Source organism: Denticeps clupeoides, chromosome 10, assembly GCF_900700375.1.
Source record: "Denticeps clupeoides chromosome 10, fDenClu1.1, whole genome shotgun sequence".
NCBI classification, from domain to species: Eukaryota; Metazoa; Chordata; class Actinopteri; order Clupeiformes; family Denticipitidae; genus Denticeps; species Denticeps clupeoides.
The window spans coordinates 4350437-4410970 of NC_041716.1; the positions used below are offsets into that span (position 1 = coordinate 4350437).

The 60534-nt window shown below is 44.2% G+C and overlaps 1 protein-coding gene across 2 annotated transcripts; it reads left to right on the forward strand.

Moving 5' to 3' along the window:
* Window positions 1–4978: 4978 nt before the first annotated feature.
* On the forward strand, window positions 4979–47521 carry gripap1 (GRIP1 associated protein 1). 2 transcript variants are annotated; one of them, XM_028992952.1, is made up of 28 exons: window positions 4980–5302; window positions 6041–6107; window positions 6336–6397; window positions 6762–6788; window positions 7343–7450; window positions 7704–7863; window positions 8604–8779; window positions 9978–10026; window positions 10178–10248; window positions 10387–10434; window positions 10996–11027; window positions 11672–11719; window positions 12068–12167; window positions 12447–12524; window positions 15220–15312; window positions 15687–15821; window positions 16484–16579; window positions 18549–18761; window positions 20302–20415; window positions 21400–21477; window positions 21882–21977; window positions 22324–22380; window positions 23036–23135; window positions 27497–27630; window positions 28721–28837; window positions 29332–29425; window positions 41468–41637; window positions 45432–47521. In XM_028992952.1, exons 1-28 carry the CDS (start codon window positions 5024–5026, stop codon window positions 45510–45512), a joined length of 2883 nt encoding a protein of 960 aa, XP_028848785.1. In that variant the 5' UTR covers window positions 4980–5023; the 3' UTR covers window positions 45513–47521. The 2 variants fall into 2 exon arrangements, with proteins under 2 accessions (XP_028848787.1, XP_028848785.1); XM_028992954.1 differs by lacking the exon at window positions 15220–15312 and having other exon boundaries at window positions 4979–5302.
* The last annotated feature ends 13013 nt before the right edge of the window (window positions 47522–60534 follow it).

Here is a 60534-nt window from a genome sequence, read left to right on the forward strand (position 1 = left end):
AATAGTTTGTCATATTATTATTATAATAAATGTAGTGGTGATATGAGTTAGACGGAGCTTCTCTGTCAGCTCACCTGAGAGTTCAGAATAGTCCTTGTTCCAAAAACGGAGCAGATTTTCCCCCCGACCAAATACATTTACATTTACATTTTTAAGGCATTTGGCAGACGCCCTTATCCAGAGCGACTTACAACGTGTTTCCATGTTACAATCAGTGAATCAATGAAATACATAAATATATTGTAGAGTTGGCAGGCAACAGGGCTGGCCTGATTTGCATAAGGGCCGCACTGTTAGGGTGAGTGTTGGGGGATTTAGTGGGCTGTTGCCTGGTAGTGGGCAGTAATTGGAGCAGGCAGAGGGAGTGTTATAATCTTTGGGTGAATGCCACTCCTGTTCGCTACAATATATAAATCTGTACTACTGTCATTAAACTGTGGTACAATTGATTAATTATAAGCACCAGCGATGCTTAGATGGAAGGCCTCAACTAAAAATAAGTTTTTAGCAGCCTGCATGGGGGCTGCCATCTTGTCAGATCTTCATTGTGCCTTGCTGGAGCCACAGAATAAAAACTGAAAAACTTTCTTTTTAGTTGAGGCCTTCCATCAATTCCGTAATTGAATTGGGCTTCAGCGAATAGCCACGCAATGGGTGTGACTCACAGTGAGAAGTCGAGCAAATTGACTAAATGAAAACCATTGGTTCTCCACAGAACTGCTCCAAATACAAAAAAGTTTATTGTAACACATGGACTAATCTATGCCATTTTGCCATCTTTAATGATGGAGTAATAAAAATGTTTGAAGTGAAGTGAATGCAAATGCAACTTTTCTTTCTCGATTTATTTAAAGTGAAGTGATTGTCACATGTGATACACAGTAGCACAGCACACGGTGCACACATTGAAATTTGTCCTCTGCATTTAACCCATCACCCTGAGTGAGCAGTGGGCAGCCATGACAGGCGTCCGGGGAGCAGTGTGCGGGGACGGTGCTTTGCTCAGTGGCACCTTGGTGGATCGGGATTCGAACTGGCAACCTTCTGTGCAGCACCGTGTGCTGTGCTGCTGTGTATCACGTGTGACAATCACTTCACTTTACTTTTTTACTTTTCTGATTACGGGGCTGCTTCCTTAACCGCTTGGCCGCCACTGCCCCTCAAGCTCAAGGACACGTAATACCCATGTTCACCTTTTTTAAAAAATAGTGTGACACCTTTTTCATAACTAAATGGAAATTTCTGGGCCTCACAGAATGAGTCTACCATCCACATGTCTCAAGTAAACAACACACCATTCAGCCCCCTTTTTCCCAGGTCAACCCAGGTCAACCACTTCCAGGTCACCGAGTGCAGGCAACGACACCCCTCCTGATTCCCTTCCTTTAAAGGAATGTTCCGGGTGAAAGCATTTCTTCTTGTACTGTGCATGTGGGTAAGGTGCTCGTAAGTTTTGGTCTGAGTTGGTAAAACTCAGGGTCTTGGTGTTGTCTAAATGGTCTCAGTGTTCATGTATTTCAGATGTGGTTGTGTGAACTTTCCATTCCTTGTGTCCCAAAGCTTATTTCTTTATGTTTGTTTTTTGCAGTATTTGCAGTCATTTTGGGTTCTCTCCTTTCCTTCGACTATGGTGCAGTACCGCTAACACAACTGGGTGTCCTCTGCTGAATGCAAATGAGGGTGAACCACCAGCCACACGCTTTCCTTCATCACAGATGAAAGCATTTGCGGTAGAGCTGTCGAAATATACAAATATGATGTTTCTGTCCTAGTGATGGTGCTACTGTGCATTTTGTGTTTTCTAGTGGATGTAATTATGCGCTGTGCTGAAGGCCATTTCTAAACCAGGTTAGCTCTAACAAGGGAAACCGCGCTCTGCAACTGTTCTATTTGGGGCGCCTTATCTCTACCATGTCTTTGTCATCACATCCACTTCCATCACAAGCTTCTTAAAGTGACAGTGAGAAAGTGAAGAACAGCACATGTTGACACAACAAAATGTGTCTTCTGCTTTTAACCATACCTCTTTTAAAAGGTGAGTTTGAATAACTTCTAAGAAGGAAACTGAATGTTTCATTTCAGAAATAAGTTGCTCTACATATGAGAGAGAGAGACGGGCTCCAATTGGTCAAACACGGTAATATTTGTTGGTGCAATCAATTGGTGGCCAAGAGGAGGCATGATCTGGGCCTTAATGCGTTCCACTATTTCCATAAAACAATTCAGCAGAGGCCTTTAATGCCTCAGGTTCCTGAGAGTTAAGAATGGAATTTAGTATGTTAAAAAGTAGGCAGGGGTTATGGGAATTACTAGATATTAGGTTAGAATAGAATTTATTTCTAGCCACCTTCACCACCCTCTGATAACGGTTTTAAAAACACGGCGGAGCCGAGCAGAAAACACGGCTTCATGTGTTGAACAACGGGAGTAAAATCTAATAAAACAGGCTTACGATCTGAGAAACCCGCGTCTCCAATTTCCAGGTTACCTACTGATATCACACGTGTTAAAACAACTGCAGTGTACGGCCCTGTTCCTGAGTGGGCACTTTTACAGATTGTTCTAGATTAAAGGAATTCAAGTAGATTTAGAAAGTCCTTGACCATGGGCTTGTCCGGGCAACACACATGAATATTAAAATCTCCCACAATGATCACTTGATCATATCTGGGCATGAAATCTGCAACTGAAATGTACAACTGTGAGTAGAATATACAAAATAATGCACAGAAATGAAAACATGAATCAGAGAGGGTTAATGGCATATTTATATATATATATTATATTATGTATATCATATTGATATTTTTTGGATTATTTGCAACATTTATTGAAAAAGAACAACAAGAGAGGGATTCAAGTGATCATACCCCCTAAAAGTGAACCTGTGTCCCATATGCTCTGACTGGACTTCACTTACCCATTCGATTATTAAGGTGGAAAAATCACAGTATGGCAAGTTTCACATGTAATTCATGAAACAAGTGTACCTGTGCCGCTCCATGTGTAGCACACGTTTGTCTTGAGAAATCTGGCGGCTCAAACAACCATAATTTACATGACCGCACCCCAAAGCTTTGCAACATGAAGAAACGTAAGATGTGGAAATCGATGTCCTTATGACCGAGGCAGAGAAGACCTTTTCTAGTATTACTATTGCTCTGAAAGCATTTAAAGAATGAAGATGTTCATTAATTTTGTGTATTGATAATTCCGTATATGGCACCGTGGCGGATTGGGAGTCGAACCGGCAACCTTCTGATTACGGGTCTGTTTCCTTACCAGCTAGGCAATCCACTGCATATGCTATGCTATGCTTATGCTATTCTGCATATACAGCGAACTCTGCCTGATTTATTGTTGGACAGTTTCTATCTAAAGCACTGAAGAGACATGGTGACGGTGATGTCATTTGACGTCTGCATGTGAAATATAACTGTCATTTTTGTTAGCTGGGTGGGAGTAGCCTAGTGGGTAACCCAGGTTCGAATCCCACTTACTTCCACTGTGTCCTAAGCAAGCCACTGATACCCAAAGTTGCTCCAAGTTGACAGTCGATGGCATCTGATAAATCTAATGTAAATGTAATGTTAGCTTTGCTGCTTTAATGCCCTTATTTTGCATTATTTTGCATCATTCTGCTCGCAGCTATCAGTTCTCCTGTAGGCAGTGAACTGGTATTTCTTGACAAAATAGCATTTACATTTACATTTACAGCATTTATCAGACGCCATTATCCAGAGCGACTTACAATCAGTTACAGGGACAGTCCTCCCCTTGCTCAGGGACACAATGGTATTAAGTGGGATTTGAACCTTCTGGTCCATAGTCGAGTGTTTTACCCACTAAGCTACTACCACGCTAATAGCATAAAGGTATCTTGCTTACAGAGAGCACATTATGCAAATACTTAAACAAACTATGGGGATTGAATAGACAGAACATTGTTCAATCATGAGCCGCCCATTGTATGAGTGTGTGAGGAGGGATTGAAAACTCATGATATGAGGAGGTATGTGAGGATCTCTTTGTTGTGGAGCTCCTGCTGAGGGATCTTTGGAAGGCCCTGCGGTCCACGTGTTCACATGTAGACAGCTCACATGACACCAGTGAGGCGTCCTTCTGTTGGTCAGTTCTTAAAGCGTGGAAATGTTCTTTTCAAGATGAGGTTCCACATACAGCAAAATCCCCAACAGTGGATTCAGAAAGAAACATATAGTTCTGAAAATAGATCTGTGCTCTCCTCCGGGACAACAGTGGAATAAAATGGGCCAATAAATGTGTTAATTATGATTCAGTTTCCAACACTGAAAAGAACAGCAGAGAACTGGCAGTTTTTCAAACCTCAAATAAACACTGTAATCAAATGCATAAATAAGTGTCTCTACTTATAATGAATTTCAATTCATTATTTACTTTCATTATTAGATACCTTAAAAACGGAATAGTAATAGCAAAAACAAACATGTAACAATATATGTAATTAATTAGGTAATAACAACAACCGTAATAATAGTTGAAAATAGTAACACTAGTAACAGGTAATATAATATATAGATGCACTTCTTTTAAATTTCTCACTTCAAAGAGGATAATAATATGCACGTCCTGAGCAAAAAAAAAGACAAATCAGTTACATCTTGTACCCCTTCTCGGATTCTGCCTGGACGAATCAATACAGTTTTATGGGTTAACGTGCCCCCAGAACTATGGGGTTACAAAACTCACACGGAGCAAGTGTCAAAACTCAACAAATATGTATGAAATGGAAAGTTTTGTGGACGTTTTTCCAAACATGTAAATGTATGGGTGGTAGCAGGCTAGTGGGTAACACACTCGCTGGTGGACCAGAAGACCCAGGTTCAAACCCCACTTACTACCATTGTGTCCCTGAGCAAGACACTTAACCGTGAGTGTCTCCAGGGGGGGGACTGTCCCTGTAACTACTGATTGTAAGTCGCTCTGGATAAGGGCGCCTGATAAATGCTGTAAACATTTTCAAACGTTCTCTTAAGGTTCTCGGATGGTTTTTGGAAGATTCTTGCTCCATCTAGAGGGCAGGTGCTGCTACTGCGCCACCTGTAGCGCAGACACTCGCCTCCAGTGTCAACATTGTCGGTGGAAGGTTCTGGCCGCTGATGGTCCGGCTGCTCGTCTTCACAGACGTCTTTTTCTCGGATCCTCCCCTCAGCCGGACTCGACGCCGACCGAGAGCACCAGTGGGCTCGGCAGCCCTCCTTGCCGAGCGCCCAGCGTGAAGATGGCGCAGGCTCTGTCAGAAGAGGAGTTCCACCGAATGCAGGTCGGCTTGTCCGAAGCCCACGGGCCGTGCTCCGCGAAGTGCGCGAGGCGGACGCGTGTTCTGCGGCGCGGGAGAACGGGAAGCCCGTGAAGAACGGGCCAGAATGCCCGGTGTTGGCTGAACGGAGAAGGGGGGTGACCGGCCAGGCGCCTAGCTAGCAGCTAGCGTCGAGCTAACTAGCTCCGGCTAGCGCTGGGCGTATACGCTAACTATGAAGGTGTAAATGTGTTAATTTCCTGGCTCAAATTGCGACGCCATTCGTTCGAGTTCAGGCGTGGCCGCGATGCGGGTCTCATCCGCTCTAGCAGACACCCGCGGGCGTCATTGAGCAGCCGCTAGCGGGCATTGCTACAGGCAGCGGAAATACGTTTCAGGTGCTCACGGCCGCCCTCGTTCAACGTTCGTCACGTCGTCCGCTGCGTCTTGCCCGCCGAGCTGAGCCCCGTCTCGCCTGTTTAGTCGGAGAACGTTGGTCGGCGTGTGTGGATATTTGCCCGTTGTTTACGCGTCTTGGCATGGCAGCTAACAGCCGGCCCATCCGGGCTAGCGGTGCCCCGTGTGTGTTGGCGCCGCCGATCTGAACTCGAGAGTGTAATCTGGTACCAGAACTGCACAGATCTGTTACCCGCGGTATTATTACATGGTAATTATTTAATAGTTACCCGATTTTAGGCGCGGCTGATCTAACACTGTGTTATGAAGGAATGCCAGAGTCACGTGTTAAATGTGTCTGTGCAGGCTCAGCTGTTGGAGTTGAGGACACAGAACTACCAGCTTTCGGATGACCTGCGCAAGAACACTGCAGGTGAGCAGCTAACCCTCCATTTAATGACTCAGCCTACCTTGGACCTGAAAAGTCTCTCACGGTACAACGTGGTCCACACCTCCAAAATCTGGTCAGAAGGATTACAGCTGCACTGTAGTCTCCACGTGTTACAATTTGAACTTCAGGATAGTAATGTTAAATATTCAGCGTTATTCATTTCGTTTCTATTAACACAGTGTGTATGTTGTTGTTTTTTTGGCTGTGCAGAGCTCAGCAATGTTCGTCAGAAGACGCTCACATTGGAGAAGGATTACATCAAAGCACAGAAGGTAACAATTTCCATGGCGGTACGAAATGGCAGCTGATCCGTTCTAATAAATAATGGATCCAATGAGTAATTGGTGTGTGTGTGTGGTTCTGCTTAAAGTGTGTGAATGCTCAGGCTGCTTTGGATCTGACACACTTCCTGTTTGAGGGCTGACTTGTTTTGAGGGCATGCAGACCTCAAAATATTGAATTATCTTTTTTTTTTTTGCATGTCTCCCAGACAAATGGGTCAGATTGGGCCAATTTGCTGATCAAATCAACTCTGATGCCATCTCCTCTGGGTTTTTCCCCGGAATGCAGTATGCCTGTTTAAATTCATCATGATCTATTTCCAAACTAATTTGATTTTCATTTTTTTACTAATAGGCACTGAATAAGAGTAAGAAGGCTCAGGTAAGATTGCTTTTAAGAGTTTTTGAAGATGTCTAAATTATGGCGTTAGTTAATATATATTTTTTGGCAATTATGTGATGAACGTTTTAAAGTTGCAGTTAAATCTGACATTTCTTGTGTGAACCTTCAGATTTGCTTAGTGGACCTTAAAGGTCAGCAGTCTGGTTCTGGGTTAAGTTTATGTGACCCTGGGATTATGACTGACCTTTTTGTTTTTATGTGTACACAATGTATGCATTTGTTGCATATTTGTATAAACTCATGGGCAGACGTCAGTATCTTTTTTGTGCGCTTGAATTATTGTGGTTTCTGTATATGTTTGGATGGGTGGAAATCGACACGGGTTCTTTTTCTTGAGTGTCTGGTGTGATGTCGGTAGCCTGTGTAACCGTGTAGACGGATGGCCCATCTTAGTTTGGTGTATTCGTTGTTGAATGTCTGTGTGGAGGCTGTATCATGGAGGTATGCTCAGGAGAGGCTGACCGGTCGTGGTTCTGAGACTCGTCCGTAACCTCGGCCTCTGTGCTTTGTCTGTTTGCGCTGTGTGCACGCAGGAGGTGGATGCGTTGCTCAGCGAAAATGAGATGCTCCAGGGGAAGCTGCACAGCCAGGAGGACGACTTCAGACTGCAGAACAGCACCTTGATGCAGGAGCTGTCCAAGGTGCTGGATCTACCCTCCTCCCCTGCTACCCTCCACATTAACACATCACCGTTCAACAACTTCCTACAGCCCCCATCACCCGAGTACAAGCATCAAAAACACATTTATTTAATAAATGCACCTTTAAAAAGAAATGCTAGTCATCCTTGCGTTATTTAGATTAGAAAGTTATCACCGTGTCTGTTCTAAAACATATTTATCTCATCGTATCATATTGATGTGATATTTTATGTTTCTTTGTTTTTGCTTCTAGCTTTGTTCCCAGATCGAGCAGCTAGAGGGGGAGAACAAGGTCCTGAAGGAGGGGAAAGTTCTGCAGCCTCCAGCCCCCTGTCCTTCTCCATCCAGCCCAGTAGATGGCGAGCTGCTGCGCCTTCAGGCGGAAAACTCGGTCCTGCAGAAGAAGCTGGCAGGTACTTGGCCACTGCAATGCGATGACTAACCTGTTCAGACGAAATGTGTAGACAGTGCACCGTGTAAACTTAGAAGAAGAAATTAGGTGGTCTGTGCATTTCATTTTTTGGTGTTTTCAGTTTTTTCGCTTGTTTTCTCTCTTTTCATGAATTGAAAGAAAAACTGTGTGACTTTTGTTCTGCTGTGTGATTACCTGTCATTTGAAACAAATAATTGATTTACATCATTTTAGCATGAAGTTGGAAAATTAAAATGAAAAAAGGAAATAATGCTGGTGCTAGAATATGTTGTTAAATTCACACAATAAAACACACACCAAAGGCTGGTGTGAGATGTGCAATGAGACAGTTCAACGTCACCCGGCTGTAATGTTTGTGTTGTTCCAGCCGGTGGCATAGTAATAATGCTTGTAAATGCAATTTAAAATATTCATGGGTGCTCCGTTGCAGATCCACGTACAAGCCCCATATTTTTAGTGCATTTGGGTTTTAGCGATCATTTGAAATTTGACGTGCAATATATAAGACCACGTTGCTATTATCACTAGCCTTTAAAAAAAAATGTTTGTCTCCTGGCTGAGATGCAATTAAATGTGAAAGTTTGATATCCAGTCGTTAGTTTGTTCAGGTTTAGTTGCAACAGCTCTGCTGTAGGACAGACATTTGTGCCTGCGGTGCAGCAGGTATTTTATCATGGACACCAGGCTGTGATTTGCTCATTTGTCCTGTTGTTTTCCCAGCACTTCAGGAGCGCAGTGAGAATGAAAGCACGAGCCCGCGGGCGGTGGAGGTCACAGACACTGACGGTGCCGTGATGGATGGGGGGGTTGACCGTAACGGGGTGCAGCCGCACTGTGACGTCAGCGCCGGCGCGGAGGACACTGCAGCAGGGCCTGGGGCTGGCAGGGTGGAACAGGTAATTACGCAATAAACCTTGATGGTGTCTGCAGCTATATACTCCATCAAAACAGTTTTTATGCAAGTCATGCGGTGACTGGCTACTTTAGTAGGAACTCCAGTATAGCAGTTTGCGCCTCTAAACCCGACAGTCAAGGTTCAGTGACACATGAATGGTTGGATATTTAGGCCATATTTGGGACACTAATAATTCCACTGTGTAATGCCAAGGGGAGTGAGCGAAGGACTCAAGTGCAGTTTTTATTGAGAAACTCCAAACAGAAAATGCACAGGACTGTGGGCGTCTCTTAAGTTCGCAGGAGAAAACAAGGCAGGTCAAAGTTCTCTACTCTGCAACGTCTACATGAAGACACATAACAGTGGTTTACACAGCGAAGTTTGGACACTCACTAGCAGGTGCACCGGAGTGTGGGGTGTGATCAGGTTGTGCTCAGGCGTGGTGAGTGAAGTGGGTGTGTCGGCTGATTATTGAATTGCCGTTCGGTGACGGTGATCGTGTGTGTGCTGCAGTGGGGCGGTGTAGAGCATCACACACTGTCCTAATATTACCTGGTGAACAGTTATTCAGAAATTAGAAAACTGTAATTACTAATGTATTATCTATTTTCTATGAAATGGACCCGTGGCCGGTTTGAATCACGAACCGCCAAGGTGCCACTGAGCCCCACTGTGCCCACACACTGCTCCGTGGGTGCCTGTCATGGCTGCCCACTGCTCACCAAGAGTGATGGTTAAAAGCACATGAGACATTTCGTTGTGTCGCCATGTGCTGTGCTGCAGTGTTTTCACTTCACTTTTACTCAGTCAAATTTAATTCTATTTCATTTATATTTCCTCAGACATGTTTCTTTGCTTTTAGTGGTCCCCTAATACTGTATTTGATGCAGAATTACATTCAGATTCACTCCCACAATAAGAGTTCTGCAGGATGCGTTTCGGTGTCTGTAGCTTTAAATGTTAATGAGGAGGAGAGAGGCGGGACGAGGAGGAGAGCGGCCTATAGTGTTCGGGAATTCAAAGAAATTCACAGGTCATAAGAGAGATCTGACCATTAAATAATCGCACAAAGTCACATTTTCATGATAGGGGACCTAATGAATAGCTTCAAACATAATGTTGACAGAATGTCCTTGACATTTTGTCATAGTGAATTTGGTTGTTCATCATTAACTGAGTTAATTTCTTTTCCTCTGCAGGCAGAAGCCAAATGTGCCAAACTGGAACAGCGGGTGAATGAGCTGAGCGGTGAGTGGCGTCTAAAAGCAGGTGAAGGTGGAGCCAGTAGAGGGAGACTGGGCTCCTTGTTCTGATGTTCTGTGTTTGGCTGGCTAGTAAATGGGGTGTGTGTGTGTGTGTGTGTGTGTGTGTGCTCTCTGTGGCTTTCTGCTCTGTACAGAGGTGGAACTGAACCTGCACACTGAGGTGGAGGAGAAGCTGCTGCTCAAAGCACAGCTCCAGGCGCTCGAGGTAAGAAAGTTGTAGTGAAACCGACCATGCGGGGTTACATCATAATGAAAAATTCTGATAACAAGGCACATGGGGAATGCAGAACTGGGACATGCGTTAGTCATGCGGTCAGTTTTTTTTTTTCCCTTCTCACACCAGTTATCAAAACAGACAGAAATGGTCAACCTACAGGAGGAGCTGGTCAAGGTAACTAGCAGTTTGGTTTTGTGATCATTGCAGTGTAAGGACATGCACGACTGGCCTTAAACGATCTAGACCTGTTAAGAGTGAATGATTGGAGAAGCTGATTTCAGGTAGAGATCAGTAAAACAGTATAAATCAGATTGTGAGATATCAGATGGTGTCTTCACCACCAAAATAGCACTTGTATAGATTATATAGGGTGCATTCACACCTTAGTACAGATGCGTTGGCCATCATTTTCTTTTTGCTTCGGAAGTAGATCTTCTATTGTGGACTACTTAATGTTTGTGTCATATCGCATTATATGTTGTCATCTTTTGGAATCGCATCTAGAATGGGGCAAATGCACTTTAGTTCTAACGGACTAAAGCCTGTATGTTAAAGCGCCCATAGATTGCGATATACATTATATTAAGCTGATACCGTATCCTCCTGAATCTTCTGTTAACCAGCACGAACATTGGTTCGCCTTAGAAAAATGTGATTACAATGTGTAACACACATGTAAGACAACTTTGGATGAATGGTGTCAGTACAGAAGTGTTTGTCTTATTTGCCTTCTAGCTCTCTGACAAATTGAAGAAGAAGCAAGAGAGGTGAGTAATGAGCCGCCTTGTCTCATAGGTGCCTTTCACTCACCCCGAATATGGCGCTCGGCCCTTTGACGCTCATATCATTAGATGAGACGAGGAATCGTTTCTGAGATAATTTACACCATCAATCTGAAAATCATTATTTTGTCTGGCGGCCAGATGAAGGTCCTTTTATGACGTAAAAATGACCCCTGCGGGCTGTAATTGGACGAACGGTTTGGTGAATGCGTCCTCTGAGTAAAGATATCATTTAGGTATCAACACACTCATGTTTTATGCTCACCTTTCTCCCTATTGCTTCACCTTTGCTTCTCTTCCTATTTTTCATCACTTCTGTGTGTGGTGACATCTCTGCGGGGAAGAGGGGGGGAATCATCTCCGCTTGACTCGTAACATATCTTCACTGACAGACCACACGAGACAGGCCGGCCTGTGGCCTGTAAGAGTGTGATTTCCCGTTCTGGCTGTGAAGAAGGAGTCCGTGGATGTTTATCAGGGGGGAGTAATGACATGTGCCGTCTGTCGCTGTCCCGCTTCCCCAGTGCAGGCCCCTCTCAACCCCGCAGGGCCACGGCTTCCTGCTCGGAGCGACTCTGCGCTTTATCTCCTTTACAGTGTCAGTGAGCTTCCCTGCTCTTCCTTTACAGCTTCCTGCGCCTGCAGAGCGAGAAAGAGGCTCTCTACAATGACAGCAGGTGAGCTTCTCTCACTCTGTTTTCTATTCTCTCAGCTCCCACAGCGTAAAAAGGTACGCCCCGTCTACCTTATGCTGCAGTTTTTCAGAATGTGTTTCATTTCCTGCAGTACATATGCTAAGAGCCACATTTTTTTTATTATAGATTGCTGTTGTTCACTGTAACGATGAAAGACAAATTAATATATCGCCTCCTCTTTATTTATAGGTGGAGAAAAAAAAGATATATTTAGGGTTTTATAGGGAAGTATAGGAAATATCATGGTTACATTTTACCTCTGGATTGCCGTGTGTTTGTGTGGCCTCGGTAGCGGGGTGTGAGGAATTGATGTCCTGTTTTGCGTCTAAGGACCAAGATCGATGAGATCCAGCAGAAAAAGGAAGAAGAGCTAAAATCCATGAACGTCCGCATCCAGAAACTGCAGGGAGACCTGATGTCTGCTAATCAGGTGAGACTGGCCTGTAACGGCTCATTAAGCCCCGGTGAGACGACTGGCCCATAGATCCCCTGCCGGGGAGAGGCTGATGTAGATATCGGCCATCGATCGTTGCGCAATAATACACACCCGGAGGGCTGCAGTGGGGGGCGGGGCGCTAAAGGCCGCAGTTGGGAGCGGTCTTCAATTTATGGTACCCCTGTCTCCAGCCGGATCTGTCAGTGTCGGCCATGGGGAGAATCTGGCTGTGCTTTTTTTGGTTTTATTTCTTTATTCCTGTGTTTGCTGTAGAGTGCCGCTGAGCTGAGGGAACAGCTTCAGAGTCAACAGAAGGGGCACGAACTGGCACTGCAGGCACTCAGAGAGCAGGTAACAGACAAAGAGACCCAACATCGCACCATCAGATCTTCATTTTGTCTGTTCTGTTCCACTTTGGTTTTGGTCCTGTCTGGCCTCCTCTGCAATGATGGTGCATTTTACTATATCACAAATATCAATCAATATTTTGATATTTAATAAATTGTTACATTTATTTAGTGTAACACATTTAAATTAAGATTAGTCCTAGACTAAAATTGTTTTTGAACAGAGATCGTCATTGAAAAATCCAGACGTTTAAACTGTACTTGCCATTGAGAGGTCTTTTGTTCCTACCCTGACAAATGAAGAAGGTTTTGTAAAGACGAAGTGCATGCATTGTAGTGGATGTGTAATTATTTCAGACAGGAATTAAGTTATTGTAATTTACTGATAATTTGATGAACAGTGAGAAGACAGAGATGATTGCATATTTGGTTATCGACAGTACCAAAAAGTAAACAGTGAGATCAAACTAAATAAAACACATGAAAGCTCTTCAAAGCATAAAAGAAAATTTGCACATTGGCTTAGTATAAACACGCACAGACAGATTTGAATCAATACTCTTCAAGGTAATAAATGTGAAATGTGAAAATAATTTTGCATTATTTTCACTGCACTTGCAGTAAACATAGAAAATGGAATTCACTAGATTATTTCCTTGACGGCACGGCATTCAAACAAACCCACATCCTGCTCAAGAGTCAAGAGATTGAGGAGGTTGGACTTTTTTTTTTTACAGTAACGTGTAAAAGAAAATATAAAAATTCATTTATGTATGCAAAGGAGACTGATCTGGATTCACGTGCTCCGTACAGCGTGATTTGAAAACTCGGTGAGGGATGAAGGATGGCCACTTAATAGTGGAGAATGGAGGTAAAGTGCCCTGGAGAACTGTGCGCACAGTCCCCGCTCTCTCTAAATCTCTTTCTCCCTGTTTTATGCATAACTTCGCTGCAGTCTGGGGGGAAGCCGGAAAGCTGACTCCGTACTGGAACAATTACCTGCCTCATCCGTTTGCTGCATCCTGACTCAGGGCTGCGGCCCGCAATTAGTGTTTGTGCCAAAGTGCAGGTGTTCATTATCATACCTGGGGAGAGTCGGGGTCCTCGGTGCTTGTTACCGCGAAGGTTACAAATGTGTGTCCAGCCGCAGCAGCTCCAGCTGTCCCTTCGCCGCCTGGTTTTATTAGTGAAATATTTTTTCAGATGCCAATGCATGCAAAACCGTGTGTTATCCTGTGCTTAGCATTACATGCGTACAAATCGCGGGGAAGAAAAAAAAAAAAAAAAGACAATTGAATGTCTAGAAAGACGGATGCGAAGAAATTTATTTGGAATAAGCAGGCGAGACCGGACACAAAATGAGGAGCTGCTCTGATTGATGGGATAAGATGAAGGGAGAGCTGTAGAAACAATGCAGAGTGAATTGAGCAATCAGTTCATACAAATTAAGTACATTCTGTAATAGAGAGAACTTATGAATGGAAATAAACCTGTCAGAATGGAAAGTCTTTTGAGTGTAAAAAAAAAAAAAAACTCCATATACCCAATAATAATTTAATATAGTAATTTTTGTGACATTGATTATGGCTGATAGTATTTTCAGCTAATCAAATAACACTACATAATACTATGTGCATATCATTTTATTTTCTGATTTGTAGATCACTTTAATGTCTCTTTATCTGAGATGAAAATTCAGAAACTTCTTTTCCTTCAGTTCTTCTTAATTACCTGAGAAAGTGATGCTCTTAACCGATTCGGGCCGAATTTTTCATGAACTGCCTCGCCGCAGGCGAAGCCCCCCTCGTGCTTCGCCGTCCAGCCACAGCAGCAGTCAGGTGGAACTTCAGAAACTTTTAAATTAGCTTATCTCCCAGGGTGAACCGTCTAATTGACCAGTAAAGAAGGGGCGAGTGAAAGATCGGCTGAATAATTAAGGATTAGTGAGTGCCAAGGCGTCAGCGTGGAGGTGTGAAAGGGGAACGAGGCAGCGAGAGTCCAGAGCACCTCCTGAGGGAAGGACTTGTTGTGAGTTAATGAGTGGCCCTGCACTCGTCTCCAAATTACCCCGAATGTCACTCCGCGCCATCACCAGTCTTAATTAAGCGCAGCCCCTGACAGACTGAATTTCAGGTAGGAAAGAGACGTTCACGCCAGGTTCCATTTTCTATTTATTTGTTTTTATCGAAGGACTGTGTAACTTGGTTGTCCAACCGTGGGATGCCAGTGGTTCTTGCTGGGGGACGCTGAGATTTCTGTTCATGTCCATATCTGCAGAGTGGTTGTCACTCTTAATATCCTCAGTGTAGTACAGATGACACCTTCACTTGCTGTGTGTCTGACTGCAGTGCTGACAGTGGATGATGGTCAGTAATAATAATATTCATATTATGATGGACTAGTTCAGTAGAACTATGCTACAGTTTTTAATGCCAGTTTTTTCAGTGCATAAATAGCAGTTCTTGGAAAGACACAATTTCAGAAAAGATCCACTATATCTATATTTTTCCATCAGAGGGAGCCACCAGAAGGCACTTGGGCTGCTGCACGGGCTTCTCTTTTTCTTCACCTTTCTGAGCAAAATAAGATCCTTCAAAGTAAATGTTGCTTTGCTTTCCAGTGTGTTTATTTCTTCCCCCACAGCTATCTTCCTTTTATTTTTCTGTCTTTCTCTTGGGGGCTGTAATACGGGGCTGCAGGTAGCATGTCAGAGCGCAGTGAGTAAGGAGCAGGTGGAGGGAATCCTGAGCGAGAACGATGCGCTCAGGACTAACCTGGCCGCTCTAGAACAGGTACAGATCGTCTTTTACTCCCCACAGCCCTGCCCCTCCATCTATCCATCCATCCATAGATCCATCCATCCGTTCCTCTACACGTGCCATTTACACATAATTTATTTCTTTGTCATTATGGTTTTGAGTTTATCCCTTCCTCAAGTAGATTTTGATTGACATAGATCATCAGTTCCAATGTGGGGGGGTTAAAACTGACAAGTGTTCCACATGTTCATGGTAAAGAGTTGTTTATGTAGCATATAAAATGTATTATTTTCCAGTTTTCTCCTCTCCTTTTGCTCCACTTTTGTCTATCATCCTTTAACATGACTACATAAGTGTGTGTGTTTGTGCCCGTCTGACCGACCTGCTGTTTTTAATGACGTCTTTAGATTCAGACGGTTAAGACCCAGGAGCTCAACCTCCTGAGGGAGCAGAACATGGCTGTCAGTGTGGAGCTGCAGCAGAGACGGACGGAGCAGGAGAGCCTCCTGGCACAGAGAGACGACCTCAGCTCACAGCTACAGGTCTCACTCTTACCTGTTCACCCACTTCACAACTGCAGGGAATTTCTTACATTGACAAGGTTTCCTCTAAAGTAAAACATGGGACATAACACAAAAAAAACATATTTAGGGGCAGACCCGAAATCGGAAGGTTGCCGGTTCAAATCCCGAGCTGCCAAGGTGCCACTGAGCAAAGCACCGTCCCCACACACTGCTCCTCGGACGCCTTTCATGGCTGCCCACTGCTCACCAAGGGTGATGGTTAAAAGCAGAGGACACATTTCGTTGTGTCACCATTTGCTGTGCTGCAGTGTATCACAATGACAATCACTTCACTTTCAATGCAACAATTACATCATTTCTGTAACACTTGCTCTATTATATAGAAATGAGCCTGTTTAATTTGAGATATGAATCATGTGGTCAGTTGCATAAGATCCACGTGCCTCAACAAACATCACTCACACATAAATCATGAATTTGTAAAAATTATTTTTTTATATGATGGATGACATATTCTCACCATATTTCAAATGCATGTGATTTTAAGTCATTTAAATGGCAGTTTAAAATGCATTCAAATCCAAATTGTTATAATTACAATGCTGTTATTTTTAACATTTCCTGGATTGGAATATTATGAGTGAGGTGATAAAATGTTTTCCTTCTGTTTTCCTTATCAGGAGTCAAACAGGGCAAACAGTCGACTGCTGGAGCAGCTTTCCGAACTGGGGCAGGAGAAAGAGAGATTACAGCAGGAACTTGAGGAAGTCAAAAAGGTACACACACACACACACACACAGAGAGAGAGAGAGAGAGAGAGAGAGAGACACTTAAGCCAGAAAGATACTTGCTGTGAGCTACGTATGCGTATCTGTACACAGTTGCATTGTCCGTACTGTGGGTGGTAATCTATAGTATGTACTCCTTACCACCAGGGGCCACTAACCAAATGAATCTTTTGAGTGTATCTATGTTCCGTTATATGTTCTGTTTATTTTTAAGTACATGCACAAAAACTGATGCAAAGAACGCAGGATACGGACTGCGGCTGTATGTACGTACATATGTAGTAGTTAACAGCAAGTATATTTCTGTCTTTACACTGTTTGAAGCTGAGTGTATTTTCTGTGGATGGCCTGTGTGCAGCTTTCAGATGGAATCTATCTAATTCAAATATTATGGTCTCTGGTGTCCGTAATTACCTCTCAATTAGCTCCACCCCCCCGCCAGTTTCCATTCTGATCATCATTAAAGAATGCTGGCTCCGACTCTGCTTTTTTTGATGAGCACATGACTTATCTGCAGATTAAATTTTCTTCTGGTCCTGGGTGGAAAATAATTTTATTCAATATTCAATTATATAGGGAAAATATTTGCTTTAGAATTTTATTACCTTTGCCGTTTTGATAAACAAGTAGGGCTATGGCAAAATAAAATGGCTATATTTTTCAATATTTATGGAAACCTGAAGAAACGAGATAACATTAACATATGTTAATATTTTATTAACATACAAAGAAAAATAACATGCATTGCCAAAATAAATTTAGATCAATATACATGCACTTATTAAAAATCTACAGATTGTAGAGGCAGTGAAATCAATTTGTAAAACTGTTAACATATAAAAGTGAAGTGATTATCATTGTGATGCACTGCAGCATAGCACATGGTGACACAACAAAATGGGTCCTCCGCTTTTAATCCATCACCCTTCGTGAGCAGTGGGCAGCCATGAAAGGAGCAGTGTGTGGGGACGGTACTTTGCTCAGTGGCACCTCAGTGGCATCACGATTCGAACCAGCAACCTTCTGATTACAGGGCCGCTTCCTTAACCACTAGGCCACCACTGCCCCTCATGCATTAACAATATTCAGCACAATTTTAAACTTTTTTTTTTGTAACCATTGTAACCTTCTGTGTTACCATCAACATGAAGATAAAAATGTGATACACAGCACTCAGGGCACTATTAAATGTGTCCCCTGCATTTGATTCAACTTTGCCGGTTGGTGGATTTGATCCTGCAACCTTACGATAACTTGTTCCTTAACCGAAAGGCCACCACTGCCTTCGCCTCCAGTCATTTGCCTCTTTTATCATGCTGCTATGGACGCTATGATTTGCTACAATGAGGAGAAAAAATAGTCCACGCTCCCCTGACGCCTAAAACTCCAGAAACACAGACCGTTTTTCTGCTCATTGGAGACAATCTAAAGCCGCTTTCAGCCCGAACGTGCTTAGCCCGCCGCGGAGCTCAGTGCCCAAAATATGCGTGTTTTTTCTCCCGGTAAGACGATAATGTTGTGTTAATCTTAATCTTCCACGTCTGCATTGTGATGCATCGATTATATGACTAATTTCAGCACCACTACCGTCCAGTGGTGTCACACAACACGGTGGTATAAACAGCATTTACTAGAAACGCCAAATTTACCTGCCATCGTTTTTTTTAGATGTTATATGTACTTTATAGACTCACATTGAAGGGCTACATTGGTTCCCTGTTGCTTTACCACACTCTACTGGTTGTTAGTGGTCAGAATTAGACATGGGAAGTGGCAATTTTACTCTGCTGGTGTTCTACCACCCTGTGGTCGGAAAGTGACTGCTGATGAAGCGGTTACAGCTCAAAACACACTGGGTACACCTGCAGGGTGGGCGTTCCTTGTGAATTGACCCATGTATAATGTTGACAAGGTGGATTTAGTGACCAGTAGTGAATTTGTATGGTCCTCTCTGCAGACTGCAGACAAGCGGAAGGCCATGTTGGATGAGCTGGCCATCGAGATGGCCCAGGAGAAATCCCGGCACAAGGAGGAGCTGAGCGACGTGCGGTTGCAGCACGAGAAGGAGGTGCTGAGCGTCCGCGCTCGCTACGAGAAGGAGCTGCGTGGCCTCCACGAGGAGAAGAACCGCACCGAGGAGGAGCTTCGAGCCCAGCTTAGAGAGGAGAAGGTGAGTGGGGGAGGCAGAGAAAGAGTAGTAGACAGTGGGAGGTGGAAGGAGATGAAACCTGAAGAAAGAGAGGCAGGGAGGGGTGTTAACAGACGGTCTGAGGCCCATTCAATCGAGGTGGGTGTTTACTGCCATCCAGATCAGCACCTTCTGGTCCAGTTTTAAATAATTCCTTTATTGTCAGTGAGCCTTGGCCTCCGATGGGTCCTGACCGAATACAGACCAGGAACATTCCTCAAAACATCCCACTCATCAATTTCAACGTCCACCCGCTGTTTCAATGTCTCATTCACTGCCAGCTGTCAATACAAGATAATCAATATTATTACCTTTACCTGCTCACAATTTTTATAAGAAGTAAACGTGTTAAGATCACTGCTCTCTTTCTGAACACTGGCACAGGTTGTTTTACTCACATTTCGACATTGGTCCCCTATTATGAAAACTTCACTTTATGAGATTATTTAACATTAATACGAGTTCCCCTAGCCTGTCTATGGTCATGCAGTGGATGGAAATGGCAATATGTATAAAGTGTGCTTTGGCCATTCTGCTTCGCCATTAAGAGAGCGGCAGGAGCGGCTGGAATTTGTCCCCTTATGACATCATAAGGGGAAAGGTTATGTTACCTCTCCTTTCTCATGCTTTGTCCGACAAGAGAATTTCCGATTCGTTTTCTACTAACTTGCATTTAAAGCCACACTCACCGAAACGGTGCATCCTGGGGAAATCTCATTGTGGGATTGGCTAAAAGTGGCTGTAATTCTGCACCACGGCCGAATTTTAGAAAAGAGACTTCAGATGCAAAAAAGCAAAGAAATGTTTTAACTTTTAATTAATTTCTGACTAAGTGCCTGGCAGATATAACAATATTCTTTGTCATATATTTATCACATATGTGTATGTATGATCTTTTGAGAGTGAATGTAATCTAAATGTTAATACCATCAGCAGTGTACAAGTCACTACGGGCAGCCACATTGTTTGCTGCAGAGCGGGTGGTAGGAATCAGCAAGCCTCCTCAGGAGGATGAACGTTGGTGGAAAGGAGCTGACAATGGCGAGTTTCTATGAGATTCTATTGTTTTTTGTTTTTTTTAAAACAGACAGCAAAGCGCGACTGGTAAAATTTTCATTTCCAACGCTGGCAAACAGGGCACGGCACACTTCAAGTACGAGGAGTGGATTAGTGGGCAAAGTGTAGGCGCTGGAGTCAAAAACGGAAGCTCGAACCCTGCCAGATCTCGTTAGGAGCCTTAAACACCCTTCAGTGCAGAATTTGCCCTGGCGCGGGTCTGTAGCGATGATCATTCAGGCTAATTGAGCGCTGAGCCGGGAGGCGACCCAGACCGGCCGTGTTGTTGTTGTTTGAAGCATTAGTTGCTGCGCTGTCATGCCTTGGTGCGCTGCGATAATTGGGTTGTCCTGATGGCGCTCTCAGGCAGATGCTCCGGCTTGCTGCTCTGCAGTGGTGTTTCTTTAGGGGGGGGGAACAGGAGTAACAGAATGTGGCTTTGCTTGTGTTTATGTGCATAATCCAGGCACGGACCAGAGAGTTGGAGGGTCTTCAGCACAGCGTGGAGGAGCTGCAGGCCCAGGTCCAGTCCATGGAGGGAACCAAGGGCTGGTTCGAGCGCAGACTGAAGGAGGCCGAGGTAACGTAGCTACAAAACTAAAAGTAGTTGCATTTCTGTTTCGCTGATGGTCATTTTTCTAAATGCAGGTTAAATACAATTGCAAAATGACTGTTTTCATTCAGGGATGCTATGACAGAAAAAGATGCATGATGAGTTATTAAAAGTTAATGGGTTCTCATCTTAATGAGTATGCAGCTTTTTTCATGGCCAGGATCATGGGACACAAAAAAGGTGTTCCACCTCTGCAGCGTAATGCTCCATGGGCTTTGAACAAAATAGGACCGAGTGTGATCCTGATTCTCCTAGTAAATATGGTTATATAAACACCAAATAAGAGAAGTTTATTGTCAATACAACAGTATACGCAGTATATAGTGTCTTGAAATGCTGTTTCACATTGACCCACCAATGTGCATTTATAAAAATATAATATGATTGCACATACATATGAATTTAGGAATATTGCACAAATTTTAAACTAAACTTATACCTATAAAAACTATAAAAATCTCTGTACACTAGATAGGGACAAAGTCAGATAAGATTCTTCAAAGTATATTCAGGAGATACAGACGGGACAAGACAAACATGTAAAACGGGCAGATTTAGTATTAAATGTCAAATAACACAGCAGTCGAATGATATCACTGTATTTTTCAATAAAACAGAACCCAGCTACAGTAGGGTCGAGTCCTTCAAATAGGTTTGAAATGAAAATACTCAGCAGTGAATGCACTAATTAGAAAATTCATTCATTATATTTCTGACCACTGGATGTCAGTGTTGTTGTTTTTTTTTCCATCGCCCAATTAGTTTTTCAATTGCATACAGTTGCTTTAAGTTTTCCATGGCAACAGGAAAACAAGTATTTTTATAGCAGCCATGTTTACTGTAATAAACCCGATAAGATTAACAGCGGAGAACATTAATGGAGCCACGCTGCACCATTAGGGTGTGGTGCTTTAGTAAACCAAAACCTTTTCTTCCCCACTTTCGGTGCAGGAGACCATGGAAAAGAACCTTCTGGAACACCAGGAGGAGATTGGGAAGCTGGAAAAAGAGCACGCTGTTCAGCTGGAGGTGATAAATGTGTACACACACACACACACACACACAGTGTTACAGCTGTCACTCATGCAAATTTCATTTTACTACATTTTGGTGCTACACAAATCCTAATCTTTATTCAATATGTCTTTCAATCTGCAGTATTTGTTCATGCATAAAATTATTTTCAGCGTGTGTAAAATTTCGATATAAATTTCAGCTTCAGCTTAGTGGTACATACGTACATATATAAGATGAAGTTAGGCTTTCGCTTGGACCCTTCAGGGTGCATTACAATGGGAGTAATTACCACACAGCATAACGGACAGCGGTCATTTGTAATTCCGATATCTCCTTGTGAGCACTTCCAGCCCCCCCGGCTGTGTGAAATGAAAAAGGTGGAGGTGGGCGCCTGTAACCGATGCGCCTTCGTTTAGGGGAAAGCCGGTGAGGTGGAGGCTGGTAAGCAGCGGCTTGCGGAGGTGGAGAAAGAGCGGGATGGGAACGAAGCGACCATTGGCAAACTAAAGCAGGTACTGCATGTCACAGAATTTGTTCGGTTAAAATGTAGGTTGCGTTTGGGTTGTGACTGTTTGGAAGACACTGCTCGATTTCTTAAAAAAGCGATGCGGCACGAAGGCTCTGTACTGAATGGGAATTATGTTGTGAGAAGGAGAGATTGGGAAAAATTCATTTTATAATGGGGGCGGTCTAAATTTGACTCGAAGCGTCCAGTCGGACATATTTGTTGCTGCCAGTAGAACCGAGTCCTTGGGGACCTAACATTTAGAGTGCAGTAAACAGATCCCCATCTTCGTTGTTCATTAGCCGCTATTAAGAGCAGCCCCCCTTTTTCTTCTTGGCTCCGTCTCTGTGCAGGAGATTAAAGACACGGTGGATGGACAGAGGATCCTGGAGAAGAAGGGAAGCTCTGCGGTAAGTGGAGTCGTCCCCTTGCGGACCACAGAGAGAGGAGGAGAGGGGCATAAGTCAGCGGCACCTTTCCATTCCAACAAAGCAGATTCACTCATGATGGACGTGCAGGGGCGGGGTTCTGGCCTCCCGACGCCGTCGGTCGCTCATTAATCTGTGGACTTCCTGGTCACATGCTGTTAATCATAGGCCAGGGTTTACAGATACCCAGCGTGGGGCTACCTGGCCGTTTTATTAGGCACACACATCATAAGGTGCCCTATCCAATGCCCCATTCAGGAACGGTCATATTCTTCAATTTGTGACGAATGAACACTCAAGTTGCAGTGGAAGTTTAAAGTAGTTTGCAGGCAACCATCCTGTGGTCAGAAATGGTCATAAGGTGTAGCTTCGTGGTATTAGCGTATGTCCCTAATAAAGTGGCCAGGGTGTTTGCCAGGCAACATGTTTAATGGAGAAACACAAATAGGCCTTAACAGTATAAGTATTAGCCTCGGTGTAACTGGAGGTAAGAGAAGTTCTGTTTCACCTCATTACATTCTGGCCAAGCGGAGGATATGGGCCTCACCTCTTAACTGCCCAGTGACTTGTAATCTGATAGACGCTTTCAGCCTTTCTCTCCTAACTTCACATCTCTCTTCTGTCCACCGCCGCGCAGCTGAAAGACCTGAAGCGGCAGCTCCAGCTGGAGCGGAAGCGGGCGGATAAACTCCAGGAGAGGCTGCAGGAGATCCTGACCAACACTAAGACCCGGACAGGTGAGACGACAGTCTCAAATGTGTCTTGCCCCCTTCTCTGCAAGGCCGCAAGCTGAGAGGCTTATGGGCCGTGGGGTGAGTTTTGGCCGCAGTTTTCCTCCCGATGGCCTGAGTGCTGATAGGACGCTCAGGCCTTGTTACATCACACCGGCATGAAAGATTTAGAGCAGGTAAGTGAAGATGCGGGGGGGACGCATGAATAAGACAGCAGTTGAAAACTGTCTACTCCACTGTGCAGACAGCTACAAATTAGGTGAGCTGGACAACAGTAGTAATAGGCCTGTGCTTCCTGTAATTGTCTTTGCCTACAAATCTTCAGTTCCTTGAGACACAGGGGCTGCTACGTTGCCTTTGGGCCATGGGATTAGCTGTAAAGAATTTTCCATTGTGCTGAATCGCTTATAAAATCCAGCATTTCTCATTGTTCTTCTCAGAGAGACCAGCAGCCTCAGACGTGGTACCTTGTGACACTAATGTGCTGTTATAGAGTCTGCAGAAGGATAGATTGATTTTACATCAACTTTGCCGAACAATTATGCCCAAATTGCTAAACTTTTTCCAAGATTTTGAAACATTTTGGCAAATTTGTCGATAAAATGACCTTGGGGGATATTTTTGCAGAGCTACAAGATGTGGGGCATGTTCACTGATGTCTTGATGACTTCATGAATGCTCTGATCATCTGGATGTTGCTGATGGTAGTGGGCGTGGCCTCCAGATGTCTAAATCAGCAATTTTTTTTTTTGACGTCCACTTACACGTGAGGATGTAGAATATGTTAGAACTGTCAGTCATGCCCACAGGCTCCTCCCTTTTTCATTTTTTTGTTTATAAAAATGTCAAAAAACTTTACACAAAAAAAAATGAACGTAGTAAGTCCAAGATGCAAGTGGTCGCTGAGTGTTTTATCTGTTTTCTGTAAATCCTGAAGACAGACTTGATGTGACATTAATGAACAATCCACATGCACTGTGTTTATATGTTATAGCAGGACAAAAAACAGGCCCCTTTGATTGTGATATTTAATCATGACAGCTCCATCTCTTCCATCTTACTGCGATTTAAATTTAGATGTGTCTTCCCTGATGGAATAGTTCATATCTGACACATGTCTGTTTAATGATATGTGTCAGAGTGATGACACTCTCTGATATTGTCACTCCCAGAATTCCTCTCAGGCTGTCAAAATGCCACGTCTGAACTGACCGTGATATCATTTTATCAACAAAACTGACATGCTGAAAGGATTTGTGAGATTAGTCAGTGATGTAAACATTTCTGTGATGGGCGGCAGATTTTAGAAAGCATTTTTCATGATTGATACTTTAATCTTCGTTTAATTGGACCCTGATTTCCTTTGACTTCTGATGAAGGCCTCTTAAAACGCTCAGTTTGTAGCCCTTACTGAGCGTAATCCGCTTCTGAAGAGCATATTAATTGTTCTTTTTGTCGTAGTGAAATTAAACATTTTTTGTTTTTGCTGCAAAGCCAGTGATTTGGAAAATTAGCTGAACACGCCGCACGTCTCCATCCATCGTGCAGCAATTTTCGGTGTTTATTGAAAATTACAGGCAGGGTGGAAACTCTCCGCCTTCACCTTCCCAACACTGCATTTATCCCACCACGTACCACTGCACCAGTCGTGAGTTGGGGCCGTGATTGTCATTTGATTTCCACTTGACTTCTCAGCATGCCAATTTTGTGAAATTACCTTATGAATGGTTGATTTGTGTAAGTGGTACTCGGTATTTAGCTTTTTACCTGCCACTGGGAGGGTGCATTAGATTAATGTTCAGCCCTCTGTAAGATCGAAATCATTTTTCGTGGACAATATATTGTAATATTTATAGGGTTTTTATATTGCTTTTATGTCAGGATAGACTTGTTTAATGCAGCTTTCTTGCTTGCAAATTCATATCCGACAGGTGGCAATTTTCCCACTGGCGGTTATGCCTGTGCAGAGCGGAGTTGTGTCAACCTAATTTGCATGTCCAGTCGGCACACTCATTTTGAGCAGGCATGCCTGGCCGCCTCCACATGAAGGGTGCCTTAAGATGCCTTGTCTTTAGTGATTGGCTCAGTTATCAGTCATGGATTAGCGATCCTTTTTCTGCTGCGTGGTACCAGCTCGAAGATGTAATGGTGGCAGTTGTAGATGACAAGGACCGAGGGGGGCTTACTGTCAACATGGCTGAGTGCGTGTTATGTCCTTTCGTGATGTGGTTATTTATTTGGAATGTTTTAAACAAAAAAACCCATACACGTTGAACATTTTAAAGTACTGGCCTACCCACTCAAGGATTCTGTTTGACGAATGAGTAGTCTCTTTTCGTACCACCTCAGCTCGCCTTGGTTCTCCCTTGTGGGGAAAAAAGTTTCAATTCTACTCAATCTTAGCTGGTCTGTGTAACCATGCAGCACAAAGTTCAAATATTTTAACATTCATTCAGTATTTCAAGATCAGAAATGTGTCTGGACTCCAGTATTTCCTCCATTGTGCTCTGTGTCAAGAGGTGTACTACATGGCACTTAATGTAGTCAAATTTATATACATTTTCTGTATTTTTCTGAACAAAAAAAGGAAAAAAAAGAAAATCATTTTAAAATGTTCCATTTTTTTTATCTGATTTTCTAAATGTCTGTTTGTGGTTGGAAAATTTAAGTTATTGAAAACAATGAACAACCATAATTCGATAGTTACCACTAAGAGAGATTTCAAAGGGAAATTCAGCTGTTCTCTACTTTTTTCTTGGTCTCGATTAGAAATAATAACCATAAGACCTGATTTTTATCAGTGCTCTATAGTCCAGAATTTACCATGTTTTTGAACACCAACTACCTGGTTCAAATTCATGAATTCATGTGGGATTAGTTAATGTGTTTTTATTTATTTTTAATCTAACAGCTTTGTGTTTTTATGGATATTGGGGGACAAAATACAGAAATACAGACTATTATTGTGATTATGTTGTGGGAACAGTTTCTCCTTCAGCTCTACCACTGTGTTGAAAATGCACTAATAAAATTCCAGTGAATTGAAATGCATCCAGTGACTCCACCTCCAACTTGTGAGAAACTTCAGTAGTGAGTGGCCTTTAAAAAAAAAAAAAAACGGGCTCCTATGGGGACCCCCAGAACATCACTATGAGATACCGGGCCCTGAATATTTCATGGTGGCCCCCTCTAAAAATGTGCCACAGAGCGTGGCGCAGGGCACATTTGCTCTCTGTAGATTGTTGGCGATGCCAGGGCAGTCCTCTTCTGGCCCATCCATAATTCAGGCGCCTTTAAATGTTTAATGGCTGCTCTACAGAAAGTTTAGAATCAGACATTTTAAAGTAGGCAGCTTTATCTTTGTCCTGCCCGGTTATCTGCCCGGCAGGGTCTGAAGAAGTCAGTGCACCCCGCCCGCCCCCCTTGTTCTGTCCGAAGTTGTGTACGCTGCGTTTCCTGTCCCACTGTTGCTGCGTGCCAGTGTTTTGCGGAGCTCTAAAAGCCGGAAGACCGGCTCTTTTGTGAAACGTTCACCAGACTCGCCGCTTTTCATTTAAATACAGACAGTATATATGTTGGGGCAGTGGTGGCCTGGCGGGTAAGGAAGTGGGCTCGTAACCACCAAGGTGCCGATGAGGTCCCCTTGATCAAGGTACCATCCCCACACACTGCTCCCCTGCGCCTTTCATGGCCGCCCACTGCTCACTAAGGGTGATGAGTTAAAAGCGGAGGACACATTTCAAAGTGTCACCGTGTGCTATGCTGCAGTGTTTTACAAAGAAATAATGACTCAGAACCTCCTACCCTGTAGGTCTCTCTTCGAGCTCAGAGGTAGTTTTTGGTTGACCTCAGGTGAACTGCTGATTGGATATTTATGGGTGGAGATATAGAAGACATAACCCAATCTTACAAACAGCAGCAGCATCCGACTGCAACGCCTCTGCCGCTGTGTGAAGAATCTGGTCAACAGTGAGGCTGAAGTAGCTACTGGCCAGTCTGTGGTGCAGTGTGACAGGTCGCAGCTCTCCATGTGCTTCTGCATTTGGGGCAGTTGTGATGGGTTAAATGCAGAGGACAGATTTCACTGTGTGCACCGTGTGCTGTACTGCTGTGTATCACAATGACAACCACTTCACTTTCACTTTAAGGAAGCGGACCCATACTCAGAAAGTTGCAGGTTCAAATCTCCTCCACTAGGGGCCACAATCACTTTCCCTAAAAGCATGAATATTGTGAATTGAGAGTATATTCTTACTATAAAAATGTTTTGTTGTTGTTGTTGTTATTTTTTTTCATGCAACCGCTGACTCCGCCCGGTTCTATGACTTCATGTTGTACGTATGTGCGTGTGTGTGTGTGTATCTCAGGTCTGGAGGAACTCGTCCTCTCGGAGATCAGCTCTCCCAGCCGCACTCAACAGACCGGCGACAGCAGCAGCGTCTCCTCCTTCAGTTACCGTGAAACCATGAAGGAGGGGGCTTCTGCCCCCAGCGCCAACAAGGTACCGCCAACCCGCCGCACTGTTGCCACGGACAACCGCTTCTCCCAGCACAGTGCGGGGATATCACATGCTCTCTTCAATGCAGCTCAAATGTTATAAATAGCCCCCGGATAGTGTGGTTTCTATTAATAGAGGAGCCTTTGAATAAATATCCCGGCTACTTGTTTGTGTAATGCCAACCTTCAAAGAAACAGTCTTGGGTTTTTTTTCCGTTTTTACACTCGCCGATATTATTCAGCATTAAATATTAAGAGATTAAAGGTAAAATAGGGCGCTTTAATTACTCCGCTAAGAATCGACTTGCTGGGAGGCGGCAGACCCCACCCATGGCATTAGTGGTAATTTGATTCAATTGATTGCTCCTGAATTTAGGACGAGTCGAGGAAGGCGCTGATGTCCGCTCCACTTGAGCGGCGGCCTTTCATTCTTTGACTGTGCAGAGTGACCTGCAGACCCGCACACTCACTCGCAACCGGGCCCGTAATGAGGCCGAGTCACGGTTCCAGAGAACAGAACCGCCACACGCACCAGCCCGAGCCGCAGCCATCCTGCCTCTCGTTACGTTGCCATGGCAACAAAGCCCATTTTTCCATTTTGCAATTAGCACTACAACACATGCAAACTGTGAAATCGTTGTTCTGTGTAGTTAGTAAGTTAGGACATTTTTTTTTTTTCTTTCCCCAACTAGACGTCTGTAGGTTTTGCAGACGGGGTCTGTGGCGTCGTGCGCGCCGGCGTCAGTGGATGGTATTACTGGTGGCAGAGTGAGGTGTGGGCAGAAAACCTTCCGAAACCCATGACTCAGATGCTGAGAAGATCGCTCGGCAGTCCCTTCCCCATGTGTCGAGTCTTCACGCTGCATCCTTCAGCATTTCGCAAACTTTCTTAAGCAGGCAGATTTTCACAGATTTGAATAATTTGAGCAGAAATCGGGGAGCGTTGTAGGAGAGGAGAGGAAATACTCTTTATCCTTGCCTTAATGCTCCGTCTGAGGGGCGGAGATACATTTCCAGACTGCCAGAGCTGCTGGAGACGACGACACAAACACAAGCAGCCGTCACTTTGCCCTCTTTTTCTCGTTCTCTCTCAGTCCAACACCAGCAGCCCCCAGTCGCAGCGGCCGGCCGAGCTGTCGGACGATGAAGTCAGCGAGCTCTTCCAGAGGCTGGCCGAGGTTCAGCAGGAGAAGTGGATGCTGGAGGAGAAGGTGCCACCCTTTTGCTCTGACCGTAAAAGCCCATGATGTGCTTTTAGCTGCATTTAGGAGCCTCGCGATGCAACATGGCAAGATGCGGGCTGATGCTGACACTTCCTTCTGTCTAAGAGCGGAAACTGCACAACGAGTCAAGGAATAACAATCAGTGATAAAGTTCATTTGCTGAGTCATCCTGGTTTTTTAAGATCTCTTTGTCAGAGGCAGGGCTGTCACTTAACGAGTGAAAGCGGAACTAATAAGTTAATGCGATGCATTTTTAATGTTAGAACTTATATAATAACAGTAATGCATTCAGCAGCCTTTTCCTAAGTACAAAAGATTTTTGTTGATCTAAATCATGAACAAAAGCCCTCTCTGTATGGTTAAGGGACAGAAATGGCACCTGTATGCAATGTGTGCATTGAATGGACGTATTGTGTCTGGAGCCCGTGGGGTGGGGGGGGCGTGTGCTTCTCTGTCTGATTGCTGCTTTGTCGTTTGCCAAGGTGAAACACTTAGAGGTGAGCTGCTCTTCAATGGCCGATGACATCTGCAAGAAGAGCGCCATCATCGAGACCTACGTCATGGACAGCAGGAGAGGTATGGCGGCGGTGTCCCGTGTGGTCGTCTTTTGTTCTTTAAAAAAAAAAAAGAAAGGTTTCTGTCAGCGCTCTGCTTCACTGCCGGCGCTCTTTTATTCGGGGCGACGGTGACAGCTGAGCGTCAGAACAAGCAGAGTCTGTCTCCCCGCTCTGCGAGACACTTTCCCGTACAGACATACAAGTGTCACATTCGTGCAAATGAACAAAAGCGTGCAATAAAAGCAAAGTAAATCGAGGAAAACGAGGCAAATTGATGCCAGTACCTGCGGCCCCTTTTACGTTTAATTCTTGCCCTTATCCAGTCACTTATTACGGATTTTGTCTCATGGCAGTGGTACCAGGGTTAGGAGTCTTGCTCGGGGACACGGAGCTAGTAAGTGGGCTTGGAATCCATCAGACAGGCTTCAGCCCTTAAGGAGCAGGGTGCTTCACATCTGCGCTGAACATTTGGATAAAATATGTTAATTTCGCCTTCCACTCTGTTATTATTACATCTGAACTTACTTCACTTGTAGGAGCCCCTTTAAAATGTTTCGCCATGTCTATTTATAACGGGGCTATTTTTATGCGGCACTAGCTTCGCAAAAAAAAAAAATTTAATACATGTGGGCTGCAGGCCCTGTTCAACATTTTATGAGTTTGTCTTTAAATAAATAAATAAATGAATGAAATAAGACCCAGTTCTGCTTGTGTTGGTGCTGCTTTAGTGTGCATTCTGTCGTACCCTCCACTTTTCCCTCTCTCTCTCTCTCACTCGCTCTCTCTCTCTCTCTCTCTCTCTCTCTCTGCACCGGCGTCACTCTTAAACAGTAAATAACGGCACCGATGATGGACACGTGGCAGCCCCATTACTTCCTGTCACTTCTTTTTTTCTGAGCTGGCTTAATAAGTGGCATGAGGAAAGCGCTGATGCATTATTGATAGTATGGCCTTACGTAATTTCAAGCTGTTTCTTGGCTTTAAAAAAACAGTTCGGGGGATAAATGTTTTAAATCGAATGAACTGTTATATATAGTAGTGTGCGTTCATGTCTTAAAAAAGAAACGCTTTAAAGCTTGATGATAGTGTTGAAATGACGCCATGGCGTTAGGCGAAAGTCTGTGGCTCGTAATAGTGGGGGTGACAGAAAAAGTACCTGCTGATGTTTGTGGACTCAGCAGAATTTTTTAAAAACAGAGCTGACTTTCTAGTAAAATCGGATGGGGCCTGCCTCTGAATGGCCCAGTTTCTGCGGCTGAACCCGTCTAACACTGCTCCTGAGTACAAACAGCCACCGCACTGGACGGGACTGTCTCGTGTGCATCTATGTGTGTACAATATGCAGTCTGTCAGGCCCAATAATATCACGTTTGCGACCCTGTATAGTATCTGAAGAGCGTCCTGAAAAGCACGCATCAGAGACCGGGGCTTTCAGAAGCTCTCGGATCACTGAAAAGCACTTGAAAGAGACCCCGCTGCTGGAGCGAGCATCAGAAGGAATACATTAGCCGTGCCCAGACGCACGGAATCTGGCGAAATATGAGGTTTGTCTTTTAAAGCTCATTACTCGCTGTGACATTTTATCAGTGTAGCATCTGGCATTTAGTTTAGATCTGGAAAAGCATCCAAATAAATATTTCAGCTTTACTAATGTCCTGATTACGTTGTGTTCCTCTGGTTTACAGGGAGGGAAGATCTGTTTTAAGAAGGTTGCACGTTTAATTTCTAATCCGTCTGTAGAGATTCTTATTTATGCCATTAGATGATTTATATCCATTTTAGGAATTTTCTTCCTTGTTTTATTGGTCTCTATTTCACTTTATTTCGCTGTGGAGAAAGGATTGGATATTGGTTTCAAAAAGCATCCTAGAAGGTCGACCTTCACACTTCTTCCAAAGTGAAATTAGGTTCTGCTCTGACAACCTTTTTAAAAACCTGAATAAAAACTATATAAAATTCCAATTTATTAATTGATTCAGCACAGTGCTCTTTTGATAGATATTAGCTTTTTTTGTTGTTGTTTATTTCTGCTTTCCAAAGTGCTCTTGAGGAAATAGCAACCGAAGGATTCATGAATGAACGTGAAAACGCACCTCTAAAAAGGTTCCATTATGATGTCAAAAATGTGTCTCTGAATGGACGCAGTCCATTTGTTGGTGCGTAAATACCAGCGTGAAGGTGGTATTAAAACATTGTTTGCTGGACCCACACCTCCAGCCCATTGTTTTTGCACCAGCCTCGGCGAAGCGCAATAATATTATGGTCACCATTTCACACAGTAGTGCTCATTAAAGAAAGCAGGTTACACCCCTGCCTTCTGAAGGAGGGAGGGCTTTTTCTTCTGTGTGAGCCCCTCCGCCTGTTTTAATTTCATGACTGACTGAGTTAACATTTAATGCCAGACCAGATTCCATTAGCACCGCTGTCTGCTAATTGTAAATATTGTGCTGTAAGTTGGAAGGTCTCTTCTCTGGTCGCCGCTGTCAGACTGTGGACGCTTCCATTTCTCCGGGCTAATGTATAACGCTGGCCGCGGGCTTAAGAACACCGCTGCAGATGTGCCACGTGTAAAGTGATGCACATACGTACATGCACAGCATCCCTGGCCCTGTTTCTGGTAACCTGCAAGCGCAGCATGTGCTTCGTTCACATCAGCACGTGGCGTGACACTAAAAGCATGTAGAAGCACCGACTGTACGGAACCCCGGCCAGTGCGTGGTACCTCCTGTTTTACTTGCATTTGATTTCCTCTGCAGCGTGACACAATGCAGGAAATTGTTTTAAAGGAATAACACTAAATCATTTTACTGTTTCCTCTTTCGGAATTGTAATGCGTTCGCAACACAGTGCTAGCTCTAGAATATTGAACATTGGCACCTTGCTGATTGATCGCAGCATTGCTTTGCGCATTATTAGATAATCAGAAACCACTGTAGACTATTGTAACTATGCGTCTGCTGACACCCTCCCCATTCCCAACAGTGACGTGTTCACTGCTGTTTCTAGTCCATTATCAGCAAATTGAGCAATTTATGTTGGAAAAAATGTGAGCAACATGCCAAAAAAAGTGCAAGGTACCTTCAACAATCTACAAACAAGAAGGGGTGCAATGGTACAGGTTAGAGTTGTAAATCTTTTCTTTTTTTTCTATAATTTTACTCGGGGGGTCCGGTCGGGTCTGGTCGAGCTCACTAGATAAATGGGCGGTCAGCAAACACAAACGTCCGAACTATATTATGCTTTGCGTATGATTCGCTGCTTGTAAATTTGATTCCGTGATTGGTAAAAGTGTTTTGCATGTTGTAAATTTGATTGGCAAATCTCGGCCACTGTTGTCATGTGATGCGTTTGAATTATTACAAGATAGATAACGGGAAGTGAAACTGAGGGTGGGCGATTATATTTGCCTCAGGTCGGGCCCAACTTTTTATGCAATTGCCTCGCATCGATTACAGCTCCAGTACAGGTATCCCACGGTAACGGTCTGTACCTTTTTTGAACCATCTTGTGATGTCCTTGGTCTTTGTGTTTGCACCCAAGTTGTTCTGCATGCTGTCTCGTCGCTCTGAAGTTGTTTCGAATAAAGATTTGGGCTTGAGTCCCAGAAGCTAACCCCTAACTCCGCCCAGGGTGTCCATTGGAAATTAACTTTACAGCAGTGTTAATAACACACAGATGGGGTCTTGGCGGTGCTTTGTGGGAATGAGGAAATATTAATTTTTTTTGTAGTGTAGGAAATAGTTAGGGCTGCACGATTTGGGGAAAAAGACATATTGCGATTTGCGATATGATAAAGGACACTTGCTTGTATATCAATGAAAAGTCGCATACTAATAGTGAAATGTTTAATTTCAAAGTGAAACATACAAACTACTTATAACAACCTGAAATGCCCAGTGCTTTCAAAATACAATATTCTACGAAATTAAATAAATCTCAAAAAACTCTTTTACATTACTGTCGAACGACAAACCCTGGTAAGGCTAAACAACTGTTTTGATTATATTTGGCCATTATAAAATCCCGTATTATAGTTCTTACGTTTAACCAAAACGTTGTTTGGAGTCTGACTTGAACACAGGGATGCATAGCTTTGCTAGCTTAGCTAAGGTTAAGATTTGTAAACTGAGGTGAATTTCTTTAGGAAACCTTCAAAGTTTGAGAAGAGTTAACTAAACAGCTAAGAACAGTCTAAATAGTTAATGCCTACGTTTAGCCAAAACGTTGTTTGGAGGCTGACTTGAACACAGGGTGGTAGTAGCCTAGTGGGTAACACACTCGCCTATGAACCAGAAGACCCGGGTTCAAATCCCGCTTACTACCATTGTGTCCCTGAGCAAGACACTTAACCCTAACTTGCTCCAGGGAGACTGTCCCTGTAACTACTGACTGTAAGTCGCTCTGGATAAGGGCGTCTGATAAATGCTGTAAATGTATGTAGAACAGGAATGCATAGCTTCGCTAGTTTAGCCTAGCTTAGCTAAGGTTAAGACTTATAAAATGGGATTTTATAATGGCCAAATATATTCAAAACAATTGTCCAGCCTTACCTATGAAATGTAATCCCCCGGGATCTGGTTTGGAGCGTACAGCGGTTTGTACAGCCCCAAGCAGCACAAGAGTGAGGCATTTTTATGCACTTCTCTCCATAGACATGTATATGCTTCACGCCACAGCAGAGCCTCTCGCAATATGGCGGCGACATTGCGGCGTCTAACCATATGTCTCCGAATCGAAAGTCATGTGACCAAACACGTCACATCCGACTGAAGTGAGATTTCAGTCAGCTCGCAAACTTTGAGAGAATGAGAGAATTGATTGGATATGTTGCCAATCCAATCCATGTACTGATCATTTCAATCGCAGCTTTTTGCGTTCAGGTAATCGACTGACATCGTGATTACGATTGCGATTAGATTTATCGTGCAGCACTAGAAATAGTCGACTTGACACAACATAGTCTTTTCAAAATTTAAAATCTAAATGCGCATTTGACGCAAAGCGCTGGCTGTATGATGCATTAATCCAGCTTTACGTGTTAGCACCACACCTTCTGGCAGATGTGCTTTGGTTGATTTATTGGTGGAGAGGGAGGACAGGAAGTGAACTGTCCAGCCAGGTGGTTGTGAGGTGAATGGTGATTAGTTGATAAAGGGATATTAGGCTTCTTTTACGGACACGTGGAGCAGGCTGAGCAGTCAGCTGGTTTTTACTGAAGTGCCTGGATTCCGTTTGGCTTTAGCCTTGCCAACGTTTCATATGAACGACAGGACCATTCATACAAGATGTACCAGCATTTGAACTTCTCCTGAGTGTGTGTGACGTGCTTTTCTTTTGTCATGACATCCAAGTTGTTCCGCATGCAGCCTTTTTCACGATGAACTGCTAGAAAGGCTTTCATTTCGGCGGTTGTCCGGCCACGCACGGCTTGAATGAGTCATAATAATTAGCCTTCTGTCTAACAGCGGATGGGTGTAGTTTATGAGGGAAAAATTGCATGCTTTTGGTCCATCTGTTTGCCGGACAATGATCCAATCACAATATAGATTAGTCACTTGGTAGACGTGTAGGTGGAGCCAGTGAGGTTTGTGTCGTCCACCAGCGCACTCCTGTTCCCCCACGGCAGCCAGACGTGAGTAAAAAAGACGGTATCTGTCCTACACGGATGTCACTGCTGTTGATTGGCTTTTTCGGGAGACAGTCACAGAGAAGGGGGCGGAGGGAGAACGGAATCGGGCCGGGGGAAGGCTGCTGGATGCGGGCTGACATTAGCAGGGACGTAAATGATTCAGGATGCAGCCATGCCTGAGTGAACCCAACACTCATGCCTCAATAATGCAGCACTCTGCCGGGCCTCAGCCCCCCGCGCGAGACGCCCCGGCTAGACTGCTAGCGCTGGCTAGCGCTCTCGCCGCTGCCGCTCCTGCGGTTCTACCTCCGTCCCGCCGACTCCCGACTCTCAACATGATGTATCCCGGACACCGGCACTGCAGTTGCTCGCAGGTTAACCCTTAAAAACTGTCGTGTGGCAAGTGGCGACTGAGCAGGCGACTCCCCGAACATGATGGGCAAATAGACTCAAGATATTTGCAGAGCGCTTGGTGTGTGTGTGTGTGTGTGTATGTTTGCCTGCAGAGGAGACAAGACCACTGCACCCAGGGAGTTCATGTGAGCGCCTGGGTACATGCCGCAGTCATGTGTCAACAGGGAAGTATATTTGTAGACGACGCCCCCACCCTCGCCGAGAGCCGCTGGAGTCAGTTGGGGTGAGGCTCTCCCGCCGCAGACCGGAGCCCCCCGCTTATTGTCATGCGCTCAGCTCGTGTGGGATGAAACCCAACCCTGCACTTAGGCGCCCGCTCTGCGTCGTGACTCGGTTTCATGCCCTTATGGAATGCGCGCCGATGCCAGGAAGGCTCGGATTGGGCGCTTTATTACAAACCCCGGCATCTACCTTAGAGAGACGTGTCAAGGTTTTTTTTTTCTTTTTACCGTTAGATCCCAGACTGTACACCTACTACACTATTAATGCACGGACTAGATGGCAACACTCACTGTGTCTGATTTAGGTGTGGCGCTATCTACTCTAGAAATACAAAAACGCTTCAGTGCTGGGTAGCGAGCGAGCCGCCTCCCAAACCAGTATCATCTATTCTGTGGGTGTAACGCAGTTGCCATAAAACCATGTTGCCATGTTGAATCCATTGAGGAGACTGCGATTGGTTGCCATTCATGTGCAAAGCAGACACCCATATGCAACATGTGTGAGCAAAGAGAAAATGAAAACTAGCTGCATCAACGGCGTTCATTTACTTTAACATCGTGAATATTTAACATAATTAACATTTTGACAGCTATAATATGTCAAGAAGTCAGTCAGCAATCCTTATTTGTAAAGCACGTTTTCCATTTTTTATATCATAGAGCCTAGAGTGGCTAGTAGATGGTATTTTACATGGGAGATTAGTGGTGGGACGATACAGGTAACTCACGATTCAACTCTGTGGCGATATGTGGCCCGCGATAATGATAATATCACGATTTGCGATATCTACGATATTAATGTATTGGAAGAAATTTCATCGATATATTACGATATATGTGGCTGAAAAAGAAAAACAAGGAATAAGGAAATAATAAGGAAATCTTATGCATTTATTAATGCCAATATTTCCAACATTGTGCAAGGAAATATGTATTTGCATAATAACTCACTGCCTCCTGGTCTTAAATGTAAACACTCTACAGCTAGACAGATAAAAGTGCATGAACATTAAAAAACATACATGAACATTAATTAACATGTGTAAACCATGATACTGAGACGTCAGTAGTAAGTTACTGTAACTTACTCGGTTTGCCCTCATTATCACCGTGATATCGAACAGGGGGAACTTGCAGAGTCGTAGTGTTGCTGTTATATTTTATCTTTGCAAAGCAGTTCTTGCAGATTGCACAGTCTTCATCCAGTGCCTTTCCGTCCACTGTCTCGTAAAACCCGAAGTCTCTCCACACTTTAGAGTGGAAACTAGCGGGTGGGTCTTTTAAGATAAGATAAGATAAACCTTTATTAGTCCCACAAGTGGGAAATTCTGCCATTCTCTGTGCTGCTTCTCTGTTGTTGTTAGTTAACTTGTGTTTGCGCCACTTTACCCCTATTTACTCGAACAGCGACCCCCCCCCCGAAAACAGAATGGTAGATATTGGGTAGTGACGGTGACACTGACAACGGGTAAATTAATAATTTTGTGTTGCAATAAAATATCGATATTGGCCGTTAGTGTAGCAATTTGTTTATTGCGACAGAGAACACAACAATATATTGCAATATCGAGTTCTTTTCCTACCCCTATGGGAGATCAGGTGTAGATGTTTCCCACCCAAACCGTATCTAGCATTCCGGTATCAGTCCACTGATAACAGAAGATTCTAAACACAAACCTGCCTGCAGGGCTTGATACAGGATGTGTGTCCCTAATAAAGTGGCCGGCAGGCTTATTTAGAGCATAAAAGGACATTAATATGTATGGTAATTGATTGGCGGGAACTGTGCTGCTGAGCTGTTTAGAACGCCCACGACAGGTTGGCGGAGCACTGAGCATCGCAGCGGGAGAACTGCCGAGCACGTACGTTGTCTGGGGGCGTTGAGGGAGAAAGGGAAAAAAATTAAATGTTCTATCAGTGAGCGCAAAGTCAAACCGCTTGTTGGATTTGATATCCGTGACAGCGGATGACGCATAACAATAGGCAGGAGAGCGACGGGACTCGGGAGGAAAAAGAAGACCGAAAGACCCCCAGGCAATGGTTCCATTTAACTTCTGTGAGGCGCGCAGGAGCGCCAGTAACGCCAGGGCTCTTTATGCGGGGCCAGAGCGGATCAGTGTGTGCCGCTAGAGCCGGGATGTAATAAAAAGCAAACCGGTCGGTTTCGGCTGGAGCAGGAAACGGTGGCGTTTCGCCAGCCTCAAACATTTTCCGGCCATTAGGGAGCCGGCGCTCTGCTGTAAATCTTCTTTTGTGGATTTATCAAAGTGTCTTAGAGGATTTGGGGGCCCTGAATACGGCAAACGAGAATGAATGGGCTTGATCGATACGTGGGGCAGGTAAAGGCTTTCCATGCTGCTGCGGTGAGCTGCGGTGCCTTCTTTATCTGAGCTTTTCACGCAGAATCCATTATTTATCACCAAAAGGGCCACAGCGTTCTATGAAGGCGTTCTTAAGCTACACTTAACGCATATTGTATTCATATTAAATGAGCGTCTTCCCAGTAACGCACATCTAGTTGACAAGTTCTGTGTTCTTCGCAAAAAGCAAACGGGGGAAAACTTCTGTTGTCGACTGTCATTCTTCGGGGGTGAAAGAAATGCCGTGTAGCGCTTCGAGGTCCACGCGCCAGCACAGCCAAAGGTCGCATGGTCCCTACAGGGCCGGAGCTAATGTCTCCATTAACAGCAGCTTGTCACTTGATACTGAATTGAGGCTGCCTGCAGCGTTGTGGACGTCTCGTCTTTAAGCTGAGCATTTTCCACGTTGATATTTGCAGCGGGTTATGTTAACTGGGACACTCTGGGACAAACATTGTTGTGCGACATTAAAGTGGCATAAAGCGCATTAGCACGTCCCCTGGCACACAGAGTACATTATTGGATGTGAGAGATGTCTCTGACAGATCTCCATAAAAAAAATAAAAAATTTAAATTATTGGGGAGGGTATGTAATTTTTATTATTATGGGTTTCATATCACAGCATGTATTTAAAATAAAAAGAATAAATATAACCACAAGCAGTGATTAACAGGTCCTCACAAACATGGTGCAGCGGCCTTTGATGTTATTGCAAAACAATGGCTGTGTGCAGAATGGTTTTACCAAATGCAGTATTCATTCCTTCATAAGGAACTTGTTCACAACATACTGACCATATTTCATGTTATTATGATGGGCGGTGTACGAGCACAGCAGTAGGAAGGGCAAAGTGGTACTCTTCTCATGCCTGTTGGTGGTGCTATACCAAGGTGTCAAAATTCATATATGAATATGACAAGGGTGTGAGACTGAATATTTCTGTGAAGTTTCATCTCGATTACTCAATGTTTAGTGTCATTTATGAATTTTCAAAAAATATGTAACGGCTTTGCAATTTAGCATTGCGAGTCTGTGTTCTACATTCAAGCAAAATTTGGACTCAATTAGATAAACGTTGTAGGGTCCTTGTTTCAAATAACTTTCTATGAGAAAATTAAACAATCTAGATTATCTCACTTCCTGTTGGACAGGGTTACTGGGTGTGAGCAGTGTAAGTTTTTCCAAATAGTTAAAACTATAATAAATGTATAACAAGAAAGTGTAATAAAGCTTAAAATGAAATCCAAAACAAAAACAAGGATATGCACACACACACACACACACACACGCACACTACTCACAATAAGTTTGGGATATTGTGAGAGACTTAGTGGATGTCATACATACGGAGTTTGTTTCACTTCAGACATTTTAGGGATAGGGAGGCAATTGTCTTGGGGTGATAATGGTCTCAATGTGTCTCAGTGTTCCTTATATTGGAGCCAATACCAAGAGACAACCTTTCTGAATATGGCATCAATTTCAACATTCTGTGGGTATAAAAAGCTGGTATTGTCAGTAAGTCATTCCAAGTTCATCATTCAAACACACAACGTCACTTAATGGACGAGCAGCGTCACCTGGCCATGGTGTTCCTTCGGGTCGGTGGCGGGCGGTCAGATGTTGCTCGTGAACTTGGTGTGTCTCAAAGTGTCATCAGCAGACTTGCATCAAGTCACAGAACTACTGGCAGGGTTCATTACAGACCCAGGAGGGGAGCCCCACGAGTGACAGACCGCAATGATGACCAGTACCTAAGGACCTATGCACACTGCCACACAGCTGCAGGCCCGTTTACGACATGCGAGGGTACTAGGGTCTCCAGACAAACATTCACAATTTACTGCTTTGGCCTGAATGCCAAACAAACGTTGCAGGTGACTCCACTGACACCGATACACAGCCGTGAATGTTTGCAGTGGGCACAAGACCATGTGACCTGGACAATGCAGCAGATGGTGATGCCTGCCCAATAAAAATTTAACTAATGAAAATGGTGTTTCTTCTCATACATTATTAGTAATATCAAACGGAACTAAAATTCAGAGCAAATAGGAAAAGCACTCATGTGAATATCAATATTAACTTTCTGTGAGTATTGTAGGTATATATGTGTATGTTTGTATGTGTGTAAGTGTGTGTGTGTGTGTGCACATACATAAACTGTATGTTAAATTGAAATCTTGAACATCAAGTGGCAGAGTAGTGTGGAGAATATGACACTGTATAGCAACAGGAGGAGTGGACATTAAAACACTAACAGGTAACATGAACAGGATTATGGAATTAAAGTACGATTATTTCTGTTTGTGTTACTGTGGCAGCATAAAATAAGAAATCGGCATTGTCGTGGCTCTCTATGCACAATCATCTATTCCTAATCCGAGTTGCATCTTCTGAAGCCGAGAGATGGCACCTGCCCACCGTTGCCCGAACGCACCATACTGACAATTTACGGTGGCCAGTTCACCTAATATACATGCCTTTTGGTTGCGGGAGGAAACCATGCAAACACTGGGAGAACATGAACATGAACTCCACACACATAAAGCCAAATCCCGGATTCAAACTGTCACGCCACATAGAACTGTTCGCCTGAATTCAGCTGATTATTGAATCTTCATCGTTGTACTTGTTGTAACAGTGGATTGATAGTAGCACATACCCTTCTCTGATTTTCATCCATTTTAATTCAGTCAATGCTCAACTGGTTCATGCAGAACACCTCAGATGCCTCTGCTGCAGGGCATCCTCTCTCCATTTTAGCTGAGAAAATATGATTTTTAAAAACTTTTAGTAAATGTGTCCATGTGTACCAGATGATTTCACTTCAAAGTACGAGGCGTGCTCAGTTAATCATCAGTTCGGCCATCTGTTTAGTTTCGAAATGTGGGCTTTTTTTCCGACACCAAAATGCCTTCTGCTCTTTGCAATCTTCGGCTCTTTCGTACCATTGGCCAGTCATTGGTCACGGTCTTTAATTCACTTTCCTCTGATTCTGCGCTAAAACAAGGCGTTGCTCTGTGTGTGCTCGGTATCTGCTCCAGCATTGCTCTTAATTTAACCGTGTGTTGCCGCCTTGTAACAGATGTAGCTACTCCTTTGGCGAAAAATGTGTTTTGATCAGCCTGTTTCTGGTACGACCTGGAGATAATTGCACTGGAGTTGCCTGTAAATTGCCGAGGGCCTCGGGGCCTCCAGTTCATGGATCTGCAGCAGGTTTTCCATCGCAGCACAGGCTGCTCCTTCTCCGTCCTCCACAAGCGATTAATATCCCCACAAGCTGGACTATGCATATTCATGGGCGTTCTGTCTGAAGATCATATGAAAAGACCTTTTGAAAGCCGCCCTCAGACCGCGTTTGATTGCTGCTTTTTGTAGAGGCTCCTTTGTCGAGTTCCAATGGCTTAATCTTCTTGTTCTTTAATATTTGCAGATGTTTCTGGGGCCGGGGCGATGGCCCATGGGCCCTTGGCAGACCGAGGAGGGCTGGGTTCTGTGCTCAGGGACCTGGTGAAGCCAGGCGACGAGAACCTGAGGGAGATGAATAAGAAACTGCAGAACATGCTGGAAGAGCAGCTGACCAAGAACATGCACCTACAGAAGGTGAGAGATGCAAATTAACGTAGAACCTTTATTTGTCAATGAGTTGACTATTATAATATGTAAAATATACACATTTTATATATACAAAATGTATTTATGAGCAGTGTTGGACACTTTTCATAACAGTAACGTAAAATGTTCAAATATGTCAAAGATATGGGTGGTGAGGCTCCGCCTCCGTCTTCATTGGCGGTGCCCACGTTAGCCCACCTGGGTTTCCACGTTCTTGACCACTAGTTTTGATGAAGAGTGGAACTAGGAGACGAGCTTCGTTAGATTTGAATGGCTTGTTACCAATGTGGATAAAGACTAAAACAGTAATTGGCTAGATTAGGCTAACTGTTAGCCTAACCTCTATTTACAAAAGGCAGCTGTGCCAGTAGCATTAATTAAAAAGAATTGCGACGATTAACACATTCCTCTTGACAGCATTAATGTGTGCGTGTACTAATGTTTTCATAACTGTAATATGTTATATTTTATATATATATAAATCTTTTATACTCTGTGTGAATAGTAAGTAGGCCTTTGATTATTTCGCTGATCATATGTTTGAAGTGTTATGCCGCGAATAGAACCGCGTCCTCAGAAAAGCCTGTAAGTGATAAGCTGCCGTCCCCTGGATGCATGCGGTGCCGGTGCGCTGCCACCAGTGTGATAGGCGGCCTGTTTGCGCGTGTAGGCGGCCCCGCTGTCACGCGGCCCTGTGACTGCGCCCCGCCGGCGGTTCTTCATCACCAGCCAGCCGGTGGGCGTCCGTATTGCAGAAGGTGTTTATAGATGCGGGAATATGAAACTTCTTCGCCTGGATTCCGCTGCCGCTCCCGCTAACGGCACTCAATCTGGCCTGGTTTTTCCGCCACGTTCCATGGCTTCCTGTCATCTGTGGAGAAAGGTGAGCCCCGTCCTGGGGGGCGTGGCCATCTTTTTTCCGACGTTTCGTGACGCGCACGTGTTGGTTTGAGCCGTGAAAGCTGGTGAGCTCAGTGAGGGGGTGTGCTTTTTGCTTCTCGCCTGGCTTGGAGACAGTCTGGATCCTTGGCAGCGTGGTGTGTAGGAGTTATGCGCGCCCTGGGGGAGTTGTAGGTTACACAAACACCCGGCTTTAACCTTGGCGTGGAGGAGACAGGGGAGGGAAATTGACCAGCTCTCTTTCTTGCAAAGTCTCCTCCTGACTTCCTGAGTGCTGCTGTGGGGACGTCCTCAGATCTGCAATAGCGGAAGATCCTATTAGAGGTGTGAATCTTCACTGGCAAACCGCACCCACAGTTTTTCGGTTTTACAGCACACGGCTCCATTTTTCTATTCATTCAGTCTGTCAGTGAAAGCCGGACTAAGTTTTATTAAAAAAGGTACTTTGAAAAATCATATTAAAGGCTGTGTCTTTCCAACAGACGTATTGGCCGCTTTGCCGGGCTTGCAGTATTGTTTATGGCTGCAGGTGTTCGCTCAGGGAGGTTCATGTTCATGCTTCTCAGTGAGCTAATAAAATAAAAAAAATAAAAAACGCACCCAGTCGTCTGGTTTCAAACCCCCCCCCAGAATACCTGTTATTGCACATTCAGTCCGCACTGTCTATAAATTCATCTTCTAGCGGATCGTTCGTAGAACGCTGGGTGCCCGTAATTCAGGGTGGTAGTAGCCTAGTGGGTAACACACTTGCCTATGAACCAGAAGGCCCGGGTTCGAATCCCACTTACTACCATCATGTCCCTGAGCAAGACACTTACTCCCTGAGTGTCTCCAGGGGGGACTGTCCCTGTAACTACTGATTGTAATAAGGGCGTCTGGATAAATGCTGTAAAAGTAAATGTAAAATGTAAATGTACTAGATAGCGGCATTACAGTATTACAGTATTTCACTTTATTGTTCATCTAATTAGATTGTTCATGTAATTAGAAATAAAATGATTTTCTGTACACTGGCAATCCGATTATGCATTGCGTATGAAAGTTTATCGTAATAGCGAAGTTTCTACACCTCTGCTGTGACTGCCCTTTTTTCCTGAACCATAAAGGGGATCTTCAGGTCTGTAGCTCTGCGTGCAACTGGAGCTTCCATGACGCGGCTGTCGGAGGGGTGTTCAGAAGACGCGGCCGTAGGCGGCCACGCGAGCCGACCAAGCGCTGGTGGCGACTTGTTCACAGCAGCCGATAGGCGCATGTCTCCGCGATGCGACGGCGAGCGCCGCAGGGCACTTCAGCCGAGTGGAAATCCCCTGCTGCTCCGACACCCACACTGGCTTCTGGCCCTCCCGGTGTCACCGGCGCCGACCTGCAGGACAACGGTGGCTTTGTCTCACCCCCTTTCCCTTTTATTTCCTCGTCCAAAATCTGGGCGCAGTTGCAGCAGCAGCAGCAGCGAACTCATGAATATTTACCGGCAGTTGGGGCCGCCAGCCCAGAAACAAACAGCCCAGTTAATATTTAATGGCTTTTGCTTTAGAGTGGATGGAACATTGCCTTTTTGTGTGTGCGTTGGGGAGTGAGTTGAAGGAACTGTGGAGCGAGTCCCGGGCTGAGAGAGAAACTGCAGCTGAGTGGAGTCGCCGGTTTCGGGGGAAAATTCCGTTACGACTTATTTGTAAAGCGGTACGGAGTTCTGTGCCCACAGAGAGCAGACCCAAGGTGAACCTCTGGTCAGCGAGGATTCATAACTTCCTAATAAATGGCTGTTGAGAGGGCCATAAAATATTCGTGTAGCTGTTGCTATGTATGGCGTTGCTATCAAAAGGTCCAATTCCATCCTGATGAGAAGGTTAGCAGTGGGGATATGTGATAAAATTTCATGTGGAGGGTTTATAGCCGAGCTCCAAGCAGGTGTCAGTTCTGAAGTAAGGCCGGTTTGTTTATATTGCACATCATACACAGTTACAAATATGACAACATAGGCCATAAGGACAAGACTGGATGAGTATGATGAGTCTGAATTTAAAATATGCCTCATGAGCAGCATATTGTCTGGAGTCGATGGCAGGAGTCAACCCTACTGGAGACAAAAGCTTGAGATGCTGTAACGGCCTTCTCCATCTATGACATTTACAGTATTCGGCACACGCCCAGAGCGACTCACAATGTGCTTTCATGTGACCATCAGCAATGTAATCAGGTCTGGTTCACCAGGACCCCAACTATGAATACAAACCATTTCATTTGCTTGGTTGTATTATCATTTTTTTTTACATAAGAAAGATTATGGTAGTAGCCTTGTGGGTAACACATTCGCCTATGAACCAGAAGACCCAGGTTCAAATCCCACTTACTACCATCGTGTCCCTGAGCAAGACACTTAACCCTGAGTGTCTCCAGGGGGGGACTGTCCCTGTAACTACTGACTGTAAGTCGCTCTGGATAAGGGCGCCTGATAAATGCTGTAAATGTAAAATGTAAAAGTAAGATTACAAGTTAGTGTAAGTATTCTCTAAACAGGAAAGCCTTAAGCTCCACCACCTCGGAGTCAAGACAGAGAAGAGTGTCTTCCTCGAACCTTCAGCAGTGCAGGGACGGAGAGTGCGAGGTGCAGCGTGAGGTATAATAAGGGCTCCCATGTTTGGCTTTGTAGGCCAGCATCAGTATTTAATGGGGGGTTGCAGCTACTGGGAGCCAGTGGGGTCGGGTGGCAGGATGTGTGAAATTACTAGGGACCGCAGCGGGGTGGCTTTTTCTCCGTAGATACGGGTGAATATTTAAGAGAAGGAATCTGTGATATTACAGCAATGTAAAAACAACAATCTTAACAAAGGAATGAACCCCCAGCATTGTCTTGGTTCACTTCCGGTTTTTGTCCCCCGCAGGACCTGGAGATGCTGTCTCAGGAGATTGTCCGCTTAAGCAAAGACTCAAATGAGAAAGAGGCGCCTAAGCTGGTGGGCTAAGGCTGGACACGGGCGTGGCCCGCCTCACCTTTCACTCATTTTCCACACGAGCCTGTTCTTCGCCTGCCGAGAGGGCGGCGGCCATCGGCACGTCGAAGACTGACCCTCGGCCGGAGAACGGTGATGAGCTGGAACGGTGGAGGATTTTCTCGTTCTGTGTCTGGGGTACTACTGAATGTACGTTACGCGCTGTCTTTTTTTTGTTACTGTTGTTGTCGTCATTGATTTCTGTCTCAGAACAGCGGGCTGCACTGCTGGCCGCTCCAGGACGCCTCGGCTTCCGATCGGAATGCTGTGCAGTGCACACGTCTGCCGGATCCGGGCCGACGCGCCGCTATCATTACCGCTGGTAATTCCGTAGTGAACATGAACAGGAGATGCTCGGCCCGACGTGCCGGTGATTTATCCGCCTCCGACGTCTCAAACTCAATTAAAACGAACGCAACACGAGCATCAGGAGGGCTCTCTTGGCACGCCGTTTAGGGAGGCTGGACCGAGTCCGCAAAGTCGTTCCGGTTCAGCAAAGCTCATTAAGTTAATGTTTTTTTTTTAAATTATTATTAATAAATAAGTAAAATGAATAACTAAGGCTGGATGAAAGTTTCTAATTGCAGTAACAGAACATTTTGAATCTGCCCCCCTCCCTTTGTTTAATTGGCCATTCTGCTCCGAATCACTGACAGGACGAGATCGGGACGCTCCGGTCACATGACAAAGCATGGGCTTGTGTCCCTCGGCCCTTAATCATCATGGCTGCTATGTTTTTGTATATATATATTTTTTTGCTTGCGATTGGATTGCACATCTTCTTACGATATCATTCCTCTTGGTGCAAACCAAGCTTTTTCGTAAAAACTTGAAACTCGGTCCTAGATGCTCCAGCAGAAGCTCTGTAGAAGCTTCACATGCCTCCTCCACCTGGTTTCCAGCTGAGGTCAGCATGCTGAAGGTGACTTAGGTGACGGTTCCCAGGAGCCTGTTGGTTGTGCATTATGAAAAGACAGCAGCTTATTCTGTTCTTCTACATGCATATTTGAAGTGTAATGTCTCGAACATCTGTGCGCAGCATCTGGGACCTTGGTTCTGTTTTTGTATTTATTTTAATCCTGATTACTGTAAAAGATTCTTTTCCTTTATCTGACTCCGGAACCCTTATGGCTGTTAAACAGGACCAAGCTTCCATTGGCTGGTTTTGGGGCGAGTGCTAGGAGGATCTTCACGCTTCAGCCTATGTGCTACTGCTGTCCGTGGTATTTTAGATATCACCTCGTTTGCGAGCTGTATGCTTTTACATGAGCTCGAATATTATCCAGTATGAGAACCAGCTAATGGTGCCGTGCGTGCTTATTTGATGACAGTATCCAGACACGGTTTTTGAAACGATGCTGTAGGTCGGTTTTAGGATGGCAACGAAGACCTGCTGAATCGAGTTGCGCTGCTACACCGTAATACAGCCTCACAGGGATCCACTTTAGGCTTCAGACAGACTGACTTTTTAACCAGCCTGGCCTTAGTTCAGGTCTTCAGTATGTAATAATGGATAATAATGACGTTTATTTATCACATGTATATTTTAAGTCAGTACAAACTGCATTGTCTTGACTTGATGCTTCTTTTTGAATGTGAACTGCTTTTTGTGAACTTCCATGTTTCATTTATGACTAATTGCATGTTCTTTCATTAATAAGAAAAACAACATTGATTCACAATGAAAGGTGAATTAGACCTTAACTGGAAAAACGCAGGAAAACCAAATGCACCGAATGATGACATGTTAGATGCTTTTAAACCCTTCGTTACAGCTTTGTTCTCACTAATGTTGCCTTCAGATGTTTTAAAAATGGACCCATGCCAAATGAATCCTGTTTCTCATTATGAAATTTATAACCGAGTCAACACACACAAGATGCGTACAGGAAGCTCCTCACACTCGGCTTTCATCGGTATTTACATGTGAACCGCTTCTTCTCTGCAGTGATGCCCTCCAATAAAAAACTGGCTGAACACTGCTCCCTGTGTTGTTTCTTATATTCCGTCCATATACCTGTAAATGAGCTATAAATTAAGGCTGTACTCATATTTTTTTTATTGAAGGTTACTGAGGGTGTCTTGTATATATCTTACTTTCCTGTTTTTTTTTTTTTTTTTTTTGGCAGCTGATAGCAGTGTCATCCTGACATATTTTTGCCTAAAAATATTTCCCTGGAGATGTTTTTCAGCTTTGGGCAAGAATTTTCTGTCAGGTTCATGTTTCTCTGCCCAACACCTTTTTTCCAGGGTAACCGTGGAGAAATAAAAATGCTAAAATTTCAGAGTTAAACAATTCTGCATGAGCTCATGTTTTCCATTCTTAAGTGATATGTTCCAATCCTAATCCTGGATCGTTCTCAGATTGAATGCTTTTATGCCAAATTTCTGTCAATTCCCGTATGGAGTCCGGGGTACCCCAGGAGTAGGATAAAGAACCCCTGCTTTAGCTCTGGTATATGTGGGCGATGGTGTAAACATCGGAAGAGTACCTTTTAGCCCTGGTGCGCATCCGATGGATTTGACATCAATATGTTTTAGGAGAAGAAATTATCTTGCAATGAGACCAACGATGGAATTCAATACACGCAGGAGGAGAAATCAATCTGGAGCTGCACGCATGCACACTACGCCCCTTCCTGACTTGGCTTTAAGACCCTGCCTCCTGTTTCTGTTCCCATGCGATGGCCGATACTGTTCCACGGGTGGGTGCTCACCCCCAACACATCACCCGACTATTCAAATCTGTAATTAACGCTGCCTGAATGGGGACAGTGTGGTGTTTATTGACCTTCATTAGCAGTGAGTATATGTTATTTAAAGTAACTGACTCTATAACTGATCTATGGTTGCATGAACAGTGCTCCAGTAACTCAAAATTCAGGATTTTGAGTGATGACTAGAATTCATTAAAAAAAATAAAGATTAAAATTTTAGTTATTTGTTTTTACACGTTGATGCTTAAACGGCACTGCATCATGCCCTCAATGTGAGGCTCTCACAATCTTGAAGGCTAGATTAAATTTAGCTGATGCCGTTGCCATCGGGATCCAAACTCTGCGTCACTTGACATTAAAATCCATTCATGCAAAATTCCTAAATGCATTGGCCAATCAGTGTGCTCCCGGTATGGAAGACATACCCAACTTCAAGTTTAATTGCAGCAATTAAAGCACTGCAGGTACATATACAGGGAGACCAAGCCTAAAATAGACGTTGTAATGGTTTCAGAATGTTTGGAGTGTCTTATCAGTAGGTTGGTATATTCATATAGTTTTAGAAGCACACACTGTTTGATGCTCTGCATAAAGATATGTTGGCATGAATTTCATTTGAGGTAAAGTGAAGTGACCACAGCCTCGTTCATCACAAGCTTTGCACAAAGCCCATTCACAGGGGAGCCATTCTATGCATATTTGCAACAATGGCTCCAACGTTCTTGTGACATTTCAAATCCCATTGATTATCTGAAGTGTGCATCGATGCGTTTGCAAACAGGTAAATCAATTTTCTAGCCAGCCTCTAAAAAGTGTCTGTTCAGCATCACATGCAGATTTGTTTCCCGCTCTTCCCATAGGGATGGTATTGATAAAAAGCATTCAATACTGGCAATGAAGCTCCAAGAAAGAAAGTTGTTGCCTCATTTGGATTTGAGGTTTTGGTCTCAACCTGCCATGGGCTGAAACTGAATGAGTGGAACACACACAGACAAAGTGTACTCGCCTCTGGAAGAAAGTTACAGGGGCTGAAGTAGGACAGGCCATTAAAGATTAACAGAGAGGTGAAGTGGCTGAAATATTCATACAGCATAAAGCGCACACACACACACACACACACACACACACACACACAAAGGGCTGGCTAGTTCAATGAATTTTGTGAAAGAAGTAAAACCTCTCATACCCAGGTGACCTGGATGGATGGATGTCTTCCTTGTTAAAGGAATGTTCATTTTTTTTCAAAATAGCAGCATGACAGTGGCCAGGCCGTTCAGGGCCTGGACATGCACCCAATTAGCAAACCGGTGCCTCATTTGCACTTTAAATCCATAATAAAACTAACTTTTTAGCTTGTGTAAAATAAGGTATGCAAAGGCATATATGGGCATAATGTGATTTGTACAACAAAATTCCCTTTCTTAAAAAGATCCAGCAGATTTAGTGGAGTGGATGGACATAAGGTTACTTAGGTTACTTAGAAATGGTCGACTGACTACTTAGGTAGGATCTTCTTCAGGTGAACTGTGATATTACTCATAATTTAGCAAATACAAAGCCACCACTGCCCTGTGTATAATTGCTGTATTTAAGTTCCTATTTAGCCATTAGTCACTGGCCAATCACCTGTAGCTGGATGGCAGATAAAGTGGGGGAAAGTATTTGGCAGCCACCAAGTTGTTTCACTTAAAAAAGATAAATCATCATAGGCATACTTCAACTGTGCCAAACAAAATGTTTTATTAGAACCTTCTTCTGTGCTTCAGTTCTTCGGTGCTTCACTTGATACCTGTATTAATGCGCCTGTTTGAGCTGGTTGTCTATATAAAAGATACCTGTTCACACCTTCAAACAGTCAGACTCCAACTTCCACCATGGCCAAGAACAGAGACCAGAGAGTCTAGGGACACCAGGAACAAGATTGACAGCTCCATGCAAGATCTAACCTTGTGGGGATCAAATGATCCTGAGAACGATGAGGAAACAGCCCAGAACTACATGGGGGAAACTGGTCAATGATCTGAAGAGAGCTGGAACCACAGTAACAAAGGTTACTATTAGTAACACACTATGTTGTCATGGATTAAACTCCTGCTGCCCTCGGAAGGTCCCCCTGCTTACAACAGCACACATCCAGGCCCATCTAAAGTTTGCCAGAGACCATCTGTATGATCCAGAGGAGGAAGAGAGATGGTCATGTGGTCAGATAAGACCAAACAGAACTCTTGTTCAGAACAGAGTTGCATCCCATGAACACCATACCCACTGTGAAGCATGGTGGTGGAAACATTAGGCTATGGGGCTGCTTGAATCCATATTAAGGAAAGGATGAATGGAGCCATGTAGGGTGAGATTTTGGTCAAAAACCTTCCATCAGTGGGCACGTTGAAGATGAAACATGGCTGGATCATTCAGCATGACAATGATCCCAAACACAACTGTGGCAATGAAGTAGTGGCTACGTAAAAAGCCTTACAAGGTTCTGGAGTGGCCGAGCCAGTCTCCAGGCCTCAATCCAATAGAGAATCTGTGCCCAGTGACAGCTTGAAACATCAAAGAAGATCTGCATGGAAGAATGGGCCAAAATACTAGGTACAATGTGTACAAATCTAGTGAGAACCAACATGAAAAATCTGATCTCGGCATTAACCAATCATTATTGACCTCTGTTACATGAAGCGAACTTTTGCTATTATTTTCTGCACCCTCTGCACCCAGACCCTGGTAAAAATATAATTTTTTTTGTGCTGATTTTATTGGCAGCCTACCTGTCCTGGAACGTATGTGCTGGGTCCCGAGTGGCCTGCAGGCTCCAACCGCCGCCGCGCTGCCAGTCACGATTTAGACAAGAGCTCAAATCGGCTTAATTAACGCGACTCGAGATTAAACGTGTAAACAGGGGAGCGCTATAAATACCCCGGTGCAAACTGTGTTAATAAAGGTGCATAGGTGATGCCTGATCTACTCTGGTATAGAGTGAATTTTCCCTGCTACTAATTGCCTTGCTTGTGTTTTTCTGTTCGAGCTACTGGGAGACGAAAAGAGGCAAAAAGGTGAGCACAAGTTACTCCAGAATAAGATATCGACAAATTCACATGGTGAGGTTAATTGTGCCGCCACCAACCTGTCCGATCTGTTTTTAATTAAACGTAGTCCATCAGGGTGTCAGACATTGAACTTTTATAATGAGCTTTGGGTGGACACTCTTCCAGCGAATATTGGAATCTTCTGGACAAACGTCGGATTGTTTTCTCTTGACGTTACTATTTTACACCTCCTAATCAAGAAAGCATGGCGGTTGGTGGAGCAGTCGACTGAGAAGAACAGGACGCAGAAGGAAGCTGACCTTGTTTTTTTTTTTGAGGAGTGGCCATAAATTGAAGATGAGGGCAGTGGAAAGGTTTGGGAATGGAGCTGGCGGGAGACAAAGAAAAAAAAGGACCTGCGGTTTCATCCACTGTCAGAGATTAAAGGTAATGTCACACTTCCCGGAGAAGTGACACAATGTACCGGACGATTACATACTTCATCCATTTTTCTTGATCATGGTCCTCTACAGAGATGAAATGATAAGAAGACTTCCCTGAACGGTGTTCATGAATGATGGACAACCACGGCCACTTCTCAACCCGTGGTGTTTCTCACACCCACCACCTCCTCCCCACCACCATCTCCTCCATGGAAATGGAGACAATTAGAATCCACAAAATTGCTTTAGTTTTTTTGTGAAGGACGTTATGAAGCAGGAAATGTTACTGGCACTGTTCAAAGAGGAGGCCTGGATGTATCTTCATTACCCGGAGAAGAATGCATAAAAAAGTATATTTTAAAGAGATAGCCCAGGATCTCATCATTCTTAATGAAGAGGCGACATCCTGTTCTGTTCTTTAAATACCCGGCTGTCTTGTGTTCCAGTGTTTTGAGAAATCGATCTGCCCGCTTCGCTCACATTGCAAACCAATCTCCCCAGTTTGTCAGCTTTTCTGTTCTTAATTTACACACGATGAGTGGAGAAATAATAATCCAAATCCATCACAGTCATAGGCAAATGGTAAATGGACATATTTATACATGTTTACTATTCATTCTATTATTTCATAATTGTAGGGCAGCGATTCTCATTGCTATAATACTCTAATGTTTCGCTAGAAACTTTGGTAGTGAATCTTATTATAAAAGTTTACGTACTTTTGGTCACGTCAGTGCAGTAATTTCACCGTTAAGGCACACTATACCAAACGGGGAAGGGCAGTAGCTAAGCCGCAGACGAGAGAGGGAATCCGTATTGTTCTAAATTCCAATTAGCTAGTTGTTGAGTGACTAGGGTTATTACAGGTTTAAAATACTCGTCTAGGGTTAGCGTAAACCCACATTTGCATATGAATTTGGTCAATTTTCTACCCTTGATGTTGATTAGAGATACAATGATATTTGTTTGATTTAGAAGTTCAGACTTCATGACTGTAGTTTAGCTGATTTACGGCCCTATACGGTTTGTAGAGTTTGGTGTAGTACAATAGTTGAATTAAACATTCATTAGAAATGGATTTATAAAAAACGGAATTGCTACTTTACAGAATTTTACATTTATTTGTGGCACACTGGACTGTCAGCCCAGCCAGCGATTGGGGGTAGGCGGGGGGGGGGCTGGGGGGGGGGGGGGGGGGGGGGGGGGGGTTGGAAATGGAGACTTGAGTCGCCGGGTTTAAAAATTTAGCAGATTCCCTTTTCCTCTTTATAGCTGCCTATAAATAGAATCTTCCCTCAGCCTTGCAGAGGCAAACTGAAGTAACAACGCAGGACGTCCGCAAGCGAAGCCCGCCAGTAGTTTACTTCTTGACCCCCCCGTCCCCATAAAACTGTGCTGCTCGGCCCTGCTCTGTCTGGAGATCAGTCATGTGGCGCGGTTAAGGAGAAGCGGCTCGTCACAGGGTTTCATAATTACAGTATCGTCTTTTTTTAATGAGCGCGAACGGAAAAGGCCCTCTCACGATGTCGGCCATGCATGTTTATTCATGTGCGCCGGGGATGCGGCCATGCAATCCGCTCGCGGCTACGATGCGGCGCGATTCAATCTTGCTTAAGGTTAGAGTAGTAAACACATGCACATCCTGCACCTCGTCCCGGGTAGAGTTATCATCGTCGATATCCGCGGCTCCCTGTGGCCCCGGATTGTATGAATCTGTAACAAAATATGAGGCCGAGAATACTTAATGCGCGGCTGCGATCGTCTTGCACGGGCACAATGGCAGGCCTGTCCGCCTTTTTGGTGGACGGGCGCGGGAGACCTGACCCAGACTCGGCGACCTCTCATTCTCTCCCCGGCTGTTAAGAGAGCAATCTTCCGCTGCCCTTCACTCACCAAGAAACCCCCCCCCCCCTCCCTTCCCGCCCCACCAAGAGCACTGTACCAACGGTGGAAAGGTGGTATCGATCGCAGCCTTCTAAGTGTCTGTGTAATGAAATCTGCCTGTTCTTTCCTTTCGGTCTTTTTTTTCCCCGACCTACGACTGAGGGTGAACGCGACGGCGTGTTCAAGAAGACGGAAAAGGGCTTTTTAACACATTAAACCCCATCATCCCCCAGTAAAGCTGTAAAATAGCAGACAGAGGTCCAGAGTGTCCCAGTGCCTGGTGGTGTCACTCATTCAGTGCCATTCATTTCATGTTTTGTCCTCTGAAGCCCACTGTGTCCCTTGGATGAACGGCTTCTCCACAGTTCGCTTCCAGGTCTTCAGTCCACTGCTCAGTCCCATGCATGGATCTTACCGTCCCGTACTGACAGGACAGTTCACACCCGACCTGAAGTAATGCTGATCGTGACCGTTGAAGGATCCTCAGGAGACTTGTGTCCTTCTCTGTTGCACGTTTCCTTTACTCTTGTTGTTTGCACTGGAAGGTTTGTTGAACTTGATGTCAGTGCCAAGAGGCTCTCGTTCCAGGTCATGACTGCATCTCAAGCATCAGTTTTGCAGCAAACACGTCTTATGTTACCGTAAGGGTCATGGAGATTTTTTGGTAGCTTGGATGGTCCACAAAATGATCTGTTCTCATATCTCATATTGCCAAATAGGATAGGATCAAACAAATATTTTCTGGGGAGAGGTTGTTTCACAAAGCTGGATTTACTCCTTACATTACTACTCATGCTTGTCTAAAAAGAGTTAATGTAAGCTAACCTGGTGAGCTTATGTAACAAGGAACAGAACTCGCATACATGTCATATTCATGACATGGAGTCTTTATTTATTCAGACCCTGACCACCACTTTTCCCTGACACGCCTTCTACCACCATATACAAATAGCTCCAAATATCATTTTTGTAATTTAATTTAATTTAGTCTATTTTTGTCTGTTTTTTAATTATGTCTAATTTAGACAGAACTCCAATTCCTACAAATGGGCCATTTGTTGACCTCCTCCTAGACGACATGCACAATTGTCATGGGACAATTGCAGTTTAATAATATAATGACGACGTGTGGGCCCATACACAGACATACACAATCAAGGTAGTCAGGGACAAGACAAAGCAAACCCCAAACTCTGGCCAGGAAGCTGTGGGACCGGAGTGCCACAGAAATGTCCAGGATTGTGACAACAGTGATTGTTCGAGGTCAAAATTCATCGCCGTATTTGTGAAAACGTTTTTTTTTTGTGGATTTAGAGGCGCAGTTTGTCACGTAAGGGACCCCCAACTTGCCCGTTTCATCGGCTGCGCTGCGCTTATAAACCTGAGCCCGGTGATGCGCTGATACTGGGCTTATATAGGTACTGACAGTCTATTAAATTCAGCACAAAGACTCGCCTTCTGTCTCCTGCCAGCCGGGCTACGTTTCAACACACTGAGAGTTCGGAGGCTGGGACGGCAGCGCTTTGGCTCCTATTCCGAACGTCAGCCGTCGGCACACGGGCCTCCATCGTCGCCGCTGCACACCTCCGCTCTCACGTTTTACTGCTCGTCGTGCGAGAAGCAGCTCGCGCGCTCATTACGGTGTGGCGCCGCGTTTCTGTTGCAGAAATGTCAACATTTGCCAAGTAGAATATTCATGCTAATGGGCCCGTCACATTTGCCGTGGATCGCAATGTTTGCCTTGTTGAACGAATGGCCCAGCCGAACATGTTTGCACGCAGAGATGATCTACGTCCCTTAAGCATGAAATGAGGTTCATCACTCCGGCTAAATGAACTATCAAAGCACGATCCAGCCGCTGCCTGTTTTTTCTCCGCAGAGCCCGGGCTTATTAGGGACTTTTATTTTTTTTAATGGCACAGAAATGGCGGAGACTGTTAGCCAATAATGAGGAACGCGGAGGACAAAGGGATCCGGGGTCCAGTCAAGCTGAAGCCACCTCGTAGACGGACCAGGTCCCGCGACCGTAATGTTATTTAAGTGCAACAGGACGCCGGGGGGACGTGCACGATTATGCACGTCGGAATGTTTGGTAACAAGCGGCGGCGATCTAATCAGGGCCCGCGTCTGCGCTTGGGTTTCTCTGCGCTGTCAGCGCGCTTCCTCCGACCGTCCACCTTGTGCACCGGTGCAGTAAGCTGTGGGGCTAAATGGACACTAAACCCCCCCCCCCCCCCGGGGTATCGGTGCAGCGATGCCAAGAGATTAAATTCCAGTGCCATCTCGCCATAGCCCCAGTTCATCCATTATCCATTGTTTTCCCGAGGCTTAAGAAAGGGTGACATGCCAGAGCCAGACGTGATAATGAAACGGATACACGGGGCTCTATTATCAGAGGAAGTCAAGCACAGTTGTCACTGAATGGCGGCAATATTGATTTCAGCGCCAAACCTTTTTGCCATTTAAATCTGTCAAACTGATTGAGTGAATTAGTGCGACAGGTTGGTAACTCCGGCGGGCCCAGAGATAAATAAGGAAATGAACGCGCCCAGATGATAACTGCCTCCGCTGTCGGGCCGGAAGGGGGGGGGGGAGAAGCTCGCGTTGTTCGGAATGGAAAGAGGCTCGCTGGATTTAACTCTCCGAGGATAAACCGCGCTGACGTGCGTATAATGGCCGTGTCAGAGGCGTATCCGCAAAACAAAACGGCACGGGGCCGAGCGCGCCTCTCAAGTTGCTGTGCAGAGACCGACGCCCAGCCTCCACCGCGCCACATAGGGTCGACAGAGCCGAGGAGCTTCCAGAAGAGAGGCTTTCGTCCAAGTGGAGGCTTGTTAGCTACATGATTTTAAACAGGTCACTAACCCATCAACTTTTGCTCCATTTAAGGGATATTTTCCGTAAACAGATGGAGCGTCTTTGCTAGCCGCTGTCACAAACGATCACATAATGGGTCTGTCGTGCTCCAGTGAAAGGATATTCCATGGGTGATTTAACTCTTTTTCTCCGTCGCGGTTGAACCAGGGTTATGGAGAAGCTGAAGGATGAAGGTCATGACAGAAGGCACAGTGCACCACTGTGAGTGCACCCTGCTGAGCCCTGTGCTTTACCAGAACTGTGAGCAACGGTGGGTTGTGTGGTGAATTGTGACATGGCCTCACATCTCCAAAGTTGTCGGTTTGAATCTCTGTAAGGCTCGGACCTTACACTCTGTAAATGGCCAACTCCAAACTGACCCCGAGTTGGACTTCCACGAATAAATGCTGTGTTTGACAGAAGGCCAACACAAGAGAATTGCTGTGTTGAGTAAGTACAGAAGTAAGTACAGAAGTGCTCTCAGATAAAGGTGCCACTGATGAGAAGTTGAAAGAGAGTTTCCTGTAGACTGTATTGTAAGATGGGACATTCTGCAGGACCACGATACTTCTGCACCGTTTGTCTTGTGGAGAGGCAATCACCTCTTTGTTCTCCTTGTCTTTGTCAAACTTCAAAAGGTGCAACAGAAGAGAACTGCTGTGTTGAGTAATGCTGGCAAGCACAGAAGTGGTCTCAGATAAAGGTGCCACTGATGAGAGGTTGAAAGAGAGTTTTCTGTAGACTGTATGAAGGCTGGAGAAATTAAGGTCAAAATCCTGCTTATCCATGCCAGCAACCTTCAGCCAAAAGAACCAGTTTTTGAAAAACCAACCAAGGCCTTCACAGAGACCATCAAAGTTCTGCTGAGACCCGAACTTGCTTAGCTTCAGAGGACTCTGCATTGGTGTGGCTGCTCCTAAGTATGGCCCATTGCTTGGGTGGTGCAAAGATGCTAATGGATGGCTAATTATGCCACGTGTGGCTAGTCCCGCCATAGTGGATAGAGAAATGCTTCTGGTGCCTACAGCCACCCATTGATGTCCTGCTCTGGTGCATAAAAATGACAAATGGCCAAAAAGAAATATAGTTAGGAACACAAGAAAGTGCCCATTAACACAAGACGATCTATCTGGTAATAGAAATCATTACAGAGGCATCATGAATAAATAATGTGTCCTCTTTCTCCCTCCCTCACTCTAACTTTTCACTATGCTACACACAGCGGGGAACCACTTTTTTTTTTGTGTTTTTCCTTGAATTTACTGGGGGAAAAAAGAGGCCTAATTGAAATCTAATCAAGTCAATGAAGCAAGCGAGGGAGAACTTGTAATCCCAGTTTGCTGATGGGTGGGTTTCCCTGGGAAAAAAAGAGGGCATTAGTGACTGGGTGATTATTCTCATTTTCATTTTAATTTGCCATTCAGCGTACAGTACGCCATGCCAGAAAAAAAAAACCATTAGTAAGGAGGAGGAAAAAGAACATCATAAGCGTCCCTGATATTTTCAAGGGCTTGGCAAAAGCAGTCGTCCAGACAGATAGCCGTGCCATGCATCAACCTAAATAAGAATCTTCTCCTTCAGTGCAGTGGCGAGCTCTGCTATGTGTATCAACTGCAAGTTAATGAGTTTACAGTACACCAAGCTTAAGCGTCTATTGTCCCAGATGACTTCAAAGTAATTGAATTACACGGGCACTCAGAATTATTCCAGAGTCCCCTCATACAGAACCAGTCTGTTGGGACACTGTTGCTCTCTCCTCATTTGTTTGGTCTTTATTCATATGGGATTATAGTCATTATAGTTAAGAAGTGGCCATTATTGCTGCCTTAAAAACAAAGCAGTGATTGCAAACATCTGGCTTTGTTCTGAGTTTTGTCCCATAAAAATTGCACTCATTCAACTCCCTTGAATGCCCCGTGCCTCAACTGCTAAAAATTACCTCTAATGTCAAAGACCATTAAGCAGTGACATTTATACAACGTTCTGGAAAATGGCGAGTGCTTCAGCAAATGAGATTAATGCTTAGGCTTCACAGCTGATAAAGGTTTATGATGGGATGTGAGTGTCCAGTGAGTGTTATGACATCAACTTTAATGCTTCCTTGCCAGGGGTGTGACCAGAACACCATGTGTGGGTGGGCATTTGGCTTGTCTGTTCTACTAATTAAATTATAACAATATAATATATTATTATATAAATTATAACACTGCCATTATTTCTTTATTTAATTAACTATTAATAATAATAATCATAACCTATTGTTTAATAAAAGGCAATTGAACTTTGATTTTTTATTAAAACAAACATAGAGCTACCATGCAGTACGCCGATACTGTTGCCATGCGGGCATGGTTCTGACGTGCGGGATACTAGGCGCGTGTTTGTTGAAGCCACCGTCTTTTTCTACAGGTTTTTCTCCAGTTAGTGCAGCTATATATGGTGAATATGTCCTCATTGTCCAGATTGGAAACACAAAATTTGGGGCAGGCAAAGCAAAAGCTGGCATCACGGACGACAGAATATTCCAGCCATGGTCGAGACTGATACCAGCTGGCACTAAAACATCAGAGTGGCTTTCCAAATGGAATAATTAATTAAAGTGGGCTGTGATTGGCTAGCCATGTTTAAGTCAGGCGGAATGGACTGCATATTGTGTTGAAGGCAGAGGTTTGGTGTACCACAGTGCTTATCTACATCTCTCGGAGTTTCGGTTCCCGAAACAGAGGTTTGCTTTTTAATAAGCCACCGACACATAGCTTTTGGTGTTATCAAGCAAAGAACAGAACGTACACACTGTGATAAACAGGTTTTTAAATGTGCTGCAAAAAAAGTGAACTCTCAGCAGCACGGTGGGGTCTAATGGAGAAGGCAGAGACGGGTACACCCCAATTCAAACTTTTTCTCCAGAGCTTTCATTTCAGTCAGCGACTGGCAACATTTTAATTTCCTCTTTAGGACTCAGGTCCAATGCGAGTGCATAAAAACCATAATAAAACAATTATTACATTTTTAGTTCAGTTGTGCTTTTATTAACATAGGTATCAAGACAAGACTCTTAAGTCAATGATTTTGATTTGTAGAACGACATCTTCAATGGTGCTGCTAATAAAGACATTGGACATCGATGGACAGCTGTTCTCAAGGGAGGACAAAAATATTCAAATGATTTCATCTCAACAGTTTTAATTTGGGCTAATAAGCTAAGCACCAAATGGTACAGGGACCAAGGCTTATATAAAAATATGGCCCATTTCATTCACAGATTTCAAGATTTGTCCATAGAATACATGATTCATGTGTGACTCCTGAATGTATATGGATAAAATATTTTTGCAAAAACGAATCCTTTTAAATCCTTTTAAACGAATGATTAATGCGCACTAATGCTTATTCATACTTATGATGTTTTTTCTTCATTAATAGAAAGAAGAGTGAAACTTATTTCTGGGATATTTCTGTGTCAAAAGAGTAGAGCCCCCATCGGGGATTGTACAGTAGTGAGGACCGGTGCCCTAAATCACTAATTAGGTTCTCACTATTTAAGGCACAAAGATGAATTCTGTGTGAACTGTTAAAGCGCGGATAGCATGTAACTGTGTAAACACTTACTTAGACAGAGAGACTTGGTAGAAGTCTTTATCCTAGAAGAAGAGCTTCAGATGTCTAGGAACCTTGGTCAGCTGTGGTGGAACATGCAGACGGCCAGGGCTAGCAAAGTGTTAATGGACTGTGCACTAACATGGAATTAAAGCAAACTTTGGAAATAAAAGACGCTCAGAATTGTAAAAATAAACAAATAAATAAATAATAGAAATTAAAATAATACTTTTCATTATTAACAGGGCTGTTAAATGTCAATGGGACCCTCGTTCTATTGTATTGATGAAATGCAGACATGTTCAGTTGGCTATCACTGTTTAGTTATCACTAAACTCACATATTTTCATTTTATTGTGTAGAAAGCTGGTGCAGAATGCAAAGGATACTTTATTCTATATGGGCTGTTTGGCTTGAAAGGCGGACCAAATCTCAGCACTTGTTACATAAATGGGGTAATGTTATGCTGCTT

Excerpts from the sequence above, each read along its gene's own strand:
- gripap1 (XM_028992952.1), top strand. The coding sequence starts at position 5,024 with ATGGTTTTTGGAAGATTCTTGCTCCATCTAGAGGGCAGGTGCTGCTAC. Across the intron at positions 6,789-7,342 it reads ATAAGAGTAAGAAGGCTCAG|GAGGTGGATGCGTTGCTCAG; the intron begins GTAAGATTGCTT and ends GTGTGCACGCAG. Across the intron at positions 15,313-15,686 it reads ACCTGGCCGCTCTAGAACAG|ATTCAGACGGTTAAGACCCA; the intron begins GTACAGATCGTC and ends TGACGTCTTTAG.